The 72,089-nt window shown below is 44.5% G+C and overlaps 3 protein-coding genes and 1 pseudogene across 6 annotated transcripts in view; all 4 read right to left on the reverse strand.

Moving 5' to 3' along the window:
* Window positions 1–1,112: 1,112 nt before the first annotated feature.
* Window positions 1,113–28,411, reverse strand: mgll (monoglyceride lipase). Its single transcript, NM_001140001.1, is given in 8 exon segments — window positions 1,113–2,244; window positions 3,159–3,374; window positions 7,287–7,376; window positions 7,629–7,739; window positions 12,694–12,830; window positions 16,525–16,631; window positions 26,383–26,527; window positions 28,333–28,411. Coding segments are annotated over 7 exon segments (909 nt in total). The 5' UTR covers window positions 26,508–26,527; window positions 28,333–28,411; the 3' UTR covers window positions 1,113–2,121.
* A 14,791-nt stretch (window positions 28,412–43,202) lies between these two features.
* LOC106572306 (solute carrier family 26 member 6-like) lies at window positions 43,203–48,139 on the reverse strand (annotated as a pseudogene).
* Window positions 48,140–50,796: 2,657 nt separating this feature from the next.
* On the reverse strand, window positions 50,797–60,313 carry slc26a6.1 (solute carrier family 26 member 6, tandem duplicate 1). 4 transcript variants are annotated; one of them, XM_014146322.2, is made up of 18 exons: window positions 59,898–60,313; window positions 59,470–59,609; window positions 59,250–59,360; window positions 58,901–59,049; window positions 58,641–58,805; window positions 58,408–58,560; window positions 58,150–58,232; window positions 57,838–57,985; window positions 57,601–57,714; window positions 56,670–56,747; window positions 56,395–56,490; window positions 56,153–56,259; window positions 55,753–55,822; window positions 55,559–55,648; window positions 54,716–54,859; window positions 54,545–54,599; window positions 52,234–52,352; window positions 50,797–52,088 (listed from the first exon to the last, which is right to left on the reverse strand). In XM_014146322.2, exons 1-18 carry the CDS (start codon window positions 60,029–60,031, stop codon window positions 52,059–52,061), a joined length of 1,986 nt encoding a protein of 661 aa, XP_014001797.1. In that variant the 5' UTR covers window positions 60,032–60,313; the 3' UTR covers window positions 50,797–52,058. The 4 variants fall into 4 exon arrangements, with proteins under 4 accessions (XP_014001797.1, XP_045551937.1, XP_045551938.1 ...); XM_045695981.1 differs by having other exon boundaries at window positions 59,495–59,609; window positions 59,898–60,310; XM_045695982.1 differs by lacking the exon at window positions 59,898–60,313 and having other exon boundaries at window positions 59,254–59,360; window positions 59,495–59,609.
* Window positions 60,314–67,045: 6,732 nt separating this feature from the next.
* LOC106572268 (WD repeat-containing protein 6) overlaps window positions 67,046–72,089 on the reverse strand; it is a 10,152-nt gene continuing 5,108 nt past the window's right edge. The window contains exons 3-6 of the mRNA XM_014146320.2: window positions 68,591–71,264; window positions 68,366–68,443; window positions 67,977–68,093; window positions 67,046–67,829 (exon numbers count right to left, since the gene is read on the reverse strand). Of these exons, the coding sequence (XP_014001795.2) occupies window positions 67,127–67,829; window positions 67,977–68,093; window positions 68,366–68,443; window positions 68,591–71,264 (3,572 nt within the window). The 3' untranslated portion in view covers window positions 67,046–67,126. The remainder of the gene's footprint in view (window positions 67,830–67,976; window positions 68,094–68,365; window positions 68,444–68,590; window positions 71,265–72,089) is intronic.

Consider the following 72,089-nt stretch of genomic DNA (forward strand, 5'->3'; position numbering starts at 1 on the left):
ACTGACTGACTGTGTGGAGGTTCATTGATTTAATGTTACGTTAGCCTACATGCTACATAAGCAAAGTTATATATAGCTGTCGGCTATATTAGCCACAACTTACCGTTCTTTGTGCAGCTTCAAATGTCGAACAAAGTTGGAAGTTGTTGCTCCTCCGTCTGTAATTTTCTTCCCGCATGTTTTGCAAGTTGCAATCCGTTTTTTGTTGACTACAGCGTAGTCTATATATCCGAAATAATAATTTTGGGTATAATCTTTCCAAAGGCTCCGACTGAATTCACCCACCGACATTCCTCTGCACTGCCACACGTAACCTTTTCTCAGCTGCCACAATTTGATTGACTGCTGTCCGATTCAAACTGTAATCTGAACTTCTTAAAGAGAGTTGATGCGCTGCACACTTTTTTAATAGCATCATTTTTAACATTTGGGCTTGGGGAGGGTATCATGTCAGTTCGAGTCAAAAGGCTCAAGGCCAAGTTAAGTCACGAGTCATTGGTGTTAAAGTCAAAGTCGAGTTGCAAGTCATATTTGTGACTCGAGTCTGACTCACTTTCACGTTCTGCTTGAAGCTATCTTACGGTTTGTAAACAAAGCTGTATGATATGCACATGTGATGACGGTTTTAAGGCGTATTTACATATTTAAATTAGTTAAGATTGGTGTATAAAATGTCTGGCTTTACGTGATGTTGCATAAAGCCGGAAGTACCGCCTGCCTCCTGAATCCAAGCGTTTGACATGGGGGGAGGGGACCAGTAACTCTATGATCAACTTTGTCAATGTACCAGATAGTCATTTATCATACTTGGGTCAACCTACTATGAACTGGTTTCATCTGAATATTTGATGAAAAACATGATTTTCACTATTCGGGACCTTTAAATAAAAGTATAAAATAAAACAAAAGTATGAAATGAAGCACTTCCGACAACAGTGTTGTGTTGGCTCCTTAGAGTTGACCAGCTAGCCTCTTCAGTAAGTTAACTTCACAGTTAACGTCACCAGAGTTAGCTTAGCCAGCTACTGTACCATACCTGATAAGCCCCGTCTTATTTCTGTCAGCTCCTCGTTGGTTGATGTTGGCGTGGGAAGAAGGAAACCACGACCTTCTCTCTTTCTGCTGTTTATTGACAGTTTGTTAACCACACAAAGACGGACTAGCTCCAGCACAATATCTATGTGTTCCATGCCGGGGCCATCTGTCAAGTCAATCTGACGCTCAAACCAGCGTGCAAACAATATAAGAAGAGAGCTTTCATCCGATTGGCCAGTAAGCCATCAATCATAAATGTAACAAGATAGGTGGGCTTTCCACTCATAACAATACATTATAATCTGTATTAGTCCAATGCAGACTATGGGGAACACCCATAAATGTTGATGTTGCGGGTGGTACACTAAGGCCCTGTCATCTTCATAAATGCAGAGACAACATGCAGCGAAGTGATGCCTTTGTCTGTACACAGCATCTACTGTATAATGGGTCACAGCATGCCTCGTTTTACAGTGGCGCTCCAATGGATTCAACCTTTTTTTCTGAGATGCTGCCATGGTAACGGGCAGCTTCTCTGTCTTGGGCTGCAGCCACCTAAACCCTGCAGTTCTGACAAATAACCATTGGGGGCAGCAGTCTGGGGCATTCAAACGAGTCCAAGATGTTTGACTCTATGAACAGAAGATCTGAGATATGGAGGGGAGAACAAAGGCCAGTTGTCTCCACGGCAACACACAAAAGGGAGCACCGCAGCATGGGGGGAATTCAACACGTTTCTGTCGGCCTGGTGATCACCGTGGTTACAAATGACAAAAATGCCTCTGTGAATTGCGCTTGGCCCAGCTCTCAGCATGGCTCTCTTTGAACTCAGTACAGAGAGACATGGCTGATATATGTACTATGACCTGCCGCCTGGCATCTGGGGCACAGCTGTTGTCCCTAATATAGAGCCTAGGAAATCAGAACTTCCGTACAATGGCCCTAGGGGTCCAAAGATTACTGACAAGTTGGCATTAGTATTGCAAATGGTCAGTACAAATGTAGAAAGGTTTGAGGTTCATACAGTGGTAATACAGCATGGAGGGCGGGGTTGGTTGGGATGGGGGGGTGCAGAAGAAGAGGAGACTAAGACCCCTGAGAAGGAGACGCAGGGAGACGCTCGGAGATCCAGCCGGTGACTTCCTTGAGCACTGACGCCGCAGTCTCTGGGAGTTCATGGTGCAGGGCATGGTATGCTCCGTCATACACCTGAAAGAGAGAGAGAACACACGATTAGCTCTATCTGTTACCGCTCTGTGTTCCCTATTTCTCACCCTCTCTGTTCCCCCTCTCTCTTTAGTGTGACAAGTGATGATGATGTATGGACTTCGAACAGCCAGTTAAACAAATAGAGAAAGACAAGAAAAATAGAGAAGTTCAAGAGCAGATAAGATGGTGTCCATTCTAAATATACTGGCTTGTCTATATCAGTTTGTATGACTCAGTGTCTGAGCTATTCAGGTCTGTCGACATGTCTGTTTTGGCCTGTGCAGTGCTAGTCAGAGACATACACTACCGTTCAAAAGTTTGGGGTCACTCAGAAATGTCCTTGTTTTTGAAAGAAAATATTTTTTGTCCATTAAAATAACATCAAATTGATCAGAAATACAGTGTAGACATTGTTAATGTTGTAAATGACTATTGTAGCTAGAAACGGCAGATTTTTTTAATGGAATATCTACATAGGCGTACAGAGGCCCATTATCAGCAACCATCACTCCTGTGTTCCAATGGCACGTTGTGTTAGCTAATCCAAGTTGATCATTTTAAAAGGCTAATTGATCATCGAACCCACAAATGCTGATGCTCCAGATACTCAACTAGTCTAAAGGAGGCCAGTTTTATTGCTTCTTTAAATCAGGACAACAGTTTTCAGCTGTGCTAACATAATTGCAAAAGGGTTTTCTGCTGATCAATTAGCCTTTTAAAATGATAAACTTGGATTAGCTAACGCAACGTGCCATTGGAACACAGGAGTGATGGTTGCTGATAGTGGGCCTCTTTCAAAAACAAGGACATTTCTAAGAGAAACCAAACTTTTGAACGGTAGTATATATTTAACCACACTATATATTTATCGAAATATATTTGATCGAAATATATGGCTCTGGTGCTAGTCCCACCTTGATCTTCTTGTCCGCGCTCGGGGCCTTGTCAAACATCATCTGGGACCCTCCGATGTCACACAGCTTGTCGACGTCGCCATGGAGAAGCAGGAAGGGCCAGGTGATGGCGGGGATTTCTCTCTCGATCCGCTCCGACGCGCCTATCAGCTGCATGGCAAATGACACCCGCATTCCACCATGATGGTTCAACTCATCAGTGTCATATGCTTCAACCTGCAGGGTAAAGGAAGAGACTGTTGAGTGACCACTGAGCATTTCCCTTAGATGTTCACTGAAAGCCAAGTGCCATATGGGTTACTTTCTCAATATTGACCCATGATGTGCATACTACTGTATAAGATATGGCCTGAATACAATCATTGTACAGTATCTAACACTCACGGTGGTGTGTCGCTGCTAAATTGTTGGCGCCACACCAAAATAAAAACTTTAGACCTTTTTCAAAGTACATTTTCGGGATAGAAAAAGGCTTTCAGTGCAAACTTAAATGACTAAAACTAGACGGAAAGTACAGTGCCTATCATTGTGTTTACTTGATAGCTACCTACAGAAATAGCTAGCTAGAACAAAGTATTTAATAAGATTAAAATTCATTAAGATTTAAAAGCAATACAAATAAGTTGTCCAGTAGGCATCTTTTAACGTCCAGTAGGCAGTATTCACGCCCCTTTGCTTTTTCACATTTTGTTGTGTTACAGCCTGAATTTAAAATAGATTACATTGAGATTGTGTCACTGGCCTACACACAATACCCCATAATGTGAAAGTGGAATTATTATTTTTCAAATATTTTTTACAAATGATAAGCTGAAATGTCTTAAGTCAATACGTATTCAACCCCTTTGTTATCGCAAGCCTAAATAAGTTCAGGAGTAAAAATGTGCATAAGTCACATAAGTTGAATGGATATCACTCAGTGTGCAATAATAGTGTATAACATGATTTTTGAATGACTACCTCATCCCTGTACCCCACACAACCTAATTATCTGTAAAGGTCCCTCAGTCGAGCAGTGAATTTCAAACACAGATTCCACCACAAAGACCAGCGAGGTTTTCCAATGCCTCGCAAAGAAGGACACCTATTGGTAGATGGGTAAAAATACAGAAAGCAGATATTGAATATCCCTTTGAGCATGGTGAAGTCACTAATTAAACTTTGGATGGTGTATCAATACAACCAGTCACTACAAAGATGCAGGAGACCTTCCTTACTCAGTTTCTGGAGAGGAAGGAAACAGCTCAGTGATTTCACCATGAGGTCAATGGTGACTTTAAAAAAGTTGCAGAGTTTAATGGCTGTGACAGTAGAAAACTGAGGATGGAACAACAACATTGTAGTTACTCCACAATACTAACCTAATTGACAAGAGTGAAAAAAAGAAGCCTGTACAGAATACAAATATTCCAAAATATGCATCCAGTTTGCAATAAAGTAAAGTAAAACTGCAAAATCCAACACAACACATCACTGAGTACCACTCTTCATATTTTTAAGCATGGTGGTGGCTGCATCATCTTAAGGGTGTGCTTGTCATCGCCAAGGATTAGGGAGATTTTTTGGATTACAAATAAACTGAATAGATCTAAGCACAGGCAAAATTCTAGAGGAAAAACCTGGTTCAGTCTGGGAGACAAATTCACCTTACAGTAGAACAACAACCTAAAACGCAAGGCCAAATATACACTGGAGTTGCTTACCAAGAAGACATTGAATGTTCCTGAGTGGCCGAGTTACAGTTTTGACTTAATAAATCAGCTTGAAAATCTATGGCAAGACTTAAAAATGGCTGTCTTGCTCTGTCAACATCCAATTTGACAGAGCATTAAAACCTATTGGGGCTAGGGGGCAGTATTTGCACGGCCGGATAAAAAACGTACCCGATTTAATCTGGTTACTACTCCTGCCCAGTAACTAGAATGTGCATATAATTAGTAGATTTGGATAGAAAACACTCTAAAGTTTCTAAAACTGTTTGAATGGTGTCTGTGAGTATAACAGAACTCATATGGCAGGCAAAAACCTGACAAGATTCCATGCAGGAAGTGGAAATCTGATTTGTGGAATCACCTTCAACACTTTGCCTATGAAACACACCCTGAGTTAGGATTCATTTAGCACTTCCTAAGGCTTCCACTAGATGTCAACAGTCTTTACAAAGTGGTTTGAGTCTTCTCTGGTAAAAACTGACCGAACGAGAGGCCTGGAAAGTTGGTCATAGAGGGAGGGCCATTACTACTATGACGCGGGCGCCCTTACTAAACGTTCCGAAACGTTTAGTAAGACAATGCAATCGTCCGCCTTGAATATTATTGAAGCTCTGATTGAAAAAGGCCCTAAAGATTTATGTTATACAACATTTTACATGTTTGAACGAACGTAAATATATATTTTTTGCACATTCGTGACGACAAGTCCCGCACGCCTCGTACATTTTGAGTAGCCTTCGGAACGCGCTAACAAGAAGGAACTATTGGGACATAAATTATTAACTTTTTCGAACAAAACTACATTTGTTGTGGACCTGGGATTCCTGGAAGTGCCTTCTGATGAAGATAATCAAAGGTAAGTGAATATTTACAATAGTATATTTGATTTTAGATGACTCCAAGATGGCGCTAACCTGTATCGCCTAGCCTATTTTTCTGAGCATAGCACCTCGTTTATTGCAAAGTGTGATTTCCCAGTAAAGTTATTTTTAAATCTGGCAATGCGGTTGCATTCACGAGATGTTAATCTATAATTCTTTGAATGACAATATTATATTTGACCAATGTTTTCGAATAGTAATTTTGTAAATTGTAGCGCTGATTCACATTTGAGGGAAAACATTTGAGGGAAAATATTTTCTGAACGTCACACGCCGATGTAAAATGCTGTTTTTATATATAAATATGAACTTTATCGAACAAAGAATGCATGTATTGTGTAACATGATGTCCTAGGAATGTCATCTGATGAAGATTGTCAAAGGTTAGTGCTGCATTTAGCTGTGTTTTGGGTATTTGTGATGCATGCTAGTTGCTTTGAAAATGGCAGTGTGATTATTTTTGGCAGGGTACTCTCCTAACATAATCTAATGTTTTGCTTTTGCTGTAAAGCCTTTTTGAAATCTGACAACGTGGTTCGATTCAGGAGAGGTGTATCTATAAAAGGTGTAAAATAGTCATATGTTTGAGAAATTGAAGTTATAGCATTTATGAGGTATTTGTATTTCGCGCGATGCGATTCCACTGGCTGTTGACTAGGGTGGGACGCAAACGTCCCAGGTTCCCAGACAGGTTAAGAATTTTTTAAAGAATAATGTGCAAATATTGTACAATCCAGGTGTGCAAGACTTACCCAGAAAGACTCACAGCTGTAATCACTACCCAAGGTGATAATAACATGTATTGAATCAGGGGTGTAAATACTTATGTAAATGAGATATTTCTGTATTTTATTTTACTAACATTTGCTAAAATCCATTTGGAATTCAGGCTTTAACACAACAAAATTTAGAATAAGTCAAGGGGTACGAAAAGTTTCTGAAAGCACTGAATGTAGAAAATACAATTGATCTATATATTTTTGAATAATATAACCTTTGACAACTAGAAATCCCCAAAATGAAAGCTAGACTGTCAGGGAGAATCAAAAAGTCACAAAATGTAGGAGTATTTTTGGCATGGCTGGATTACTGACGGCGCACGCAGGGTACGTACCTAGGGGCACCGACTGGGGTCCCCATTGGTTTTGTATTAATGTTTGAGCATAAGAACACAAAAATAGCCATGGCAAAATGCGTGGAAGTGCAGTTTTCACACTGCAACATTTTATCTCAGCTCCATGGAAACAGTTCCAGAATTGCAGGAAAATAGCTGAAAAAAACAGCAAATGTTTCTCTCTGTCGCCAATTCCGGACCGGTTCAAAACAGACAGCTGGACGATCTGGATCTCAGTCAAGCCTCTATTGTGGAGCAGCCTTTAAAACGCTGTGTGTGTGTGTGTGTACGCACTGAGGATGCACACACACACACACACACACACACACACACACACACACACACACACACACACACACACACACACACACACACACACACACACACACACACACACACACATTCCATAGACCAGATTTACCTGTGTTTGGTCCCGTGAAATCCATTTAGACTTAATGAAGCCCAGAGAGAGACTGGGCACAATGTGATTTGCGACTTTAGCCAAGAAAACCTGTAGAACAAAGAGGAGCAACCACAGAGATTACAAAGGCATGTAGGGGGCTAATACAGCTCAGGTCAGTGGTTAGAAAAGGGATTAATAACATGGTATAGAGTTGTTAACATTGGTGACAGGCTAAATGTGAGGGGACTGGGTGCAGGTAAAACCCCAGAAATATAATTCCTAGAACGGGCATCCCCGTTAAAGAATAGGTGGGTAATGGGTAGACAGGAAGTAAAGCCTATTTCTATGGGCAAAACTCACCTTGAAGGGCGTGGCAGACTCTGGGTTCACCCTGACCATAGGAGCGATCAGAGCCACGCCGGCAAAGTCGTTCGGTCGTGCACATGCCGTCAGAATTGAGATGGCTCCACCCTGAAGAGAAAAGGGAAGAGAAACGATGACGTTTTTGTGATTTAAAGGAAAACTCCACCCAGAAACTATAATTTGGTATTTGTTTCATTAATCCATTGCTGATATCCCAAAATGTTTTGCATGTCAGCAATGACGTTTTCAAGATCTATAACTTTCAAAATACAGAAATACAATTCAAAAGGCACTCACACATCTAAGCTATCTTTGTCTCTACCAGCGTCGACCCTTACACTATCTTTGTTGCAGGTGCATGGTAACAATTGAATAACATGAAAAAAACAGAAACATTTACATTTAAGTCATTTAGCAGACGCTCTTATCCAGAGCCAGTGCACGGCTCATACCGGCTATACACTGTGTATACCAAACACTAGGAACACCTTCCTAATATTGAGTTGCACCCCCCCTTAAATGTCCTTCTTTAACCCATCTCCTACCCTTCATCTACACCGATTGACGTGGATTTAACAAGTGACATCAATAAGGATCTATCTTTCACCTGGATTCACCTGGTCAGTCTGTGTCACGGAAAGAGTTTTGTATACTCACTGTATTTCTGTATTTTGAAAGTAATATATCTTGAAAACTTGAGTGCTGACGCAAAACATGTTGGGACTATATCAACCAAACAATGGACTAACGAAACAAATATCAAAAGATCGTTTTTGGATGGAGTTCTCCTTTAAATCAAATACGCGAGGGTAAACTAATTAGGAGTTACGCAACGGCTTCCTAGAATCAATCAATTTGGCACGGATAATTGTGGAGGGCTTTTGGGAGGCAAATTTGTTTGAACAGTGTTTGTCTGCCCTCTCTTTGTCAGATGTTTGAATATTCATGAGAGTGGGTGCCTCTATCGAGTGAGCCTCTAAAGAGATGGGCTGTTGAGAAAAACATTTCCCACCAGCGAATGAAATGAAAGACAAATGCACAGAACATCGCAAACACGGCTAAATCTATATAGCGATAACCATACAATTTAATTGAATAAATGTGTCTCTATGTATATCTATACTAACTAATCGAGAGACCACAAACAAGTTGTTGATTGAGTAATGCTTATTCTGTTTTGTCAAATCCCATCCAGGGTTAGTTTCAGCCTGATTCAACTGACTGGTCAAACAGTGAGTGAACTGCAGTGAATTTAGTGAATCTTCCCTGCTAGTTCTGAGCTGGTATTGGAGGGTTTGATAGTGATATCGGCACCAAACGGTCCATGTTGGGTCACGGCCTTCCCATACCAAGAAAGGCTTTCTGGGGTAACGGCTCCTGACTGAAGGAGCTAAGAATGAATGGAGAGAGAAAGAGAGAGAGAGAGAGAGAGGCCTTTGGAGGGTTGAGCAGGAAGGGTGAGCGAGGGGAACAGAGGTGCTCTTTAAGGAATTGATTATACCAAGAGAGGCCTCCACCAGAAACACACACACAAGCTCATCCCCTCTTGCACTGAGGGAAAGAATACTTGCATTGTGTTGCGTCCCCTCACACTATGAAGACTCTGATTGTGGTTATGTAAGGCGCTAACATACTGACATTACATAAAGGCCTAGCACTGAAGAAGTGGGACATGGAAGAGGGCCAGACGTACAGAGCCAGGGGAGGAGAGGGGGAAGGAGGAAGGAATGGGTCAGGAAATACAGAAAGAGAGAAGGAGGGATGGAGTTTGGAGGAACTGGACTTTGTTGTTGAGTGCAGTGAGGGCAGTGAAGTCAGTGAGGGTCACCAGTCAATTCTGTCATGCCCTGATCTGTTTCACCTGTCCTTGTGATTGTCTCCACCCTCTCCGGGTATCGCTTATTTTCCCCAGTGTATTTATCCCTGTGTTTCCTGTCTCTCTGTGCCAGTTTGTCTTGTATGTTAGTCAAGTCAACCAGCGTGTTTTTCCCGTACTCCTTTTGCTATTCTCTTTTTGATAGTCTTCCTGGTTTTGACCCCTGCCTGACTCTGGACTACTTTCCTGCCTGCCTGATCATCCTGCCTGCCCTGACCTTGTTTCTGCCTGCCCTTCAGTACCTTTTGAACTATGAACTGGTTTTGACCCTTTTGCCTGTCCACGATCATTCTCTTGCCTTACCCTATTGGATTATTAAATATCGTAAGACTCCAACCATCTGCCTCCTGTGTCTGCATTTGGGTCTCGCCTGGTGTCATGATAAATTCATCAGCGGCCAGTGCAAGTATTGCAGTAAATGATTATTTGGGACCACATGTATCTGGACTAGCCTGTTTCTGGATTAAGATTCTCCTAATCTGAAACATGCCATTTGTGTTGACTGAGACCACAGGCGTCGGGGCTTTAATGTCGATAATAGTGGTGGTGGAATTTGCCTCTGACACAGGAAATGCCCAATTTGACACTGCTCATACATTACAGTCTAATGGGTTCTAAGCATGGCTTTTTCATATACAGTTGAAGTCGGAAGTTTACATACACTTTAGCCAAATACATCTAAACTCAGTGTTTCACAATTCCTGACATTTAATCCTAGTAAAAATTCCCTGTCTTAGGTCAGTTAGGATCACCACTTTATTTTAAGAATGTGAAATGTCAGAATAATAGTAGAGAGAATGATTCATTTCAGCTTTTATTTATTTCATCACATTCCCAGTGGGTCAGAAGTTTACATACACTCAATTAGTATTTGGTAGCATTGCCTTTAAATTGTTTAACTTGGGTCAAACATTTTGAGTAGCCTTCCACAAGCTTCTCACAATAAGTTGGGTGAATTTTGGCCCATTCCTCCTGACAGAGCTGGTGTAACTGAATCAGGTTTCTAGGCCTCCTTGCTCGCACACGCTTTTTCAGTTCTGCCCACAAATATTCTATAGGATTGAGGTCAGGGCTTTGTGATGGCCACTCCAATACCTTGACTTTGTTGTCCTTAAGCCATTTTGCCACAACTTTGGAAGTATGCTTGGTGTCATTGTCCATTTGGAAGACCCATCTGCGACCAAGCTTTAACTTCCTGACTGATGTCTTGAGATGTTGCTTCAATATATCCACATACAACATGATGCTGCCACACCTGTGCTTCACGGTTTGGATGATGTTCTTCGGCTTGCAAGCCTCCCCCCTTTTCCTCCAAACATAACGATGGTTTATGGCCAAACAGTTCTAATTTTGTTTCATCAGACCAGAGGACATTTCTTCAAAAAGTACGATCTTTGTCCCCGTCTGCAGTTGCAAACCGTAGTCTGGCTTTTTTTATGGCCGTTTTGGAGCAGTGGCTTCTTCCTTGCTGAGCGGCCTTTCAGGTTATGTCGATATAGGACTCATTTTACTGTGGATATAGATACTTTTGTACCGGTTTCCTCCAGCATCTTCACAAGGTCCTTTGCTGTTGTTCTGGGATTGATTTGCTCCCAAGGATGGAAATTGGAAATTGCTTTCTGAGTTTTTGGCTGATTTCTTTTGATTTTCCCATGATGTCAAGCAAAGAGGCACTGAGTTTGAAGGTAGGCCTTGAAATACATCCAAAGGTACACCTCCAATTGACTCAAATTATGTCAATTAGCCTATCAGAAGCTTCTAAAGCCATGACATAATTTTCTGGCATTTTCCAAGCTGTTTAAAGGCACAGTCAACTTAGTGTATGTAAACTTCTGACCCACTGGAATTGTGATACAGTGAATTATAAGTGAAATAATCTGTCTGTAAACAACTGTTGGAAAAATGACTTGTGTCATGCACAAAGTAGATGTCCTAACCAACTTGCCAAAACTATAGTTTGCTAACAAGAAATTTGTGGAGTGGTTGAAAAAGCAGTTTTAATGACTCCAACCTAAGTGTATGTAAACTTCTGACTTCAACTGTACATTCATGGCTGGTTTGCTGCACACAGATTACGCCTTGTCCTGGACTAAAAACGACTTTAAATGGAGCTTCCTCATTGAGAACTTTTAGTCTTAGACTATGCTTAATCTGTGTCGGGGAAACTGGCCCACATGCCTGTAAAATGCCAGGCCGTACCACACTCCACAGGTTTTTCCATTACAATAACTTCCCATTAAAACGTCCTGTTTAAACATTTACTCTAGTAAAATTGTCTACATTCCGCTCCTAGTAAAGCAAAGTCATCTTATTTGAACTGCATGTCAAACCTGAGGGAAGGCTGTCTAATTGTGCACAGCTGGTGGTGCATGAGAGAATCTTAAGGACGTTATCACAACGAGGATCTCAACGTATAGGCTATAGGTGGTTTCCATTATTCAGCCGCTTTTACAGCAGAGATCAGTCATAGAACAGCAGAACAAGCAAACAGTGGCAGAGCAGCAGGGAAGGTAAATGAGGCCTGTAATGCTAAATACGTTAAATCCCTTTTAAGGTCTGACTTGGCCCTGTTGGTATTTACATAGCTAGACTTTCAAAGGACACCGTTTTCGATGAGCATAGACGCACGAGCTGTGATGTCAGAGCATCTGTGGTCATCTGAGTCACACCGAGTGTAGGTGTGTTGAACGAAGTCCTTGTATAATGTTTGTGTAATGGATATAGCCTCAAACTAACCCTGGCCCTATGACTTCTGAGAACTCTTTCTCCTGTGTTGAGAGGTAAACGCCATAGCCGCTGGCAATGATACAGCCTCAGTGTTTGGACAAGGAATAAACTAGAGAAGGTACAGTACCATAGTGACATTTTACATTTGAGTAATTTAGCAGACGCTCTTATCCAGAGCGACTTACAGTTGGTACATTCATCTTAATACAGTGAGGTAGGACAACCACATATCACAAGCATAGTAAGTACAATTTCCCTCAATACAGTAGCTATCAGCAAAGTCAGAGCTAGTAAGAATAAAAAAAGTCTGAGCCAGTAAGGGGGCAAAAAAAATCACGTCCGAGTGTTAGTTCATGAAAGTGACCCCAGTGTTTTGACAAGGAAGATACTAGAGAGGGTACCGTACCACAGAGTGACCCCAGTGTTTGGTCAGCGAGCAGACTACAGAATGTGCCGTACCATAGAGTGTCCGATGATGAAGATAGGCAGGCCGGGGTGTCGGCCCTTCATCAGATCAATGTGCTGGAGGGAGTCTCTGACAAACACCTGGAAGTCCTTAATATTCATCCGGTCTCCTTCACTCTGGCCATGGCCAACTGATGGAGGGAAAAAGAGGGAGAGATAGATATAGAGGGAGAGAATGAAAGATTTAGAGGAAGATATATAGAGAGAGGGAGAGAGAGAATGAGAGAGAGAGGGAGATTTAGAGGGAGAGAGAGAGCAAGAGAGAGATAGATTTAGAGGGATATATATATATATATATATATACTTAGAGGGAGAGAGAGAGAGATTTAGAGGGAGAGAGAGCAAGAGAGAGATAGATTTAGAGGGAGAGAGATGAGGACAAGGCACCATTGTAATTGACAGAGACAATAGAGGAAACATTTCCCACTCTACCCTTCATTACTCTCTGTACAGACGAGCCAGATGAGACAGAGAGGGAGAGCCATTCTCCATCTCCGTACGTGCCAATCCATCCTATGTTATCATGCCAGCTGTCCCTCCCTCCTCCCATTACCTTCCAACACCTTGCTCTGAACATGCTGCTGAAGCTATGTAAAAGGTGCGTTGCCATGGCACCACGACACCAGCTACAGTTTCAACATTCAGAACATGTGCCGTACACCCTCTCTCACTTTCCATCCTTCCACCCCCCCTCTCTCTCTCTCTCACTTGTTTCTCTCCCCATAAGAGCTTCCACTGATAATGGAGCAATGGAAGCCCATTGGTGTCTGTCAGTCACGGGATGCTGTTCATTTTTCTTCTGCAGTGAAGTATGTGTGTGTGTGTGTGTGTGTGTGTGTGTGTGTGTGTGTGTGTGTGTGCGCGTATGCGTGCTCGTATGTGTCAAAAATCCAAAAATGATTTAAATATTTCTGTAATTACTTTGAAACGCAATGAAAAACATTGAGTTAAAAAAAAATGTCGTAGACAAAATAATGAAAAATCCCTTTAACACAACATTTATTAACATCATTCTCGTTTGTCACGTCCTGACCAGTAAAGGGGTTATTTGTTATTATAGTTTGGTCAGGACGTGGCAGGGGGTGTTTGTTTTTGTGGTTCGGGGTTTGTAGGCATATGTGTTTTGTAGAGGGGTGTTTGTTTAGATTAGTCCGGGGTTTTTGGTTAGGTTCTATGTTGTGTAATTCTATGTCTGATCTAGGGTGTTTAGTTCTATGTTTAGTTTATTGTGATTAGGCCTTCAATTGGAGGCAGCTGTTTATCGTTACCTCTGATTGAAGGTCCTATATATAGGGGTGTGTTTGTTATGGGAATTGTGGGAGGTTGTTTGTGCATAGCTGTGTGTAGCCTGCATTACTGTTTGTCGTCCGTTTGATAAGTGTTCTAAATAAAGTTATAATGAGCACTCAACCCGCTGCGCCTTGGTCCACTTCCTACGACGAACGTTACAGAACCTCCCACCACAAACGGACCAAGCAGCGGGGGAAGTAGCTACAAAGGAATTATGTGGACTATATGGAAACTTGGACATGGGAGGAGATCCTGGACGGGGCTGGACCATGGCACCAGGCTGGGGAATATCGTCGCCCACCGGAGGAGATAGAGGCAGCCAAGGCGGAGCGGCGCCGGTATGAGGCTCTATACACACGGGTGGCATTTAAGCCTGAGAGGCAGCCCCAATAAAATAATTTGGGGAGGCACACGGGTAGTTTGGCTGGGCCAGGGTTAAGCTCCAAGCCAACTCCCCGTGCTTATCGTAGGCAACCTGTTATTGGTCAGGCTCCGTGCTATGGGGTGATGCACATGGACAGATCGGCGGAGCCGAGGATGGAACCAGAGCCAGTCGGGGCGAAATGGGAGGTGAGCGAAGCAGAGACAGTAAAGGAGTTGATGGGAAAATTGGAGGAGAAAGATATGAGAGAGCTGCTGTGTTGGTGTTTTAGGCACGACATTCGCCCTACGGAGCGTGTCCTTAAATTGATGTCACCTGAGTCAGCTCTCCATACTTGTCCTGAGGTGCGTGCTAGCCGGCTGGTGAAGACAGTACCAGCCCCACGCACCAGGCTTCCAGTGCGTCAGCCCAGTCCAGCTCGTCCTGTCCCTGCTCCTCGTACTAGCCCTATGGTGCGTGTCCTTAGTCTGGCACGTCCTAAGCCAGCCCCACGCATCAGGCCTTCCGGCAACAGTGCCTCGTCCGGAGCTTCCGGCAACAGTGCCTCGTCCAGAGCTTCCGGTGACAGTTCCCCGTAGAGAGGCGGTCCACAGTCCGGAACCGAGAGAGACGGCCCACAGTCCGGAACCGAGGGAGACGGCCCACAGTCCGGAACCGAGGGAGACGGCCCACAGTCCGGAACCGAGGGAGACGGCCCACAGTCCGGAACCCGAGGGAGACGGCCCACAGTCCGGAACCGAGAGAGTCGCCCTGCAGTCCGGAGCTCCCAGAATCGCCCAACAGTCCGAGGTCTACCGTGACGCGCTTCAGGCCGAGGTATTCAGCAAGGGTGGACTGGTTAGGTGGGGGACTAAGGCCAGAGCCTGAGCCACCTCCACAGTAGGAGGTTTGGGGAGGGGTGGTGTAGCACGGGAACCATCGGAGACGGCAGCCACCCTCCCTTCCCTCCCTTTAGTTTGAGGGGTTTATTTTTGTAGATCTTTTTTTTGTGAGGTGCATCCGGGGTCTGCACCTTTGGGGGGGGGGTACTGTCACGTCCTGACCAGTAAAGGGGTTATTTGTTATTATAGTTTGGTCAGGAAGTGGCAGGGGGTGTTTGTTTTTGTGGTTCGGGGTTTGTTGGCATATGTGTTTTGTAGAGGGGTGTTTGTTTAGATTAGTCCGGGGTTTTTGGTTAGGTTCTATGTTGTGTAATTCTATGTCTGATCTAGGGTGTTTAGTTCTATGTTTAGTTTATTGGGATTAGGCCTTCAATTGGAGGCAGCTGTTTATCGTTACCTCTGATTGAAGGTCCTATATATAGGGTGTGTTTGTTATGGGAATTGTGGGAGGTTGTTTGTGCATAGCTGTGTGTAGCCTGCATTACTGTTTGTCGTCCGTTCGTTTTCTTGTTTTTGTTTGATAAGTGTTCTAAATAAAGTTATAATGAGCACTCAACCCGCTGCGCCTTGGTCCACTTCCTATGACGAACATTACATCGTTACTGTATAATAACCTTGGAAAAAAATCCATGTTAATAGGTCACGTTTTACTTTGACACAATATGAATCATTAATGAAGATGACATTCCCAGAGGTCTCTGTGGAGTGCTGTACACTGACATTCTATGACCTGTCACTCATTAGATCACAGGGAACAGGGAGTTCCAACTCTCATTTGGCGTTGACTCTAGAGCTGTTGCTCAACACAACTGGGACCTGCTCTACTTCACTATGAGACTGGGTGACACTCAGTCACCATTCCTATTCTATACTAAAACGTACAAACTGTTCTAGCGATAACAGACATATTACGCCGTGGCATCACATATGTCTATGGTAAGATTTCCACTGGTATTTTACTAGCAGTAAATGATGTGGCTGCAATGGGTAGGACTTCTCCAGTATTTTTGGTGGCAATTTGGTGACTGTAAAATGAAGTGCTACCTCTGTGACTCTACTAAGAAGCGCTGCATGACAGTGATGTAGTCAGGTCACTAAAGCCTCGAGTCTAAGTCGATGCCCAAGTCCCTTGGTAGTGCCAAAAGTTGCTTTCCAACCATTTTTTAAAGTAACATTTCATTAAAGTTGCACATTTGTAATGCTGAAAGGATAATACACCTATCTAACACTTGATCGCGTACTACAACACCGCTGCAGCGTGTTTTGGCTCACCGTGGTCGTGCGCAAAGACAAGCATGGACTGCTCCTTCAGGGTCCGGCCGATCTCATCATACGGCCCACAATGCTCTCCTGCCCCATGTGCCACGAACACCAGAGCCCTGCAGGACACAAGGAAGAAGAGTGAAGTCAGTCACATTTCATGCACACCTCTTGTACTATATTAAAACACTCAGAGGGGGTGTTGCAATTAGTTGACGAGGGCACTCAGATTATTTTTGATTGTCCCTAATTGAGTTGGCGATCCCTCTATCGGAAGGACGTGGTTGGGACTTGAGTCCACTCATCCAGTGACTAGATAGTGATCATATCAACAACTCTGTGAGAACATCCTCTTGATCGCCCATCGAAGGGTTTCGTCGTTAATAAAACATTCCACATCTTGTCTTTCAGTGTAAGCAGTTATCTGAACCGCACCACACCCTTGTTTGCCCAAGGAACAGCAGAGTTAACTGGAACCAGACAGGGGTTGGAATCTCCAATAAACAGACACATAGCCATGGGAAAGAGCGGCGAACCAACCCAGCTTGCCGGTAAGGCTTTGGTTCCTGTTTATAACCAGTCTACAAAACGGAGTGAATCTCTCAGTCAGATGCAATTAGCTTGAACGTGTTCAGAGAAGGAGAGTGAATGGAAGAGATTGAGAGAGATGGAACAGAGGGAGAGAGCGAGAGAGTAGCTGTTCATCAAGCTTCATTAGTGGTTTCTCTGTTCCAGTTTCTCTCTCTCTCTCTCTCTCTCTCTCTCTTTCATTCTCTCGTTCTTATTTCAGAGCCTCCGGCTAGCTAGAGATTGCCCTGCACTTGTTGGCTGAGGAGCCGCTCATAGTGCGCCTTTGTGTGAACATAATGTTCCCAACACACATGGGACAGTAGGGCTTCTATAGAGCTTATCTCAGTGGATTGTGGTGAGTATATTCAGTGTCTTGGGAATGGGAGTGGGGAGTTGAAATGTTCTTTCCCCCTTTCACTTTCTCCCTCTCTCTTTCTCTCCCGCTCCCTCTCTTTCTATCTCACCCTCTTCCTCCAAGGAATTTGAAACCCACTTGTCTCACAGAATGTGGCTTCGACCCAAATGCTGCCTCCAGCCCGAAGTAACATAACGTTTTCGACACAGCATTAAACAAGCCAAGATGATAATCGTCTTCATGAGACGCAGACTGAACTCTGTACGGCGTATCAACCTGTACGTGTGTGGTCGAGGGAGGGAGGGAGCGATAGAGGTAGAGGTTGTGAATGGGCCAGGGCCTGAACACTGGCGTCTTAATCAGATTAAGAGCCGCTCAACACTTCAGGGTCAAAACCCTAATTTAACTGACTACGGCAGGGCTGGGGACTGAGGACAGCGCAGGTGAATACTGCTAAAACCAGAAGTGCCAAATAAGCATGCCTTGATACAGATGTAATTTCCACTTTGATCACGGAAAATGTAGAGTAATAGACAGTGAGAAAGCCAGAGAGAAGGGAAGTGAGGAAAAAAAAGCAGTAAGACAAACATTCAAGCCTGCCTTGTTTGGTAGGGAATTCTTGTAATCCTGACTCCAAACATCAATAGTGTAATGACCCTCTTAACTATGTGTGTGTGTGTGTGTGTGTGTGTGTGTGTGTGTGTGTGTGTGTGTGTGTGTGTGTGTGTGTGTGTGTGTGTGTGTGTGTGTGTGTGTGTGTGTGTGTAATTAATAATACATCATTTGGTGGGTGTTTATACTTGTCATATTTCACACATGCACTGTGTGTAAGGGATAATCAACGAGGGGCTATGCGTTCTCAGGTAAATAGTGCACGACATGGAAGGAGTGGAACTGACCTTCGACAGAGTTATTGTATTCCAGAGAACGCATAGAGCTCTGGGTTGGTTATCCCTTTTATACCATGGCTATAAATTGACATACTGTATTTGCCGCTAGAATGTATTTATTTGCCAGTAGAAATGTGCCAACATCCACTGAAGTAGCTATCAAGTTTACTAGCTAGTTAGATAGCCACAGTAGTTGCCTTGGTAGCCAAACAAACAGACTTGCTAGCGTAGCTAACCAAACCATCATCCTAGCTTGCTATTATGAAAATCGAATTCAATGCCAATAATGTTTTCAATTCGACTTTTGCTTTCAAAAGCAGCTCAAATATAGAACACGTAAGAATGAACTTCATATTCATGGATTATACCGTGCAATTACACCGTGCGTTATTTAAGCAATACGGCCAGAGGGGGTGTGGTATATGGCCAATATACCACGGCTAAGGGCTGTTCTTAAGTACGACGCAACACAGAGTATTCAAGACTCGAACCACCCAGTTTATACGTGTGTATTAATACGCATGTGTGAATTGGAAATGTGTTTTTTGCATATCCCAACTCTCCCTGAGACATGCTAGGAGAGTGAGGTCACGGCCAGGGTCTGCCATTATCAATGATGACCCTGGAGCAATTAGGTTGAAGTGCCTTGCTCAAGGACAGATGTTTCACCTTGTCTGCTCTGGATTTTGAACAAGCAACCTTTAGGTTAATGGCCCAATGCTCTAACCACTAGTCTGTGTTTGCGTGCGCATGCATGTGTGTGGAGCCAGGGCCGTAGCCAGGGTCTGAGTTTTAGTGAGGTCTAGACAGGGGGGATTGGAAATTCTTCAAATTTCCAAGACATTTTTAGAAAGTTGAAGCTCATTCACTGCATTTCTATACAATTAAAAAATATATACAATTCTATTTGGAGAACAGCATAAACAAGCAAAAATGTCCCCAGCCATTATCACAATGGTTGCTGTAGCTTCATTCACCGGAGTCGATCTACAAACACATAGCCTATTAGCTATACCAGCTGTTCCCAAACTAGGGGTTGCGACCCCATGTGGGGTTGCCTGATATGAAAATGGGGTTGTGTGGGATTTTCCCAAATCCTGGAGAAAATAATATATATACAAAAACACATATATTATAATATTGTCTTTGTGTCTCAAAATCATTGTAATGTGGTTAACCTTCAAAATCTAAATGAAAATTATTCAAATCTAAAAGATAAAATTAAATCAAAACAAGCTCCGACTGGGAATAATCGTTTTGAACGGTCATCCAACACAGAATTCCTACTCGGGCCTCTTTCTAGAGCCCTGACTTTCCAACCTGAAGATCACCGATGTCATAATTTGGCCTTGTATTTTTCACAGTTTTCTTGAAAGCACCATAAAACTCCTTCGCCATATCTGTGTGAAGCTGGATTCAGTGCTCTCGTCTGCATTAAAACCAAATATCGATCCAGGTTGGATGTGACAGCAGAGATGAGGTGCGCACTGTCGACCACCCTCCCTGATTTAGAGAAGCTTCAACGCGACATGCATCAAGCACACCCATCTCATTAGTGGTGGTGAGATAAGATACATTATGTAAGACTAATTTGCAACTGACTGTCATAGCCCCACATTAAAAGTATATGATAGCGAGTTGAGAAGAAATACCTACTTAACGACATAATTATTTTCCCATGGTTGGGGTCGCGAGAATTTTCAGATATCAAAATGGGCCAAAAAAGTTTACGAACCCCTGAGTTATACAATTAGCCACTACACCTTAACTCACATTAACTCAGCGCCGGGATTAAAAACCAATAATTGCATACGTACTGTACGAAGGGATCTGATAGCAGAAAAAGTATTTTATTAACAAAAAGGTAAACAAATAAGTTTGCTTTACAGAACAACTGTTTTTGCAGTTGTAAAGCTCATTTCCTGCAATTCTACACATTTTGCCATGGCTTAATATGATATCTGAGTGAGAGAGAGACAAACAAAATAAATAGGGCCCCCTGGAGGTCTGGTGGTCAGTAGCCCAAAGGCCGGCAGATGGCGATATTAAGTTGTTTCATCTTGCCAAGAGTGTGCAATGCTGTCATCAAGGCAATGGGTGGCAATTTGAAGAATCTAAAAAATAAAATATATTTTGATCTGTTTAATACTTTTTTGGTTACTACATGATTCCATATGTGTTATTTCATAGTTCTGATGTCTTCACTATTATTCTGCAATGTAGAAAATAGTAAAAATAAAGAAAAATCCTTGAATGAGTAGGTGTTCTAAAACTTTTGACCTGTAGTGTATATATTTTAATTTAAAAAAATTACAGAGGTCCGGACCTCGGTGTCCTCATACAGTGAATTCAGAAACTATTCACACCCCTTCCACATTTTATGTTAAAGCCTGATTTTAATATTAATTAATTTGAGATTTTTTGTTACAGGCCTACACACAATAGCCCAACATGTCAAAGTGGAATCATGTTTTTCGAAATGTTTACAAATGAATTAAAAAGGAAAAGCTGAAATGTCTTGAGTGAATAAGTATTCAAGCCCTTTGTTATGGCTAGCCTACATAAATTCAGGAGTAAAAGTGTGTTTTACAAGTCACCTAACAAGTTGCATGGACTCTGTGTACAATAATAGTGTTTAATGTGATTTTTTGATGACTAACCCATCTCTGTACCCCACACATACAATTATCTGTAAGGTCCCTCAGCCGAGCAGTGAATTTCAAACACAGATTCAACCACAAAGACCAGGGAGGTTTTCCAATGCTTCGCAAAGAAGGGCACCTATTGGTAGATGTGTAAAAATATATAAAGCAGACATTGAATATCCATTTGAGCATGATGAAGTTATTAATTACACTTTGGATGGTGTATCAATACACCCAGTCACTACAAAGATACAGGTGTCCTTCATAACTCAGTTGCCAGCGAAGAAGGAAACCGCTCAGGGATTTCATCATGAGGCCAATGGTGACTTTAAAACAGTTCCAGAGTTTAATGGCTGTGATAGGAGAAAAGTGAGGATGGATCAACAACATAGGAGTTACTCCACAATACAAACTTTTCACTGACAGTGAAAAGAAGGAAGCCTGTACGAATAAAACATTTCCACAACATGCATCGTGTTTGCAACATGGCACTAAAGTAATAATGCAAAGAATGTAGCAAAGCAATTCACTTTTTGTCCTGAATACAAAGTGCTATGTTTGGGGCAAATTACTGAGTACCACTCACCATATTTAGAAGCACAGTGGTGGCTGCATCATGTTATGGGTATGCTTGTAATCGTTAAGGACTAGGGAGTTTTTCAGGATGAAAAAATGTAATAAAGCTAAACACAGGCAAAATCCTAAAGGAAAACCTGGTTCAGTCTGCTTTCCACCCGACACTGGGAGATGAATTCACCTTTCAGCAGGACAATAACCTAAAACACAAGGCCAAATCAACACTGAAGTTGCTTACCAAGAAGAAAGTGAATGTTATTGAGTGGCCAAGTTACAGTTTTGACTTACATATAGTTGAAAATCTATGGCAAGACATGAAAATGTTTGTCTAGCAATAATCAACAACAAATTTGACAGAGCTTTAAAAATGTTGAAAAGAATAATGGTCAAATGTTGCACAATCCAGGTGTGGAAAGATCTTAGATATGTACCCAGAAAGACTCAAAGCTTTAAACTCTGTGAAAGATTTTACTACAAAGTATTGACTTAGGGGTGTGAATACTTATGTAAATTAGATGTTTCGGTATTTCGTTTTCAATAAATGTACAAAAAAATATACAAACATCTTTTCACTTTGTTATTATACGCCATTGTGTATAGATGGGTGAGAAAAAACATATTTAATACATTTTTAAATCAGGCTATTCCAACAAAATGTGGAATATGTCAAAGGGTATGAATACTTTCTGAGGGCACTGTATATAGCTACGGCCCTGTGTATACAAAGAAAGACAGGTCTCACTGGTTCACAGCCCCCAGATTATTTATTGAAAGATCTGTCAATCATTGTAAAGGTGCCATCCCCTCTCCCGGCACCTTTCACCTACTTCTTTCCACCAGCAGTCCCTCACTCTCTAGTCTCTAAATGCACAGTAAGTGATGTCATCAATGGACATGTATGGCAGAAGTTGCATGAATTTGATGTTGTAAACAGGCATTTATTTTATTCCAATCTTTAAAATCTGAGACTGAATCTCACAGAATCTCTTATCATAAAGGGGAGAATTCATAGGATAGCTTGTAGATATCTATACCAAATGTGAATTTTTATAGATGATGCCACCACATGAACAGAATGCCCTAAAATATGTTTCTATCTGCTTTTCCCACCACCATATGAGATGCCCAAACTAGCCTTCAGTCTAAACTATAGCTCATGCTAAACAAACTACTATTAAAATGCACTACTATAAACTGACCCACACTACTGTTAATAGAAGTAATTAAATTAGCGGTACTCTAGGGACAGATGGTGGTAATAATAATAAAATATGGGACTTATATAGCACCTAGACCGCGGTGAGGATGGGGAGTACCGGTACAGAGTCAATGTGTGGGGGCACAGGTTAGTCGAGGTAATTGAGGTAATATGTAAATGTAGGCAGAGTTAAAGTGACTATGCATAGATAATAAACAGAGAGTAGCAGCAGCGTAAATGGGGGGGGGGGACAATGCAAATCGTCTGGGCAGCCATTTGATTAGCTGTTCAGGAGTCTTATGGCTTGAGGCTAGAAGCTGTTAAGAAGCCTCTTGGACCTAGACTTTGAGGTCCTTGCCATGCGGCAGTAGAGAGAACAGTCGATGACTGGGTGGCTGGAGTCTTTGACCATTTTTAGGGCCTTCCTCTGACACCGCCTGGTATAGAGGTCCTGGATGGCAGAAAGCTTGGTCCCAGTGATGGTGCAGCTGTATAACTTCTTGAGGATCTGAGGACCCATGCCAAATCTTTTCAATCCTGAGGGGAATAGGTTTTGTCGTGCCCTCTTCACGACTGTCTTGGTGTGTTTGGACCAGGATAGTTTGTTGGTGATGTGGACACCAAGGAACTTGAAGCTCTCAACCTGCTCCACTGCAGCCCCGTCGAGGAGAATAGGGGCGTGCTCGGTCCTCCTTTTCCTGTAGTCCACAATCATCTCCTTTGTATTGATCACATTGAGGGAGAGGTTGTTATCCTGGCACCACACGGCTAGGTCTCTGATTTCTCCCCTATTGGCTGTCTCATTGTTGTCGGTGATCAGGTCTGCCATTGTTGTGTTGTCGGCAAACTTAATCATGGTGTTGGAGTCGCGGCTGGCCATGTAGTCATGAGTGAACCTTGGAGTACAGGTTGGGACTGAGCATGCACCCCTGAGGGGCCCCCGTGTTGAGGATCAGCATGGCAGATGTGTTGTTACCTACCCTTACCACCTGGGGGTGGCCCGTCAGGAAGTCCAGGATCCAGTTGCAGAGGGAGGTGTTTAGTCCCAGGGTCCTTAGCTTAGTAATGAGCTTTGAGGGCACTACGGTGTTGAACGCTGAGCTGTAGTCAATGAATAGCATTTTGTCCAGGTGGGAAAGGGCAGTGTGGAGTGCAATAGAGATTGCATCATCTGTGGATCTGTTGGGCGTTATGCAAATTAAGGTGTGTTTAGGGTTTCTGGGATAATGGTGTTGATGTGAGCCATGACCAGCCTTTCAAAGCACTTAATGGCTACAGACGTGAGTGCTACGGGTCGGTAGTCATTTAGGTAGGTTACCTTAGTGTTCTTGGGCACAGGGACTATGGTGGTCTGCTTGAAACATGTTGGCATTACAGACTCAGTCAGGGACAGGTTGAAAATGTCAGTGAAGACACCTGCCAGTTGGTCAGCGCATCCTTGGAGTACACGTCTTGGTAATCCTTCATGCCCTGCGGCCTCGTGAATGTTGACCTGTTTAAAGGTCTTACTCACAACGGCTACGGAGAGCGTGATCACACAGTCATCCGGAACAGCTGATGCTCTCATGCATGCATCAGTGCTGCTTGCCTCGAAGCGAGCATTGAAATAATTTAGCTGGTCTGGTAAGCTTGTGTCACTGAGCAGCTCGCAGCTGTGCTTCCTTTTTTTAGTCTGTAATAGTTTGCAAGTCCTGCCACATCCAACAAGTGTTGGAGCCGGTGTAGTACGATTAAATCTTAGTCCTGTATTGACGCTATGCCTGTTTGATGGTTCGTCGGAGGGCATAGCAGGGTTTTTTATAAGCGTTCGGGTTAGAGTCCTGCTCCTTAAAAGCGGCAGCTCTACCCTTTAGCTCAGTGCGAATGTTGCCTGTAATCCATGGCTTCTGGTTGGGGTATGTACGTACAGTCACTGTGGGGACAACGTCATCGATGCACTTATTGATGAAGCCAGTGACTGATGTGGTGTACTCCTCAATGCCATCGGAAGAATCCCGGAACACATTACAGTATGTGCTATCAAAACAGTCCTGTAGTTTAGCAACTCCGTCAGCTGACCACTTCTTTATTGACCTAGTTACTGGTGCTTTCTGCTTTAGCTTTTGCTTGTAAGCAGGAATCAGGAGGATAGAATTATGATCAGATTTGACAAATGGAGGGCGAGGGAGAGCTTTGTATGCATCTCTGTATGTGGAGTAAAGGTGGTCTAGATTTTATTTTCTCCTCTGGTTGCACATTTAACATGCTGGTAGAAATGAGGTAAAACAGATTTAAGTTTCCCTGCATTAAATTCCCCGGCCACTAGGAGCGCTGCCTCTGGATGAGCGTTTTCCTGTTTGCTTATTGCCTTATACATCTCATTGAGTGCGGTCTTAGTGCCAACATTGGTTTGTGGTGGTAGATAGACAGCTACGAAAAATATAGATAAAAACTCTCTTGGTAAATAGTGTGGTCTACAGCTTATCATGAGATACTCTACCTCAGGCGAACGAAACCTTGAGACTTCCTTAATATTAGATTTCGTGCACCAGCTGTTGTTTACAAGTATACACATACCACCACCCCTTGTCTTACCGGAGGCGGCGTAAACCCCGCCAGCTGTATGTTATTCCTGTCGCCGTTCAGCCACGACTCGGTGAAACATTATATATTACAGTTTTCAATGTCCCGTTGGTAGGATATTCATGATCATAGCTTGTCTATTCTGTTATCCAATGATTGTACATTGGCTAGTAGGACTGATGATGGAGGCAGATTATCCACTCGCCGTCGAATCCTTACAAGGTACCCCAACCTACATTCCAGATATCTCTGTCTCTTTCTCATGGGAATCACGGTGATTTGGGCCTTGTCGAGTGTCTGAAGTAAATCCTTCATGTCCGACTAGTTAAAGAAAAAGTCTTCGTCCAGTATGAGGTGAGTAATCGCTGTCCTGATATCTAGAAGCTCTTTTCGGTCATAAGAGACGGTGGCAGAAACCTTATGTACAAAATAAGTTACAAATAACGTGAAAAAACACACACAATAGCATAATTGGTTAGGAGATCGTAAAATGGCAGCCATCTCGTCCGGCGCCATTCTTATCAAAAGAATGGCTCAGTGACATGTTGTAGGCTAGCCTATATGACAGGAGCTGTGTGTGTGATGCGAGACAGATTCTCAATCCGCCCACAAACAAGGAACATGCTCACATAACTAGTGGTGGTTTATGGAAAACTAAAGCGGCAGGTAGCCTCGTAGTTAAGAGCCTTGGGTCAGTAACTGAAAGGTTGCTGGTTCGAATCCCCGAGGTGAAAAATCTGTTTTTGTGCCTTTGTTCACTCTGCGAAATTACTCAAATGTAAAATGATTCCAGAGCGAGGGTGAGTCTGTTACACTGCAGGCTCCATGGTTTGGTGTGATACTACAGTCCAGATGTTGTGTGGGCCTCTCTGTTTCCAGGGCCAACTCTCTGATGTAGTGGAGTCTGTTCCATTTTAGATGGGTTTTATGGGATGAGGGAGCAGGGGGCAAGCACAGGAGCATATAACTCACTGAATGGAGAACATTAGGTTCTATTTTAGTTGAATCTATCACAGTCTCTAGCATACCATACATGTCCGGTTTTACACCTCACATGACATTTCATCCACTGACCTTGGTGGGGCATCCGGCTCCCAGTAGCGGCAGAACAAGTGCTGTCCGTCGGCATTGACGAAGTGCTTCAGGTCGGCGTAGGAGACACCTTGCGGAGTCCGACGCGGATCTTCTGGTTCGGGCATGTAGACGCCTAGGACCCACGCTGCAACATAAACAGGGAGAACGGATAGTAGGTCGATGCTGTACAGATATGACAGACCAGCGAAAAGTGACCAAGACATGCAAGTGACCAAGACATTCATTGTTTGCTATTTTTCATTAATTCTCCGGCTGGAGCTCAGCAGAAAGCGACTCAGCGGCTCCGAAGGAATTTTTCCAATTCGATACAGCGACATTCGTCATGGAACCATAAACCTATGTTCAACTCTCCTCTCCCCAGGTGACTGTGGTCACATTCCCCCTCCACTACCACCCCCACCCCCTCCATGCGCCTCAGCTGAGTTTTATGGCAATGGCTAGTGCAAATGGGTTGCCATATAGGCTCTGTTACAGTAACAGGCTATAGTGCAGTCAAGGTGAGTGACTTTTTATTTAACCTTTATTTTAACAGGGAAACACATTGAGACCTAGGTGTTTTTGTACTATATGTTAGATGAAATAATAAAGAATAATAAAGACAGACACATTTGTCAAGTTCAGTCTTCCCTGTGGCTCAGTTGGTAGAGCATGGTGTTTGCAACGCCAGCATGGTGTGTGCAACACCAGGGTTGTGGGTTCTATTCCCATGGGGGGCCAGTACCAAAAAAATTTAAACAAATAAATGCATGAAATGTATGCAATCACTACTGTAAGTTGCTCTGGATAAGAGCGTCTGCTAAATGACTAAAATGTAATTGTTCAAGCATTGTACAACCCCTACATACTGGGTCCAGGGAACAGCCCAGTTAGTTGATTATCTATCAAACTAGACTCTGTAACACTAGGTCTCCCTTACAAAGGTGTATATACTACAAAAATATAATCCTACACATTAAAATACAAAAATACAGTCATGGGAATCACAAATAAAACATCAGAAATCAACCAGAAAAACAGTTACATTTCTACACAAATAAGTTCCCAATCAATACTTTAAATTGCTGAACGGCACCAGAACATCAAGATGAAAATCTATTTTGAATTTTGTTCCAGCAATACGGTGCATTAAAACTAAAAGCAGATTTACCTAGCTCGGTGGAGACCCTAGCAACCTCAAGAGTTAACCAATCCTGTGAACGGTTAATCAACTCAGGTGTCTATACTTGAACAGCATAGTTAGATTTGACAGAAGTTTATGAAGAATGTAGGCTAGAATGAATGTCATGGAAAAGGGTCTGTCAGTAAAAATAGACCGCGCTATTTCCTGAGGTCTAGTTTCAGCTATTGCCTAATAATAACCTACGTCAAGTTTATGTAGGCTTGCGATACCAAATGTACTTTTTATCCAATGTGCGCCTTGGAATAGCCTATGAGTCAATTATCTATTGATGGCAGTGCCACTGATATAAATATTGGTAGATAGGGCCTAGATAGATTAAAGTCTCAAGGGACATGATGTGACACTGTAGACTCACACTACCAGCTTTGGCGCTGTCATAAGTGGCGTAAAATAGCCTACAAAAAACTCTACCTCCTTCCCCCATTTTAGCTGTGACAAATATTTAACCAGAAATTACAGTAACCCTTTCATGTTCTTTTTGACAGGCTGAATGTGATATTTACATTGGGCCATATGGGTCCCCCGTCCAGCTCTGAATATTGTTTCAACAACCATGCTGCTCCTTTTAACAATGTAACAAAACGTGACATTTTTGTGATGTAATTGGCATACCCGTCACATTTGTCACATTGTTATAAGGAGCAACAATTGTATCTGTTGAAACAGTATTCAGAGGCTGAGAATGGAAGCAATGCATGCAGAACTTGTTTTTTTTAATGATGGTGAATGTCCAAAAAAAGTTGACCAACCTTATGTCCTGAAAGGTCTGTAAAGTTGCGCTTTCTCACAGACGGCTCTGCCTTCTCCGCGCTCTCTGCTGATGTTGCGTGGCCGCTCGTAGGCTGAAGAATGTAGAGAGGCGTGCGCGAGAAAACATCAATACACACTGACTGAAACCCTTTTCCCAGTGACGGAGGCACCTTCTAGTACTAGACCTCCTCTCTACCCACTCTGTCCTTCTGCTGAGCCCCAAATGGGGTCTCCTTGCCCCCCCTCTCTCTCGCTCTCTCATTTCAATTTCTCTCTCTCGCTCTCTATATATATTACATCTGTCATTCCGCATGTGTTCTGCATGTCCAGAGCAGAGCTGGTATTAGCTAGAGGTTATGGGAAAACAGATAATTGGTGAATAAAATAGATTATGTTTTGCCAGAGGCCGAGAATAAACAGAATTAACATTTGTTGTTAAATGTTCATGTTCAAATACTGGATTTGTTTTGATTGTTACTGTTGTGCAGCTCTGGAACATTAGATAGTCAGCCTTTTTTCTACGAAAATGGAATGTTCTCTCTCTTTCTCATACACACACACACACACACACACAGTGTGAGAGCGAGAGGGGGAGAGAGAGACTCCCACACAGAGAGAGGGAGAAAGAGAAAGAGCAAGTCCTGTTAAGCACCATACCAATTGATCGCTTGAACACCTCAATGTGGTTGTACAGGTTTTTCTAAGCAGACCCGAAACTTCCACCAAGGCATGTCTTTCCAAGATATGCTGAGAAACTTGCGAGACCTGCATTTTGCTTTGACGCTGTTATTGTCTTGGTCACCATTATTAGTGAAAGGTACGTTACATAGTAAGAAAACATTAGGGTACATAAAGGAGAAAAGTAAAGTATTTATGATGCCCCGGAATGGTGTACATGGGTTTGGATATGGATATTGTAGGCTAATGCATGGGTAAGGATGTAAGGATGTAAGGATGCATGGGTAAGGATGTTCCTTTAAGAGATATAGGTAGCATGCATATGGTGTTGACACTCCGAATGCTGCCTTCGGTGGTAGAGGAAGAGAAAACAACTTCCCTATACATCATGCTTCTGCATCCTGATCACAAGCTTTTAGCTACAGTACCAGTCCAAAAGTTTGGACACACCTACTCGTTCAAGGGTTTTTCTTTCTTTTTACTTTGTTCAACATTGTAGAATAATAGTGAAGACATCAAAACTATGAAATAACACATAGTGAATCATGTAGTAAACAAAAAAGTGTTAAACAAATCCAAATATATTTCATATTTGAGATTCTTCAAAGTAGCCACCCTTTGCCTTGATGACAGCTTTGCACACTTTTGGCATTCTCTCAACCAGCTTCATGAGGTAGTCACCTGGAATGTATTTCAATGAACAGGTGTGCCTTGTTACATTTACATTACATTTAAGTCATTTAGCAGACGCTCTTATCCAGAGCGACTTACAAATTGGTGCATTCACCTTATGATATCCAGTGGAACAACCATTTTACAATAGTGCAACTAAATCTTTTAAGGGGGGGGGGGGGGGTTAAAAGGATTACTTTATCCTATCCTAGGTATTCCTTAAAGAGGTGGGGTTTCAGGTGTCTCCGGGAGGTGGTGATTGACTCCGCTGTCCTGGCGTCGTGAGGGAGCTTGTTCCACCATTGGGGTGCCAGAGCAGCGAACAGTTTTGACTGGGCTGAGCGGGAACTGTGCTTCCTCAGAGGTAGGGGGGCGAGCAGGCCAGAGGTGGATGAACGCAGTGCCCTTGTTTGGGTGTAGGGCCTGATCAGAGCCTGAAGGTACGGAGGTGCCGTTCCCCTCACAGCTCCGTAGGCAAGCACCATGGTCTTGTAGCGGATGCGAGCTTCAACTGGAAGCCAGTGGAGAGAGCGGAGGAGCGGGGTGACGTGAGAGAACTTGGGAAGGTTGAACACCAGATGGGCTGCGGCGTTCTGGATGAGTTGTAGGGGTTTAATGGCACAGGCAGGGAGCCCAGCCAACAGCGAGTTGCAGTAATCCAGACGGGAGATGACAAGTGCCTGGATTAGGACCTGCGCCGCTTCCTGTGTGAGGCAGGGTCGTACTCTGCGAATGTTGTAGAGCATGAACCTACAGGATCGGATCACCGCCTTGATGTTAGTGGAGAACAACAGGGTGTTGTCCAGGGTCACGCCAAGGTTCTTAGCACTCTGGGAGGAGGACACAATGCAGTTGTCAACCGTGATGGCGAGATCATGGAACGGGCAGTCCTTCCCCGGGAGGAAGAGCAGCTCCGTCTTGCCGAGGTTCAGCTTGAGGTGGTGATCCGTCATCCACACTGATATGTCTGCCAGACATGCAGAGATGCGATTCGCCACCTGGTTATCAGAAGGGGGAAAGGAGAAGATTAATTGTGTGTCGTCTGCATAGCAATGATAGGAGAGACCATGTGAGGATATGACAGAGCCAAGTGACTTGGTGTATAGCGAGAATAGGAGAGGGCCTAGAACAGAGCCCCGGGGGACACCAGTGGTGAGAGCACGTGGTGCAGAGACAGATTCTCACCACGCCACCTGGTAGGAGCGACCTGTCAGGTAGGACGCAATCCAAGCGTGGGCCGCGCCGGAGATGCCCAACTCGGAGAGGGTGGAGGGGAGGATCTGATGGTTCACAGTATCAAAGGCAGCAGATAGGTCTAGAAGGATGAGAGCAGAGGAGAGAGAGTTAGCTTTAGCAGTGCGGAGAGCCTCCGTGACACAGAGAAGAGCAGTCTCAGTTGAATGACCAGTCTTGAAACCTGACTCATTTGTTAGATGTTAATTTGTGTAATTTCTTTCCTTCTTAATGCGTTTGAGCCAATCAGTTGTGTTGTGTCAAGGTAGGGGTTGTATACAGAAGATAGCCCTATTTGGTAAAAGACCAAGACCATATTATGGCAAAAACAGCCCAAATAAGCAAAGAGAAATGACAGTCCATCATTACTTTAAGACATGGTCAGTCAATAAGGAACATTTCAAGAAGTTGAAGAAGTTTCTTCAAGTGCAGTCACAAAAACCATCAAGCGCTATGACGAAACTGGCTCTCATGAGGACCGCCACAGGAAAGGAAGACCCAGAGTTAACTCTGCTGCACAGGATAAGTTTACTAGAGTTAACTGCACTTCAGATTGCAGCCCAAATAAATGTTTCACAGAGTTCAAATAACAGACACATCTCAACATCAACTGTTCAGAGGAGACTGCGTGAATCAGGCCTTCATGGAAGAATTGCTGCAAAGAAACAACTACTTAAGGACACCAATAAGAAGACGAGACTTGCTTGGGCCAAGAAACACGAGCAATGGACATTAGACATGAGATTTTTGGTTCCAACTGCTGTGTCTTTGTGAGACGCAGAGTAGGTGAATGGATGATCTCCCCATATGTGGTTCCCACCATGAAGCATGGAGGAGGTGTGATGGTGCTTTGCTAGTAACAATGTTGGTGATTTATTTAGAATTCAAGGCACACTTAACCAGCATGGCTACCACAGCATTCTGCAGCGATATGCCATCCCATCTGGTTCGCGCTTAGTGGGACTATCATTTGTTTTTCAACAGGACAATGACCCAAAACACACCTCCAGGCTGTGCCAGGGCTATTTGACCAAGAAGGAGAGTGATGGAGTGCTGCATCAGATGACCTGGCCTCCACAATCACCCAACCTCAACCCAATTGAGATGGTTTGGGATGAGTTGGACAACAGAGTGAAGGAAAAGCAGCCAACAAGTGCTCAGGATACGTGGGAACTCCTTCAATACTGTTGGAAAAGCATTCCAGTAGGTTGAGAGAATACCAAGAGTGTGCAAAGCTGTCATCAAGGCAAAGGGTGGCTACTTTGAAGAATTTAAAATATAAAATATATTTTGATTTGTTTAACCCTTTTTTGGTTACTACATGATTCCATATGTGTTATTTCATAGCTTGTATGTCTTCACTGTTATTCTACAATGTAGAAAATAGTAAAAATAAAGAAAAGCCTTTGAATGAGTAGGTGTGTTCAAACTTTGACTGGTACTGTACTACAGTAAATTAAAACTATATGACACAGCACATGCAGATAATATTGAACATTCAGTCATTATTTTGATTGACACCATTATGGGCCTTTTTTTATTTGACTACATTTCAAATTCTGTTGACCTTAACAAGGGCCCCAGGACCAGTGGAACAAATTAGTCCCATCTTTTTGAGAAACAAAAATATTACTTGTTAAACAAAATCTCTTAAAATACATTTTAAATATTTATTAACAATTTAAACAATAAATATACAATCCTTTATTTAGCACAGAATATGTAAATATCTTTCAATATAAAAGTTTACCCAAAGATGTATCTATTTGGTTGTTGGAAGGTCGTCGAAGTATATTATTTTGTTTCAATGTACATCGATCTAGGTGTCTCAAGGTTTGTGTGTCTCTTTGTGATACATTGTTTAATATGAGTACACAAGTATGAATGTCAAGCATTCTGAACTTGCTAATAAGTACGTCTCACAGACGGCTGGTGGCCCCTTAATTGGGTAGGACGGGCTCATAGCAATGTCTGGAATTGATTGAATGGAATGGTATCGATACATAAAACAACATTTTCCTTGTTTTTATACCATACCCTCCCCTTAATCAAGGCTGGTTTAGCAGCATTGCAAGGGTACTTTTTTTTTATCCTGGCCATTAGCCAAATAGTCTATGAATAAAGTGGTTTTAAATGGTCCACTGAAAGTGCTATGAATTATTTTTTAGATTGTTTGCCCTCATGCTTTTTCATTATTCACTATTCACATACCTGCATATGCTACTTCCTTTCACTTTTTGAGTATTGCTGTAGTTTTAAAAAACAGATTGCTTGTTTTCCTTTTAATATCAAGCCCTCCATAGGCTACCCTTACCATAGGCCTAGACTACTAAGGCTGCTTCAACAGCAATGCATATACTGTGTCCGTAAAATGTATATAGGTTCAGAACTTTTGTGAAATAAAACAGTTAAAAATATATGGCAAACAGAAATCAAACTGGATGGACATCAGAAATAGATGAGAGGTGGAGGGTAGAGGAAGGACAGGACTAAAAACAAACAAAATATATCTATTGTCAAATAGATTTCTGTCCGTAAAATGTGTACAGTATGGATAAGCTGGAAGTAGACATGATGCAGACAATTACATTGATGGAAGCTACAATCTATCTGCAATATTAAAGATGATCTACCACCTACTGTTGCTATTACTCTTTACTGTAGCCTATACTATTTAATAAACTGTAGTATCAATCCACAATGGACTAGGATGCCACAATGGACCAGGACAGGAATATTCCATGCCTCCAGCTGAATTGTAGTTGATGACAATGCAAAGCCCGTTAATAACCTACAGAACTTCATACAAATGCATGCAGTATTAGGCTATGGAATGTGTTGATTGGCCAGTGAATGGCCAAGCCCTCATCACACATACAACTTGTTTGTTAATCAAAACCCAGCCCTTTCAAGCCACCGCCAGCTATTGCACTCACAATTCCGGCTGTGAAAATAGCTAAATTATTTCAGACATACCCCTGAACATATATCGCTACCTTACCATTGTGTTAGATTCGATAAAATAGGGCCACTGGACTGTTTCAGATAAGGGTTTTCAGCATTTATCCGTATAACCTGACCGATCGCTCGTAAAATGTTCCCTGACTGTGTTTCCTGAACAACTACCATAAACATGTAAGGTCTCCCTGTGGAGCTGTAAAAGAGCCATGCATGCAACTAAACACTAAAACAGAGCTGCCAGCAACCAAAACCTAAACCTCACAAAACAAAATGTTTGTAGAGAACCATTTGTCTATACACTGAGTGTACAAAACATTCCTAATATTGAGTTCGTCAGGGAATGGACTCTACAAGGAGTCGAAAGCGTTCCACAGGGATGCTGGCCAATGTTGACTCCAATGCTTCCCACAGCTATTTCAAGCTGGCCAGATGTTCTTTGGGTGGTGGACCATTCTTGATACAGATGGAAACTATTGAGCGTGAAAAGCTCAGCAGAGTTGCAGTTCTTACATTTTACATTTACATTTAAGTCATTTAGCAGACGCTCTTATCCAGAGCGACTTACAAATTGACACACTCAAACCGGTGCGCCTGGCAACTACTACCATACCCTGTTCAAAGACACGTATATTTTGTCTTGCCCTTTCATTCTCTGAAGGAGAAAAAAAAAGTCTTGGTAGCCATTTGACTAGATGTTCAGGAGTCTTATGGCTTGGGGGTAGAAGCTGTTAAGAAGCCTCTTGGACCTAGACTTGGGGCTCCGGTACCGCTTGCCGTGCGGTAGCAGAGAGAACAGTCTATGACTGGGGTGGCTGGAGTCTTTGACAATTTTTAGGGCCTTCCTCTGACACTACCTGGTATAGAGGTCCTGGATGGCAGGAAGCTTGGCCCCAGTGATGTACTGGATCATTCGCACTGACCTCTGTCACTACCCACGACCCGCCTTGCGGTCGGAGGACGAGCAGTTGCCGTACCAGGCAGTGATGCAACCAGTCAGGATGCTTTCGATGGTGCAGCTGTAGAACCTCTTGAGGATCTGAGGACCCATGCCAAATCTTTTCTCCTGAGGGGAAATAGGCTTTGTCGTGCTCTCTTCACGACTGTCTTGGTGTGCTTGGACCATGCTAGTTTGTTGGTGATGTGGACACCAAGGAACTTGAAGCTCTCAACCTGCTCCACTGCAGCCCCGTCGATGAGAATGGGGGCATCAGTGTGTGTGCACGTGTCGTGCTCGTGTGTGTTTGAGTGTTTCACCTCGTCATCACTGTCCATCTGGGCCCTGTCTGTCTGACAGTAAAGCACAGAGTTGTGGATTGAGGAGAAGAGACACACTTTAGTGACTTTCTCACTGACGAATCCTCATCTTTCCAGGTTCTCAATAACACCAGCTAAAGAGAGAGAGAGAGAGAGAGAGAGAGAGAGAGAGAGAGAGAGAGAGGGAGGGAGGGAGCAGGACAGATGTAGGGGGATAGAGGAAGGAAGAGGAGAAGAGTGAGAGAAGGGATTCAACATTCATAATTATGGTTAATCAACATTCCTACATAAACATTGGCCGCTTTAGTGATTTTGCCTGTATAATCAGTCATGATAAGCAATTTCCCTAATTACATAAGATAATCAAAGTAAATAGCTGGTAAAACGTTATGGGAAACACACACAAACAATGCTATTTTCCACATCCACGGAATGTATTGCTGTTACGGTGCTGCATGTTCAGTATGAAGGTTTTGATAAAAGTAAATTGAACATGTAACCCTCACTCTGACATCCACTACCTCCACACCGATATCACCGTAGTCCCTTTGGATCTGAAACAGCACCAGAGAGAGGTCAAATGTTTGGGTCAGAGCGAGGGAGACTGCTCCATCAAAAATAAAAAAAATGGAATTGTGTGTCTCGTTTTGAGAACATTGCATTTTTGCAGTCATAGCAGTAAAGCATTATTGAATTTAATTGAGAGAATGTGTTAGAGAAAAGAGAGAGAAAGAGAGAGGTAGCCTTACTCAACCTGTTCTGCCTGCTTACTGCTATGACAACAGGCAGACAGCACCTCACATCGCATCACAAGCATTTCGCTACACCCGCAATAACATCTGCTAAACATGTGACAAATAACATTAGATTTGATATGATTTGATCCTTCTCCACATCCTTCTCTGAACTGTCTGGCTCCCCCTCCTGGACAGGACAACACATGGATCATTCATAAGACACCCACATTACTTGCATATTAATCCAATACTATCCTAACCTTAGACCCTATTAGTGGATTACACTGGAGCTATACAAACAGACTGGTATTCCCCCTATCTTTTCAGTGTCACTCCTCACCAGTTCCTGTGTGTTCATCTTTTCCCTTTTTTTGGCTTTCCTGGCCTCTTTCTTTTCCTTCCTCAATCTCTTGGCCTCCGCTTTCTTCTTTCGGGATATGAGTTTAATGACGTCAATCCCACGCTTCAGACACAATAGCAAGGGAGTGAGACATTCTACCATATTTTTTTCCATTCCTGCCGTGGAACATGACAGCATAATGGGGGGTGTAGAGAGGAGAGAGGAATGGATGGCGTCTTAACAATGCCTCTCAACCTCTCGATACGCACACAGCAAAATGTAAGAAAAATGGGTCAGGCGTTTCGCCTGTTTGTCAAAGTATGCTTGTGTAGTGCATATTAATTCCTTGTGTAGTCCATAGTAATTCCTTGTGTAGTGCATAGTAATTCCTTGTGTAGTGCATAGTAATTGCGGTGTTGTTCTGATTTCTTGGCTCGTATTGAGTAGTGTCATCGTTGTGTCACCTTTGACCTGTGACCTCACCTTGTCTGAGGGTTGCAGAGGAGCGGAAGATAACTACCCCGGGGACCTCCTTCACCTGAGAGAGAATGGTACCTTATAGCAATGCTCTTGGGCGCGTTCGGAAATTCGCTCTGGCTATCTCCTCCGATTTCAGAGTACTCCTCCTCCGATTTCAGAGCACTCTCATCTGAGTGTGCCAGAGCACAGAATAACTGATTCATTTACGAATCCTCAACACCCGTTGAATATGGCCGGTGTCGGTAAACGTCGACAAAAAAACGTATTTAAATTGTTGCCAGCAGCACAGTCACCAACGCTCTGGATAACATGAAAACAGCCTAACCAGCTCTGCTAAGGCAAGTAAAATGGTCAGAGTAAGGTGTTCTCTCATTTGTGTCTGGAAGTAGCTGGCAAGCTAGCCAACGTTAGCCAGTTAGCTTGGGTGCTTTCTTATTTATTTTATTTTATTTAACCTTTAACCTGCTTGACTGCATTGTGTGGTCAGAATGCTGGGATCAACCCTACTCCTTGGCCAGAACGTCCTGTGCGCTCTTAACGCTCCGAGAGCGAAACGCTCTGAATTTACGAATGGACAATCTGACAACGGTCTGAATTTACGAGCGCACTCTGATCGCACTCAGGCACTCCAAAGTGAATTTACAAACGCACCCCTTGTTATAATAGACTTGATAAAGCGGACTGATCTCATAGACTGTTCGTAACATAGTAAACTTAAATCTGGGATACTCAAATTAGTATGATATGTTACGTTTGGTATGGTTTCATAAGATAGAAGGTTACTTAAGGCAAAAACGAAAGGAGGGTGGTTCGTCGGGGTGGATGGGTGGCCATATAATGCAAACGTCTAGCAACCCCAAGGTGTTTGAATCTCATTGAGGACAACTTTAGCATTTTAGCTAATTAATAAATAACTTTGCAACGACTTAGCATGTTAGCTAACCCTTCCCAGTGTAACCGATGTGAAATGGCTAGTTAGTTAGCGGTGGTGCGCGCTAATAGCGTTTCAATCAGTGACGTCACTCGCTCTAAGACCTGAAGTGGTTGTTCCCCTTGCGTCGCAAGGGCCGCGGCTTTTGTGGCGCGATGGGTAACGATGCTTCGTGGGTGTCAGTTGTTGATGTGTGCAAGGGTCCCTGGTTCGAGCCCAGGTTGGGGCGAAGAGAGGGACGGAACCTACACTGTTACACCAGCTAGCACAGTGGATCTGGGCCGATTCCGGCTGAGAGTCGGGGCACTCAGCTGAGAGTCAGACTCGGCCGACGTCATGTGGCCCGAGTCTGGGCCGCCTTCGGCAGTATTACTTATGGCTAGGATGCGGGGATTGAGCTCGGGCTGATTCCGGTGTGAGTTATCTGGCCCAAATGTATTACTTGGGGCTCGGGCCGATTGGAGCTACTCTCTGGCAGATGATTACACTGGCTGCTTTATATAATTAACATTTCATTATTTATTTTTCCATATTGTTTCTGTGATCAAGAAATACAATTAACATTTAAATGAAATTCTTTAAGAGTCCTGTGTAGTATTTTGATACTTTGTGCATGGCAGTTGATAAGCATTAACAACTTTGTGGATGGAGCCTCCTGAGTGGCGCAGTGGTCTAAGACACTACAGATGCTGGTTCGAGACCCGTGCCGGCCGCGACCGGGAGACCCATGAGGCAACGCACAATTGGCCCAGCATCTTCCGAGTTAGGGGAGGGTTTGGCCGGCTGGGATGTCCTTGTCCCATCGAGCTGTAGCGACTCCTGAGGCGGGCCAGGCGCATGCACGCTGACACGGTCACCAGGTGTATGGTGTTTCCGCCAACACAAAATGTTTTTTGTGGATGGGTATCATTTGTATGTATAACATGTATAACAGTAATATTTAAAATGACTAAAATCGAGTAATTTTGTATACATTTATTTAAATTTGCATCGGGATGCTTCTGGGGGGATTCTGGGAAGATGCCGGCAAAGTCGACTGAATTCCGGTAGACGGAAATGGCCCAATATACTTGGGCTGATTCTGGGCAGTCATTCATTTTGATTCGGGGACTAGTCCGATACCAGGCCGATTCAATCAGTCCCCCCTGGAAGAGAGTCGCTTCTAGGCCGATTCCTCATTGCTAGCTGGGTTCCCCTAACCCTAAACTTATCCCTTTTAGCTAACCCTAACACAAACCCTTTAACCTAACTCCTAACCCCAACCTTAACCCCTAACCCCTATCCTAGATAATGTTAGCCAGCTATCTAACGTTAGCATTAGCCACCTTGCCACCTAGCTAACGTTAGCCACAACAAATAGGAATTCGTAACATATTATACGTTTTGCAATTCGTAACATATCATAAGGGCTCCCGAGTGCCGCAGCGGTCGAAAGCACTACATTTCAGTGCTATAGGTGTCACTACAGACCCTGGTTTGATTCCAGACTGTATCACAACCGGCTGTGATTGGGAGTCCCGTAGGGTGGCGCACAATTGGCCCAGTGTCGTCCGGGTTAGGGTTTGGCCGGGGTAGGCCACCATTGTAAATAAGGATTTGTTCTTAACTGATTTACCAAGTTAAATAAAGGTTAAATAACAAAGAAATATGGGATAATGGACATCCACAAATTAATACATACAAAACGTAACATATCATACTAAATGGAGTGTCTCAGATTTACATAAAGAATAATACGAAATGCCCTGAGACCATGTTGGCTAAAGATATGATAATACACATCACTACACAGAGTTGCCCCTACATGCTGATTGTGGGTACATTTTGCATTTTCCCCACTAATGGTAGGATTGGGGGAGGGGAAGCTGATCCTAGATATGTACCTAGGGGATACTTCACCCACGGAGTTAAAGTACACTTAACAACTGATATACTGCCGAAAATGTAAGTGAAACACCTTCACAGACATAGCCCTGGTACAAATTAAGGATTTCCCATTGATTGAGTGGCAGTATGATTAGAGAGTAACTGAATATGTACTGTATATTTACGTATTTATCTTGTTTTCATGGACGCATACCGGATTATAGTCCTCCACTGGTCTGTAGATGTCAGTCTCAGGGACCTGACCTAGAAGAGGTGTACTTTGGCCTGAAACTGACAAATAGACAGGCATAGGGATTTAACATGTAATTTAGCACAGTAAGTGGAGCAGATGAGACGTTGAGTCCCTTTAAATCTGTTAAAATGACTATAAAGAGTGAATGATTTAATGATGTGTGGGAAGGGATGAATTAAAATGAGTAGTGTTGGAGGTCCGTGGTTAGGTGGAGTCTGTCAGGGATAGAGTGGAGTTAATGTGGGCTGTGGTTTGTAGTGGTTGGGAATACGTGTGTGCGTCTGCACGCGTGCCTGTCTGTATCTGCGTGTGGACGTGCGTGTGTGTGAGTGATTGTGTGCTCACAGCTGGGTCCTGAAGACGACCGTGAGCATCGAGAAGACAATGGAGGCTGCCAGGCATAGGTCAGGTTTGAAGAGCACGGTCAGGATCAGTGGCCATCCACACCAGCTAGGGAGAGAGGGAAGGGGACAGACAGAGGAAAACTAACACTAACACTAAAACTAACACATCTTCCTCCCTCACCACACGCTCTCACTTTAACCCTGAGACTTCTGGTTCTACTATGCACTCTTAGAAAAAAGGGTTACAGGTAGAAGCCTTTTTGGAAAGGGTTCTCCATGGAACCCCAAAAAGTTCTAACTTGAACCAAGAAGGGTTCTTCAAAGGGTTGTCATATAGGGACCTCCGAAGAACCCGTTTAGGTTCTAGAAAGCACCTTTTTTTTCTAAGAGTGTGGGATCCTATCATCTCTGTGAGGAAAAAACTATATATGAACTTGAAATCAAATCTAAGACCCCTCTCTTCTTTCTCCACTCTCCTCCTTCATCTCGCCCCTATCCCTCTCTACCATTCCTCCCCCTGCCTATTTCTCTCTCTTGCTCTCTTTATTTCTCTTGTCCTCTCTCTCGCCATATCCATGAACTGCTTCATCATGCCATGCAGGTTCACATAGATGATGGCTGCCAACACTTCCTGGTGGACAGAAAGATAGCTAGCAATCACAATCACACACAGAACCACCTCAGTGATGAACAGGCAATAGAATGGTACCTTTGGCAGCTCTTCAAAGACAGCCCCAATCCACAGCATAATGACTAGAATCACCATGGCTGAAAGAGCACTAGCCACCTGGTAGAAGAGAGAGAGAGATTAGAAAAGAAAGAAAGAGATTTGATTTGACTTATTAGGATTCCCATTGGACGACGCCAAATGCGACAGCTAGTCTTACTGGGGTCCGACACATAACGAAAAAGACATTACAGACAAAATACTTTACAATTTACATACATTTAAAAACATGAATATGTAGTGTGTGTGCATCTATCAATTACACATAACAAGTAGGTTACATGGGGGAGAGGTGTTGCTTTATTATTTTTTTAATGCAGAAGGGTTTCAGTGACTTCATTAGATGTGGTTGCTGATGCGTACATGGTTGGTTCATCAGCACACATGGACACACATGCTTTTTTTAATGCCAGTGGCAGGTCGTTAGTAAAAATAAAAAAGAGTAGAGGGCCTAGAAAGCTTCCCTGCGGTACACCACACTTCTATTAAAGAAAACCCTCTGTTCTATTACATAGATTGCTCTTGATCCACGATATGGCTGAAAAGCCATAACACATACACTACCGTGTAAAGTTTGGGGTCACTTAGAAATGTTAAAATAGCATCAAATTGATCAGAAATACAGTGTAGACATTGTCAATGTTGTAAATGACTATTATAGCGGCAGATTTTTTTATGGAATATCTACATAGGCGTTCAGAGGCCCATTATCAGCAACCATCCCTCCTGTGTTCCAATGGCACGTTGTGATAGCTAATCCAAGTTTATCCTTTTAAAAGGCTAATTGATCATTAGAAAACCCTTTTGCAATTATGTTAGCAGAGCTGAAAACTGTTGTTAGATTAAAGAAGCAATAAAACTGGCCTTCTTTAGACTAGTTGAGTATCTGTAGCGTCAGTATTTGTGGTTTCGATTACAGGTTGAAAATGGCCAGAAACAAAGACCTTTCGTCTCAAACTCGTCAGTCTATTCTTGTTCTGAGAAATGAAGGCTATTCCATGCGAGAAATTGCCAAGAAACTGAAGATCTCGTACAACGCTGTGTACTACTCCCTTCACAGAACAGCGCAAACTGGCTCTAACCAGAATAGAAAGAGGAGTGGGAGGCCCCGGTGCACAACTGAGCAAGAGGACAAGTACATTAGAGTGTCTAGTTTGAGAAACAGATGCCTCACAAGTCCTCAACTGGCAGCTTCATTAAGTAGTACCCGCAAAACACCAGTCTCAACGTCAACAGTAAAGAGGTGACTCCGGGATGCTGACCTTCTATGCACCTCCCCCATAAGCATTTCTGTCTCTTCTATATATGTTATATCCTTACATTTACATTTACATTTAAGTCATTTAGCAGACGCTCTTATCCAGAGCGACTTACAAATTGGTGCATTCACCTTATGATATCCAGTAGAACAACCACTTTACAATAGTGCATCTAAATCTTTTAAGGGGGGGGGGTTAGAAGGATTACTTTATCCTATCCTAGGTATTCCTTAAAGAGGTGGGGTTTCAGGTGTCTCCGGAAGGTGGTGATTGACTCCGCTGTCCTGGCGTCGTGAGGGAGCTTGTTCCACCATTGGGGTGCCAGAGCAGCGAACAGTTTTGACTGGGCTGAGCGGGAACTGTGCTTCCTCAGAGGTAGGGGGGCCAGCAGGCCAGAGGTGGATGAACGCAGTGCCCTTGTTTGGGTGTAGGGCCAGATCAGAGCCTGAAGGTATGGAGGTGCCGTTCCCTTCACAGCTCCGTAGGCAATCACCATGGTCCTGTAGCGGATGCGAGCTTCAACTGCTGCTGTATCATCAAATGAATGATCTAAGTGAGTCTCAGAAATGGCTAATATATGAACATTATCTAATGTTAGCAAGTTATTGATTTCATGAACCTTATTTCTAAGGCTACATAAATTAATATGGGCTATTTTCAGCCTTTTCCTGGGTAGCTTATTAGAGATAGACATAATATGGAAAAGAGCAAGCAGAGCAAGATAAAAAAAAAAATGCATTCAGGAGTCCATTAATCAGTTGGTGTAAGTGTGTGTGCTGTCCATAGGCTTGGCTCTCTCATCCATTCCAGGTGTTTGGGAGAGGGTGTGGTCTATGTGGTTGTGTATCTATGTGATTGTGTATCTATGTGGTTGTGATTGTGTATCTATGTGGTTGTGTATCTAGGTGGTTGTATAATACTAGTATAATAGTATAATACTCTTCTCCTCACCAAGAGGGGATCTCTCCCACCACTTCCACTTCACACTCCCCCTCAAGGTAGACCTGCCAGGAGAACACCGTGACGTTGATCATCTGATGACAGACAGACAGACAGACAGACAGACAGACAGACAGACAGACAGACAGACAGACAGACAGACAGACAGACAGACAGACAGACAGACGTCAATGACTGAACCCACATTAGAAATGGACAAAATAATGTTTGGGCTGTATTGCTTTGTTTCACGGAGAAAGGTTTAGTCCTACTCCACTTCGTCATCCATTGTTTGTGCACACACCAATTTTCTCTCCCTGCCATTCATTTGGTCTAATTTTCAGGGTGGGAACTACAGTAATCTATTGTCCTCTGTTGGGTGTAGGAGGAGTGGGATTGTGACTCACCGCCAGCAGCTCTACAGGGATGGGTACTGACAGTTTTTTTCCCCAGCTAAGTGTTGAGCTCCTTGACGATGATGAGGCCAACAATTGACACCAGGCTCACCACCAGGGTACCTATGTTGGTTTCTGGCATTAGATAGCGCACCTCTATCACCAGGGTACCTAGAGAGATTTCCAATCACACCGGTCATTGACAGTGTTTCTCACCTGGTTGCTGTATGTCTGTAGCCATATTTTAGGGCAAAGATTTGTCCGAGAGAGAGGGCATCATTTATAACCTGACCAAACAGAGAGGCTGTAGGCAGGAGAGGGGGCTGTAGACTGGGGAAGAGAAACAAGCGTAGATATTGTTGTGTGATCATGATGTTGTGTACTGTAGTTTGGTGGTTGTGTAGCTAGGTATATTGTCCAATTGTGTGAGTGGCTGTGTAGTTAGACTATGTGAACGAGTATCTGGGATGTGGGCTGTTATGGCTGTGATACTTTGTGGTTATGCATGTATGTGGTAGTGTATCTATGTGCTTGTGTACAGTATCTATGTGGTTGTCTATCTATGTGGTTGTGTATCTATGTGGTTGTGCACAGTATCTATGTGGTTGTGTATCTATGTGGTTGTGTATATTTGTGGTTGCGTATCTTTGTGGTTGCAAATCTATGTGGTTGCATATCTATGTGGTTGTGTATATTTGTGGTTGCGTATCTTTGTGGTTGCAAATCTATGTGATTGTGAATCTATGTTGTTGTGGTTGTGTATCTATGTGGTTGTGTATCTATGTGGTTGTGTATCTATGTGGTTGTGGTTGTGTATCTATGTGGTTGTGGTTGTGGATCTATGTGGTTGTGGATCTATGTGGTTGTGTATCTATGTGGTTGTGTATCTATGTGGTTGTGGATCTATGTGGTGGTTGTTGTTGTGTATCTACAGTGGGGGAAAAAAGTATTTGATCCCCTGCTGATTTTGTACGTTTGCCCAATGATAAAGAAAGGATCAGTCTATAATTTTAATGGTAGGTTTATTTGAACAGTGAGAAACAGAATAACAAAGTAAAAAATCCAGAAAAACGCATGTCTAAAATGTTATAAATTGATTTGCATTTTAATGAGGGAAATAAGTATTTGACCCCCTCTCAATCAGAAAGATTTCTGGCTCCCAGGTGTCTTTTATACAGGTAACGAGCTGGGATTAGGAGCACACTGTTAAAGGGAGTGCTCCTAACCACAGCTTGTTAACTGGAAAAAAGACATCTGTCCACAGAAGCAATCAATCAATCAGATTCCAAACTCTCCACCATGGCCAAGACCAAAGAGCTCTCCAAGGATGTCAGGGACAAGATTGTAGACCTACACAAGGCTGGAATGGGCTACAAGACCATCGCCAAGCAGCTTGGTGAGAAGGTGACAACATTTGGTGCGATTATTCGCAAATGGAAGAAACACAAAAGAACTGTCAATATCCCTCGGCCTGGGGCTCCATGCAAGATCTCACCTCGTGGGGTTGCAATGATCATGAGAACGGTGAGGAATCAGCCCAGAACTACACGGGAGGATCTTGGCAATGATCTCAAGGCAGCTGGGACCATAGTCACCAAGAAAACAATTGGTAACACACTACGCCGTGAAGGACTGAAATCCTGCAGCGCCCGCAAGGTTCCCCTGCTCAAGAATACATATACATGCCCGTCTGAAGTTTGCCAATGAACATCTGAATGATTCAGAGGACAACTGGTGAAAGTGTTGTGGTCAGATGAGACCAAAATGGAGCTCTTTGGCATCAACTCAACTCGCCGTGTTTGGAGGAGGAGGAATGCTGCCTATGACCCCAACAACACCATCTCCACCGTCAAACATGGAGGTGGAAACATTATGCTTTGGGGGTGTTTTTCTGCTAAGGGGACTGGACAACTTCACTGCATCAAAGGGACGATGGACGGGGCCATGTACCGTCAAATCTTGGGTGAGAACATCCTTCCCTCAGCCAGGGCATTGAAAATGGGTCGTGGATGGATATTCCAGCATGACAATGACCCAAAACACACGGCCAAGGCAACAAAGGAGTGGCTCAAGAAGAAGCACATTAATAAGGTCCTGGAGTGGCCTAGCCAGTCTCCAGACCTTAATCCCATAGAAAATCTGTGGAGGGAGCTGAAGGTTTGAGTTGCCAAACGTCAGATTCGAAACCTTAATGACTTGGAGAAGATCTGCAAAGAGGAGTGCGACAAAATCCCTCCTGAGATGTGTGCAAACCTGGTGGCTAACTACAAGAAACGTCTGACCTCTGATTGCCAACAAGGGTTTTGCCACCAAGTACTAAGTCATGTTTTGCAGAGGGGTCAAATACTTATTTCCCTCATTAAAATGCAAATCATTTTCTAACATTTTTGACATGCGTTTTTCTGGATTTTTTTGTTGTTATTCTGTCTCTCACTGTTCAAATAAACCTACCATTAAACTTATAGACTGATCATTTCTTTGTAAGTGGGCAAACAAAATCATCAGGGGATCAAATACTTTTTCCCCCCACTGTATGTGGTTGTGTATCTTTGTGGTTGTGTATCTATGTGGTTGTGGATCTATGTGGTTGTGGATCTCTATGTGTTTACAGTATAATACTCTTCTCCTCACCAAGAGGGGATCTCTCCCACCACTTCCACTTCACACTCCCCCTCAAGGTAGACCTGCCAGGAGAACACCGTGACGTTGATCATCTGACGACAGACAGACAGACAGACAGACAGACAGACAGACAGACAGACAGACAGACAGACAGACAGACAGACAGACGTCAATGACTGAACCCACATTAGAAATGGACAAAATAATGTTTGGGCTGTATTTCTTTGTTTTACGGAGAAAGGTTTAGTCCTACTCCACTTCGTCATCCATTGTTTGTGCACACACCAATTTTCTCTCCCTGCCATTCATTTGGTCTAATTTTCAGGGTGGGAACTACAGTAATCTATTGTCCTCTGTTGGGTGTAGGAGGAGTGGGATTGTGACTCACCGCCAGCAGCTCTACAGGGATGGGTACTGACAGTTTTTTTCCCCAGCTAGGTGTTGAGCTCCTTGACGATGATGAGGCCAACAATTGACACCAGGCTCACCACCAGGGTACCTATGTTGGTTTCTGGCACTAGATAGCGCACCTCTATCACTGTCTAGAGAGAGAGAGAGAGATGGTGATGGGGGTGTATTTCCTTCACCCATAGAGGGCACAACATCAGTGTGTCAAAACCTTGGGACTATAAGGTTCTATCTGCGTAAAAAAAAGCATAGTTCTGAGATATTTTCAGCATTACATTTTTCACATTCTTTCATAATGCACAGGGGTGCAATTACAGGTAGAACCTTATGGCTCTGAAATGTCAATCTGGGTTCAGCCATAAGGTCCTACCTGCCACAGAAAGTTACAATGATTTCAATTTCAATAGGAAAGTACAGACATTTAATGATTAAAATAAAGAGAATACACTTCCTTCTTTCGAATCACATCATCAAATGTATTAATTCAAGTTCCTCACACGTTTGTCAAAGCGATAATTCCCTAAAATGACAAATACAGTATATCCTATGGATAACTAGCTTAGCTCTGGATGAGAAACTGATATATTTTTCTGGTCTCTAACACACAAAGTCAGTAAACTACTTGCTAGTTGTCAATACAATGTGGTAAATTTGTAATTTTGGTGAAAATCCCCTTCCATGGAGATTTTCGTATTGATATAGAACAAGACAAAAACAGCTCAAAACATGCTCTAAGGCACCTGTATTTATTTGTTTTAACCATAAAGAGCTTACATTATGGCCATTCCTATGATATGAATAATCAAGGGCTTGGGTCTATAAGGTTCTACATACAAAATGTATAGCTTTGAGATACTGAGTATTTTTCAAGTCTCAGAACAGTTAAGTGATGTCTTCCTCTTTTATGACTCAATAAGTATATCACCTTACAATTGTTTTTGATTGACAACCCAGCACTGTGTGATTGGATTGCAGATAGAACTTTATAGCACCAAGTTAAATGGTGCAGGCAAAACGTTCAGATTTTTGATTTTCTTCATCGTAAAAGGTACTTTTTCAAGCATCTGGCATATGACACGACCACCTAAAGATCAACTAACTTTGGACCAAAATGTTAGATAGAACCCAAAGTCACAATGTGTGTCTTCCTATGTGTGTCTGCTGTAAAAAGATCAGGGAGAATGGCCCACTGTAGCGTTTCGGACTGATAACAAATGTGTACTTGAGCTGAGAGACGATGAAGTGGACGGCTTCTCCGATGGTGTACCCTCTGACCACGGGCTAAGACAGGTAGGTCACCACATAGTCGAACTGAACCAGCCCCAGGAGCATCAACACACACAAGCTGAACCAGCTCCACACACACAAACACACGGGAGAAGCTGTCATACAGTCACTGCTAATATAACAGAGGTACTGTAGTTCATAGATGAGTAATGATGAGTAACCTGCCAGAGTTAATGCCAAGGCTTTAGCTCAGCAGGCAAACACAGTCTTGTGGCATTCAGTTGATGCTCGGTTACAATTACCTGGAAGAGGCCGAACACGAAAGTCACGGCAGCTGCCACTTTCACCCGCTCCGCGTCTCGAGCAAAAACATCTGCCATGCTCTCATTGGTGGTATTGTCCCACATCATGAAGTTAGAATCTGGAGCCAAGCGATCTGTCACGCCAGCTATCATCACTCATCACTGCATATGTACCTAAGAGAGAGAGGCTACATGTAGGGTTTTATAATTTATGAAGTAGTTAGTTTGATATTAATGGTCTACAAAAAAGGTTATCTAGAACCTAAAAGCGCTATGATGAAACTGGCACTCATGAGGACCGCCACAGGAATGGAAGACCCAGAGTTTCCTCTGCTGCAGAGGATAAATTCATTAGAGTTACCAGCCTCAGATTGCAGCCCAAATAAATGCTTCACAGAGTTCAAGTAACAGACACATCTCAACATCAACTGTTCAGAGGAGACTGCGTGAATCAGGTCTTCATGGTCTAATTGCTGGAAAGGTACAACTACTAAAGGACACCAATAACAAGAAGAGACTTGCTTGGGCCAAGAAACATGAGCAATGGACTTTAGACCAGTGGAAAACTGTCCTTTGGTCTGATGAGTCCAAATTTGAGATTTTTGGTTCCAACCGCCGTGTCTTTGTGAGACGCAGAGTAGCTGAACGGATGATCTCTGCATGTGTGGTTCCCACCGTGAAGAATGGAGGAGGAGGTGTGATGGCGCTTGGCTGATGACACTGTCAGTGATGTATTTAGAATTCAAGGCACACTTAACCAGCATGGATGCCACAACATTCTGCAGCGATACACCATCCCATCTGGTTTGCGCTTAGTGGGACTATCATTTGTTTTTCAACAGGACAATGACCCAACACACCTCCAGGCTGTGTCAGGTCTATTTGACCAAGAAGAAGAGTGATGGAGTGCTGCATCAGATGACCTGGCCTCCACAATCACCCAACCTCAACCCAATTGAGATGGTTTGGGATGAGTTGGACCGCAGTGAATGAAAGGTGCTCAGCATATGTGGGAACTCTTTCAAGACTGTTGGAAAAGCATACCAGGTGAAGCTGGTTGAGAGAATGCCAAGAGTGTGCAAAGCTGTCATCAATGCAAAGGGTGGCTACTTTGAAGAATCTAAAATCTAAAATATATTTTGATTTGTTTAACACTTTTTTGGTTACTCCATGATTCCATGTGTTATTTCATAGTTTTGATGTCTTCACTATTATTCCACAATGTAGAAAATAGTAAAAATAAAGAATAATCCTTGAATGAGTAGGTGTGTCCAAACTTTTGACTGGTACTGTAGGTAATTTATTGTTGTATTCAAGGTTAACGTTACCTTACCTCATTGACTCTCTGAGTTTATCAGAGACAGGGAACTTGTCCACTTTTTTTTCCTTTATCCAGCTCCTCTCTGTGTGTGCGATAGTCCACATGCCTTCTCTCCTCCATAGTTGGGCCTGTGTGACCCGCTAGAGTCCCCGTCTGTGTAGAGGTCACCTCTGATACTCCTTCAACCTTGTCTGATATCAACTCTCTCCCTAGGCTCTGATGTGTTGTGATCGTATGACTTAAATGTCTTATGTCTCTTCAGCTTGATCCTCGATGATCCTCCATGATCAGCAGTAATATCCCACTTGACGTAGCTTCAACTTGTGGAAAGATGTTCCTCTCCTTCAAGGTCAGTCTACTGCAGGTCTGTACATCAGTTTTCAGGATGTCCAAGTATAGTAATCCAAATACTTGATGAATCTGTGTCCAAAGTGTCTGAGTCTTTGTATGAGTTAGAGAGGGGTCATTCTTCCGTTATTAATCCGGTTGAGATTTTCTGTTCCTAGAAAGTCCTCTTGTTTCCCCTTTAACTTCCTCTGTCACTGAGTATTCCCTTTTGTCCAAGTATCTTCTGACAGCAGAACTTGAACGAAGACAAAACACAGATAGACTCTGGCAGGTGGGGAGGAGGAGAGCAAAGTCTCAATCAATCACTTTATCCCAGTCGAGATGGACAGACAGGTGTGCTGTTGATGCTACAAGTCAGTGAGACAGTCGGTCTTTGGAAAGAGGTGTCTGAGGAGTCTTATCTGGGCCTGGTTAGCGAGAGGACATAATTCAGTTAAGTCAGGGATATGGCCTGGTTGGCCTGGTTGTGTGGACAAACAGATATGGCTGCAATAATGATACTAGGGGATCATGAGGGAAAAATAATGAACCTGTTGTGTTGGAGTTTGTTGGTCATTCTAATGTTTTGAACCGAACTTCCATAGAAACAGGTTTTTTTGATAGGGGTAAAAAAAAATACCCCTGGATGACCATTGAACTTTGACCTCCAGTTCACCCCTCTTGCAGAGCCCGTTATATAAACCATGTCTTCATTCATGGTCTCTGCTAGACTTATTATATACAGTATAGGCAGCTATTCTGTCCCTCCATTTGCAGTTAAGTTAAACTATGGGCTGTACTATTGTACTCTTTTCCCTCTAGATATTTAACATTTATTCATATTTAATAGTAATTTAATTTCATCTGAAGCTTGATGATATATGTTGAAATGGTATTACTTTCCTCGGTATTCAAGGGTTCACATCGAGTTTAATAGAAGTGTTGTCCACACAACTTCTCTTGGGAAAAAAAATGATAGGTAATCAAACAGGGGTGTTGCACCTGTCAATCATTAAAATGAAATCCATCACCATGGAAACTGCAAGAGCTTCGTGTTTTAGTGGAGCTGCAGACAGAGTAAGCTTACAAAGATTTGACATGGTAAAACACAATGATGATACAGTGTGGTTATAATGAAAAAGAATAAACCATTCTGTGTGCAACAAAGAATTGAACACAAGATGTCATATTGCTCCAATAAAGCTTTTATAGAGACAACTTCTGTTTCCATTTCTTCTAAAACACACAGCAGAATGAAAGACCTGACAGTATGCTCTCGTAGTTCACAACATAACCGTAGTAGGCTATCAGCATGTGGATTGAAGTCATAACCTGTACAACCTTTCGCTGACCGAGGTTGAGAAAAGCATCCAAATGTACCCTCCGGAATGACATTTCATTTGTGCCCTCCTGAATGACATTTCATTTGTACTCTCCTGAACTACATTGTCACAAGAGGGCGAGTCAGTCAGTCATTATATATTTCTGTGTAGCACAAACCCCCCCACCCCCCCAGGCAATGCCAGTAGTACAGTTGGCCTGCAATGGAAATTGAAACGATGACTCAAACAACGAATGGCAGTCAGTTCTGTCTGAGTGTTCTCTCTGCTGCCACACGGAAAGCGATACCGGAGCTAAGTCTAGGTCCAGGAGGCTTCTAAACAGCTTCTACCCCCAAGCCATAAGACTCCTGAACATCTAGTCAAATGGCTACCCAGACTATTTGCATTGCCCCCCCCCCCCACACATTTACATTCATGTGTGGGGGGGGGGCAAGTCATTTAGCAGACGCTCTTATCCAGAGCGACTTACAAATTACACCACTGCCACTCTCTGTTGTCATCTATGCATAGTCACTTTAATTAACTCTACCTACATGTACATACTACCTCAACTAACCGGTGCCCCCGAACACTGACTCTGTACCGGCACCCCCCTGTATATATTGTTATTTTAAACTGCACTGTTGGTTAGGGGCTCGTAAGTAAGCATTTCACTATAAGGTCTACAGCTGTTGTATTCGGTGCATGTGACTAGTACACTTTGATTTGATTTGATTGACATCAGCCGAGCTCACCCATTTCCTATAAGTGTCTGATCTCATTGGAGGAGGTGCAGGAGAGACGCCCAACCATTAAACCCACACAGACACCTCTAATCATGGTGCAGGGGGGTTGGACCTGGACATGTTTTAGAGATTGGAAGACAGGCACACCGACAGAGGCAGACGGACGGACTCCGGCTGGCTCCAATCCCTCTGCTGTCTTTTCATAGCTCAAAAGAAGACGTTGAACCACAGCGTTAGCGATGGAGCTCAAAGGAAAGCATTTTCATAGTCCTATCGCCGACGCCAGCTTGAGCTGGGAGTTCAGTCTACTGCATATTCTGACTGAGGCAGGAATTCCACAGTGGCATTTTCCCATCGCCTTCATGAGCTGCAGGCTGCACATCAACACTCACTCAGCTCTATGTTGTGGTCCTACAGGAGCAGAAGAACACCATCAATGCAGAGGTAGAAAACAATCACAAAGCAGACAGACTAATTCTAACAGACACATTGGTAGACATAGGACACGAGTAGCAATGCCATTAGCAACGCATGTAGAAAAAGTGAACATATTCACAGCCAGGGGAGGCGATATCTGGCAGTGTTGGACAGCGTGGTGCACTGACGGGAAGAGGCAGGACCTGGGCAGAGTGTTTGGGACGAAGCCCTGGGCCTGCAGCTTGATCACCAGCCTGTCTACAGGACACAGGTAACACACAAGCACATTACCCTACAATCTGAAACTGACATACACATTACCTTACAATCTGAAACGGACAAGCACATTACCCTACAATCTGAAACTGACAAGCACATTACCCTACAATCTGAAACTGACAAGCACATTACCCTACAATCTGAAACTGACATACACATTACCCACAATCTGAAGCTGACAAGCACATTACCCTACAATCTGAAACTGACATACACATTACACCTACAATCTGAAACTGACATACACATTACCCTACAATCTGAAACTGACAAGCACATTACCGTACAATCTTAAACGGACATGCACAGTACCCTACAATCTGAAACTGACATACACATTACCCTACAATCTGAAACTGATTTATAAAGCAACTGCAGCTGCCATCACGTCTTACACCAAAAACAGTACAATCAATGTCCTGAGAGGTATAAGATCAATATCCAGTGCTGAATTTCACAATACGAAATATACAGTTGAAGTCGAAAGTTTACATACACTTAGGTTGGAGTCATTAACACTTGTTTTTCAACCACTCCACAAATTTCTTGTTAACAAACTTTAGTTTTGGCAAGTCGGTTAGGACATCTACTTTGTGCATGACACAAGTAATTTTTCCAACAGTTGTTTACAGACATAATATTTCACTTATAATTCACTGTATCACAATTCCAGTGGGTCAGAAGTTTACATACACTAAGTTGACTGCGTCTTTAAACAGCTTGGAAAATTCCAGAAAATTATGTCATGGCTTTAGAAGCTTCTGATAATTTGAGTCAATTGGAGGTCTACCTGTGGATGTATTTCAAGGCCTACTTTAAAACTCAGTGACCCCTTTGCTTGACATCATGGGAAAATCAAAAGAAATCAGCCAAGACCTCAGAAAACAAATCGGAGACCTCCACAAGTCTGGTTCATCCTTGGGAGCAATTTCCATATGCCTGAAGGTACCACGTTCATCTGTACAAACAATAGTATAAATACCATGGGGCCACGCAGCCATCATACTGCTCAGGAAGGAGACGCGTTTTGTCTCTTAGAGATGAACGTATTTTGGTGCGAAAAGTGCAAATCAATCCCAGAACAACAGCAAAGGACCTTGTGAAGATGCTGGAGGAAACAGGTACAAAAGTATCTATATCCACAGTAAAACGAGTCCTATATCGACATAACCTGAAAGGCCGCTCAGTAAGGAAGAAGCCACTGCTCCAAAACCACCATAAAAAAACAGACTACGGTTTGCAACTGCACATGGGGACAAAGATTGTACTTTTTGGAGAAATGTCCTCTGGTCTGATGAAACAAAAATAGAACTGTTTGGCCATAAACCATTGTTATGTTTGGAGGAAAAAGGGGGATGCTTGCAAGCCGAAGAACACCATCCCAACTGTGAAGCATGGGGGTGGCAGCATCATGTTGTGGGGGTGCTTTGCTGCAGGAGGGACTGGTGCACTTCACAAAATAGATGGCATCATGAGGAAAGAAAATTATGTGAATATATTGAAGTAACATCTCAAGACATCAGTCAGGAAGTTAAAGCTTGGTCGCAAATGGGTCTTCCAAATGGACAATGACCCCAAACATACTTCCAAAGTTGTGGAAAAATGTCTTAAGGACAAAATGTCTTAATGTCTTAAGGACATCACAAAGCTCTGACCTCAATCCGATAGAAAATGTGTGGGCAGAACTGAAAAAGCGTGTGCGAGCAAGGAGGCCTACAAACTTGACTCAGTTACACCAGCTCTGTCAGGAGGAATGGGCCAAAATTCACCCAACTTATTGTGGGAAGCTTGTGGAAGGCTACCCGAAATGTTTGACCCAAGTTAAACAATTTAAAGGCAATGCTACCAAATACTAATTGAGTGTATGTAAACTTCTGACCCACTGGGAATGGGATGAAAGAAATAAAAGCTGAAATAAATCATTCTCTCTACTAGTATTCTGACATTTCACATTCTTAAAATAAAGTGTAAAGACAGGGAATTTTACTTGGATTAAAAGTCAGGAATTGTGAAAAACCGAGTTTAAATGTAGTTGGCTAAGGTGTATGTAAACTTCCGACTTGAACTGTATATGTTACAGTACATCAATCACTGTTTTGAGGGTAGACCAGGGAGTTTTATAAGTAGGTGAGGTTGTTATGGCAGTAGCAGGAAGTTTGAGGGGAATTTACCTGGGCAAGCAGCCAGAAACACACTGACCCCCTGCTCCTTCAATTCCTCCACAACCTGCCACAATGGAAAAACACAGTGTGTTACACAGCACAGTATGGAATATCTCTTGTTCCCTTTCCCTATCTCATACTCGCTGTTATTTGTTTCAGGTAATGACTGTTTGGGCTCACCTTACATAGTGCTTTGATTGACATAGAGTCCATGAAGATGACTGAGCTAAACTCTAGCACCAGACAGTGCCTTGCGCCTGACATTTGAGGTAAGGGCTGGTTCTCAATGAGGGCTGCATTCTCCAGTTGGACACGCTGCACAGACTGTTTTCACAAAAACACACACCCACACACACTTGCTAATGTTCATAGACTTTCGTATTGCATGAATTACAGCTGTCAACCTACAGTAAGTACGTGAAGAAATGCACAACTATGCAGAAACAAACAGTTGAATGTGGTGGTTCTGGATTGAGTTGTAGTTTATGTTATATTGTCTGGGTTGAGTTGCAGTTTGTGCTATTGTAGCTTATGCTATATTGTCTGGGTTGAGTTGTAGTTTATGCTATATTGTCTGGGTTGAGTTGTAGTTTATGCTATATTGTCTGGGTTGCGTCGTAGTTTATGCTATATTGTCTGGGTTGAGTCGTAGTTTATGCTATATTGTCTGGGTTGAGTCGTAGTTTATGCTATATTGTCTGGGTTGAGTCGTAGTTTATGGTATATTGTCTGGGTTGAGTCGTAGTTTATGCTATATTGTCTGGGTTGAGTCATAGTTTATGCTATATTGTCTGGGTTGCATTGTAGTTTATGCTATATTGTCTGGGTTGAGTTGTAGTTTATGTTATATTGTCTGGGTTGAGTCGTAGTTTATGCTATATTGTCTGGGTTGAGTCGTAGTTTATGCTATATTGTCTGGGTTGAGTCGTAGTTTATGCTATATTGTCTGGGTTGCATTGTAGTTTATGCTATAGTGTCTGGGTTGAGTTGTAGTTTATGTCTCATAGCATGTAGCCTACCTACCTTTCTGAGAGAGCTGAAGAACAGCTCAGCATTTGCAAAGTACAGAGGGTTGGAGCAGGAGAATACAGTCACTCCAGGAATCGGCCTGGCCTGTGAAACACAGAGCAGGCCGGGGTGTTGTTCAACGGCAGCACAGCAGGGACTGGTTAGTTGGTTCAGGTGAAAGGTTTCTCAATGGCTATCATAAAGGTTACCTCAGCATAGAGACGTAGGTCCCTGTAGCAGTCCGTCCCAGGAATATGACCCAGCACTGCACTGTGGGAGCTGAGACAGACAGACAGACAGACAGACAGACAGACAGACAGACAGACAGACAGACAGACAGACAGACAGACAGACAGACAGACAGACAGACAGACAGACAGACAGACAGACAGACAGACAGACAGACAGACAGACAGACAGACAGACAGACAGACAGACAGACAGACAGACAGACAGACAGACAGACAGACAGACAGACAGACAGACAGACAGACAGACAGAGTGAATACAAAAAGACAAAATGAGAAAGAACAGACATGAATGATTACCATAGGTGTTATGCAAATCCCATAACATGCACGCCACCTAAGGAGTGACCGACACACTCACAGTTGAGTCCTGTAGACGACAGTGATCAGAGAGAGGGCCAGAGCAGCAGCCAGGCCAAGATCCAGGTTGAAAATCAGGGTGAAGATCAGGGTGAACACCCACACCAGCTGTAGGGAGAGAGGGGAGAGGGACACAGGAAAGTCCCTGGATTAGAGGCCTATCTGGGGTGATCAGTGATGGATCATCAGAATGACTGAAGGCATACGGAATGGATGATGGATGTTATATGGAGGTTGACGTACCAGGTCCAAACGGTCAGACGCCCAGAGCACTGGGACTTCCCGAAACTGACCCAGAATCCCTTGCAGATTTACCACAATGACCACCGCTAACACTGCCTGTAAAACACACACACATAGAGACAACAACAAGTATAAACACTTACAAACACAAAGGCAGAGAATGAAACAGAAGCATATGAACACCAAAACAAACAAATGAACGCAAACACAGACAAAACATCTGATTTCAGTGTTAGAGAAGGGATTGTAGAAGGTGTTATAAATGACTTGAGTACTATTGGCAGCTGCTCAAAGAGATGTCCAATCTTCAGCATGATGGTGAGCATCATCAGAGCAGAGAGAAGCCCAGCCGCCTGTGGACAGGAGGAGCGAGGGGGAGAGATTAGAAAAGAGAGAGCAAAAGAGAGGGAGATACATATAAGTGAGGGAAGATGTGAGATTAAGACTTGCCAACTATGGACTACATATTCCCCACGGGAGACCTGCCATTTCCTGGTTGCAAAAATGTGAATACTTCGCCCAATTTCAGTTCATGTGACAAAACAAGCAAGTATATAGTGTAGAGAATCATTTTAACATCTAAACTGCTGGGAAATATCTTTTCCATAACCAAAACACTTTGTATTTTTCAGCTGTTTGAAGCTGGTGTATAAAATCGAAAGTAAAAGACACAAAAACATAGAAACGGGAAGCATAGAAATAGTGCACATTGAACAAATTGAACTTGAACTTGAACATTGAACTTCCTTTCAATGAGAATCACCATCTGGCAGTCTGACTGGGTTTGGTGGATGCCAGGAGAACGCTACCTGCTCCAATGTATAGTGCCAACTGTAAAGTTTGGTGGAGGAGGAATAATGGTCTGGGGCTGTTTTTCATGGTTCTGGCTACGCCCCTTAGTTCCAGTGAAGGGAAATCTTAACGCTACAGCATACAATAACATTCTAGATGATTTTGGGCTTCCAACTTTGTGTCAACAGTTTGGTGAAGGGCTTTTCCTGTTTCATCATGACAATGCCCCCGTGCACAAAGCGAGGTCCATACAGAAATGGTTTGTCGAGATCAGTGTGGAAAAACTTGACTGGCTTGCACAGAGCCCTGACCTCAACCCCATCTAACACCTAATCACCCAACACCTCTTGTGACGGAATGGAAGCACAGCAATGTTCCAAATTCCAGCTTTAAAAAGAAAAAAGAAAACTCTACCTGAGTTTTCACCCCAATACTTTCTTGGACCGTACTGCGTGACAAAGAACAGCTGACGGCAAAACAGTGAAACATCCCTCCAATTGTGTTGCAGAGTCCTATCGCCAACAGGTCCTACAGCAGGAAGAGACCAATTATAGCAGTGAAATAGCGGGAGAGAGAAACTGGTCGTCCTAACAGTGGAGTGAATATAGTGAGTCCATTAGGAGACAATGTGAGAGCTCATTTCTCTGTTACCTGGTTGCTGTCTATGGCGTAATCATGTTTGTGTGCAAACATTCTGCCCATGGAGGAGGTAAAGCCAAAGCCCACCACAGCCAGGGACAGAGCCGGACCAAACAGCTCTTTGGCCTGGGCTAGAGAGGGGAGGGCTGGGGGGGACAGGCTGGAGCCACGGAAAGAGAGAGGGGACATACTGGTAGTTTCATCATATTTCTGTATTCATCCCATGTAGCCTGTGAACATAACATGGTAATAACTCAAGTTTTATGTCACAAGTAAATTCATTTGACATGGCACAAACAGATGAAGAGAGACAGTAGGACTAACCCAGTGGGTATGTGTCCTACTACCTGGACACTATGTTGTCCTGACAGCTCCAACTGCACTGACAGGAAGGTGGCCAGCGTTATCTGAGGATAAAATGAAGAGGACAGAGGAGATGAAGTCATCACACTGGAACAGTCTTCAACAGAGAGACCTTTATGCAATTCTGACTCATGTCTGACTGTGTGTGCGTGCGTGCGTGCGTGCGTGTGTGTGTGCGTGTGTGTGTGCGTGTGTGTGTGTGTGTGTGTGTGTGTCTACCAGCACTAGCTCCCATGGAATAGGCATGGGTAGCTTGGTCTTGAAGAGTCTATTCAGCATCTTGCCTCCCACCAGGATCACCATGGAGACGGCGGAGACAACCAGCGTCCCAGGCGTTGCGTTAGTCACTCTAGACAGCACATCAACCAGCGTCTGACACACACCAGGGCACAGGGATGAAGACAGAGACGCGCACACACACACACACACACACACACACAAACAAAGCTCACCCAGCCTACAGCCAGGAAACCACTGTGTCTGTTGGTTGGGATGCCAAAGAGTAGAGGCAGCTGGTAGACGGTGATATGGAGGGCTGCCGCCGTGGTATAGCCGCTCACCAGGGGCTGAGACAGCCAGCGACACACATCCCCTCCTCTCATCAAGAACAACACTATCTGTAGAGAGGGACAAGTAACATATCTAGCCTGTCATCCTAAGACGTGTGTGTGTGTGTGTGTGTGTGTGTGTGTGTGTGTGTGTGTGTGCTCACCTGTATAAGGCCACAAAGGAAGGTAAGTTGTACTGCCACACACACTCGAGCCATCTGTCCGTCGCCCTCCCGCTCCTCGACACCGTTGCTAAGCAACTCCACGTTACCCGTCACAGTGCCAATCATGATGGAAAGAATGGCGAAAGTACCTGTGTGCCCGTCATGCATGGAAACGCACTGATGTCATATTCAAAGCCTTGAACTCTTTCCTCGCTCAGGCTAACTGAACCCTACCCACATGTCACTCATTCAGCACTAACTGAAAGGAGAAGGAAGCCAATGAGGGAAGTTGAATATGCCCACCACTTCAGGTGATGACAGTGACGCAGAGGTCCGTGTTAACACTCACCCACCGAGAGGTGTCTGGACGTCCCAAAGATGAAGTAGATGACCACCGGATAGAAAGAGGTGTAGAGACCAAACACAGGCGGCACCCCGGCCAGCAACGCATTAGACAGGCCTTTGGGGGAGAGAAACACAGAGAGTGAAGTGTCTGGTCTAAAGCAGACATGAGCGGTAGGTATACCAGGTGCGTATCAATATCTGTAGCTCCAGGTAGTCAGTGGTACCTCCGGGTAGGTGCATGATACCCACACTGATGCCCGAAATCAGGTCTCCGATGGCGTTGTCTCTGAGGGAGTAGCGGGGCAGCCAGGAGAGGACAGGAACAGATGACAACATATAGCTCTTCAGCCTGGGACCAGAACACCTGGGAGAGGAGACACAACCAGAATTGGGGTTCAATCGTAGACATAAAGGTTTCATTTCTCTCTGTTGAATGTGACAGGTATAAATATGTAGGCCAAATTAAAAATGTGTTAATATAAAAGGAAATGTAATATTTAAAAGGAAACACCAATAATGTGATATCATCCCTCATAATAATATATGGTATGTCCCTCACGATGCCCCAGACTACTGGGGGGTGGGGTTAACATTCACGCCACAATGAAAATATAGAGCATGAATGGCGCAACAAGGCTCCACTGTCACTCACCAGCATTCTGCCTTCACCCTCTCCCAAACCGACCGGGACTTCTTTCCCAACCGCTGACCCAGTATATCCAACTGTGCTTCGTCCAGCATGGCTGTGTGATCAGGCAGGACAGGATTAAGAATAATACTGTCCATCTTGAAGTCAAAGGCACAGTGCAGGAACACTCTCCAGCACTGCTATATAAGGACGGTCTGACTGCTGCCAATTTTCCATTTGCCAATTTCTCTCTGTTTTGTGTATGAATAGTTCAGTGAGCCAGTTTAGATATAATTAGAGTGAAGGCGCAAAAGAATAGCATAGCAATTAAATATTAAAATAACCCAACCGTGTGTGTGTGGGAGACTAAATACCAGGTGAAGACAAACCCTGAACACAACTATGTCCAGAGAGAATGAGCAGGCTGATGTCATGTGAGTGTGTTTACCGTACACCACGTGTGCCGGGGAGGGTGGAGTGAAGCCTTGAACTCTGCTCACAGCAGCCGGCAATCCGTTCCCCTCAATGATTCAACGCTGCTGAATAGTTCCTTTATCATGGCTCGCATTCCGACAAAATAGCACCCGAAGTAGTGCACTACACAGGGAATAGGATGCCATTTGGGACGTAGCCAAAAAGAGCCCTGGCTTAAAAGTAGGGCCTTTCCCAGTTGATTAAACACCACACTGTCACATTCACAGGACTTAAAGCTATCTAACAAACTAATGTTTTTGGAATCCTACAACCACGAGTATAATTAAGCAATAAGGCCTGAAGGGGTGTGGTATATGGCCAATATACCACGGCTCGGGCTGTTCATAGGCACGACACAACGCGGAGTGCTAGGACACAGCCCTTAGCCGTGGCATATTGGCCATATATCACAAACCCCTGAGGTGCCTTATTGATATTATAAACTGGTTACCAACATAATTAAAGCAGTAAAAATAAATGGTTTGTCATACCCATGGCATACGGTCTGATATACCACAGCTTTCAGCCAATCAGCATTCAGGGCTCGAACCACCCAGTTTATAGTGGTTGGTGGATTACAAGACATCAGCCTCTACTACAATGAACTAATCCCTCAATGCCAACAACAGTGTGGAGAACTGAGGAAAACATTCCACACACATATGAAATCAGGGAAACACAAAACTACTCTAATACTCTTAATCTTTTAGGAGATATTTGAGAGGAACCAAATGTTGTATTTATAGCTGAACTAATAAATAGAACCGTTAGAGTGGAAATGCCCCTGATTACATTTGGATCATGAATTATTACTTAATAATTCCACAAGATCTTGTCTACAGTGGGGCTTGGATCTATCTGGGGCTGTTCCATAACATACGGTCCAAGAACTTGACGTGCGGATGAATTGAAACACTGAGTCCCACGTGTAAGTGAAGTCAGATGCCTCTCACTGTAATAAACTCAACTCAGCTCTGTGTCGAATAACATTATCAGTGGTAGAAGGGAAAAGTGAACTAGTATACAAAGTCCAGTTGTATTTCACTGTCTGTTGTTCCCGTGTGGAGAACGGAACATGTCTCACGGACTGGATAAAAATTTATCAAATTGACTTCCCTTCGAGCCCAACCAAAATCGAGAAGTCAACAATGTCCTGGTGTGACTTTCAATTGGCATGATAAAGGTGGACATAAGTAGAACGATTTAACTAGCATTTCATGTCTTATCACACAGAGTAGTATAGTAGAGTTGGTACAGTAGGCATATTATAATAATTATATTCATTATAATTATACATACTGTACCAACATGCTCAGGGGACAGTTAAAAAAACAAACGAGATAAAACAAATTTGGGACCGTTATTTTACCAGGTAAGTTGACTGAGAACACGTTCTCATTTACAGCAACAACCTGGGGAATAGTTACAGGGGAGAGGAGGGGGATGAATGAGCCAATTGTAAACTGGAGATGATTAGGTGACCATGATGGTATGAGGGCCAGATTGGGAATTTAGCCAGGACACCGGGTTAACACCCCTACTCTTACAATAAGTGTCATGGGATCTTTAATGACCTCAGAGAGTCAGGACACCCGTTTAACGTCCCATCTGAAAGACAGCACCCGACACAGGGCAATGTCCCCAATCACTGTCCCGGGGCATTGGGATATTTATTTTTTTAGACCAGAGGAAAGAGTGCCTCCTACTGGCCCTCCAACAACACTTCCAGCAGCATCTGGTCTCCCATCCAGGTACTCACCAGAACCAACCCTGCTTAGCTTCAGAAGCAAGCCAGCAGTGGGATGCAGGGTGGTATGCTGCTGGCTCGTATGCTGCTGGCTCGTATGCTGCTGGCTCTGATCCTCTATTAAAATTCTGATTCCCTGACATTTGTTTAAAATATTGCAGCGGTTTCTCTGGAACTAGAGACAACAACATTTCGATGGGAATGAAATGTTGTGAATCTCTGGCCCCGAGCCTGATGCCACCGGGATGTGCCTGCCTGTGGTCTCACAGAGACTACAGGGCTATCAGATTGTCATCCTGGGGACAAGGTCCAAATGAACACCAACGCCTCTGCCTATCTGTCTCAAAGTCCACTGATATCAGATACCCACACGTGACACCATGTCAGTCAGCAAAGGGTGCGCATGTCTGTGGAGTAGCTTATAGGTGTGTGCGTATGAGTGTGCACCGCTTTGCGCAGGTATCTCTACCAGTGAGTGAGGACAGGGTGTGTTTGATGATTTGTAGGTGTGCGTTGATTCTTCTGCTGTACTGATATGCATAAAGGTCTTGGGATAAAGCATCTTAGGTTCTCAAACGAGCCTTAAATTATAACCATTTGCCACATCACATTGTATAATATAAAATGACATAATGACAAAAACAAATTCCTCCAAATAATTCTGACACAAATGGAGACTTTTAAAAATGCTTTACCCAAAGTCTCAGGAGAGAATTCTTCCCAACCTTACATTCTAAACATTGACACATTAGATCAAACATTAACTTTCTTTATATCATATAAAGTGTAAAGATGACTAAATGAAATGCTATAATCTTTATGATTTTGAGAGAGAAATACAGATCTTTAAATGATCATGTCTTGGGAGAGAATGATTACCAACCTGCAATGGGACCATTTCCCACATTATAACTACGGCATCAAACATGAACTTAGATAGACTTTGACTAGCATATCAGGCTACATAAAACTCTACCATCCAATTATCCTGAGTTTTAACTCTGTATATTTTTTGAATCTGTTATTTTTTTTGTCGATATGTTTTAATCTGATAAATTACCTAATTTAACCCGTACTACGCCGTCTCAAAGCCTCACCCCCAGATCCAGACAGCCAATAAGAACTAAAAATTCTTAACACATGTCACACGCAGACAAATGTTTAGTACTCCAATCACTGGGCACACTAACATACAAACGCTGAGAATAAACGTGCTTTAAAAGCAGTATCCCTGGACTGACTTAATCAGAAATGGTTCAGATGATCTGCACATAACCATGGTCCTGTTGTGGTCCTTGGTGTACCATCAAGGTGGTCGGTACTAGACAGTAGTCCCGCATTTTCAGAACTGGACCATTGTCCTGGTGAGTGGTCAAGTATTGTCCTAGTTAATAGCTATGCTGTGGTCAGTACTGAGTTGCTGTTCTGGGTCATGGTGTGTCGCAGTCAGTCAGTACTGGATCTGTCTCAGCAGCAGCATGAGGTCTCGGACGCGTTCAGCGCGGCTGTGGGGGGACTGGTGCAGCGGCAGTTCAAAGAAGGAGAAGGTGAAGCTGCGAGAGAAACTGAGGTTGGTGACGGGTCTGAGTGGGGGCAAGCGGGGGGCACGGGGGAGCCTGTGCTGGGGGAGCACCCTGCGCCTCACCCTCACAGCCCTGCTCCCCTCCGTGGGCGCTGTGACTGGGGGCGAGGGGGCAGGGCTCCGGACACCGACACCCCCCGACAGGTGTCGGGGGAGTTGGGGGGACAGGGGTGTGGGGAGAGGGGCGGGCGGGGGCGGAGGGATGCTGGTGAAGGAAGATTCGGACAGGGACAGTCCGCCCCACGGGGTCATGCTGTCCGGGGGAAGGTTGGCGGAGGTCTGGCCCGGCTGGGTGCGCTTCCTCCGTGCGGCCTGAGAGGGGCGCTGGTGGGTTGTCATAGTAGGCTTGGCTGTGGAGGAGGAGAGATTCTTCCATGTTGAACAGACAAGGCAGGACTGTTTTAAAGCTAAAATCCACAGTTGCTGAAACTGCCGGGTATGTCTGCTTTATTACAACAACAAATTAGTTATTTCAAACAACGAACACTGTTTTTCCCTAGGACATCATTGCATGCGTGATTAAAACTGCAGAATATGTCATGTGACTTTTTTTTTACCACGATGCTGGATGCTCCTCTCTTTCGTTTCATCAACAAAACAAAAACAATAACAAAAGTGCTGGGGGCCGAACAGTGGCACTGTATCCCCCTTCATGGATTTCAGCTTTAAAGCACCTTCGTTTGTCACTGATATACAGTTGACATAGGGCGAGGTTGTCTTTGAATTTGTATAGCATACAGTTTTAGAATTGTATGTAAATGTGCCATCAAAGTATTCAAGTGTATAAAAGTGTTTTACTAAATCAAGCATAGTCTACACACTGACTGTACAAAACATTAGGAACACCTGCTTTTTCCATGAAATAGGCTGACCAGGTGAAATTATCCCTTATGTCACTTGTTCAGTCCACTTTTATTAATATAGATGAAGGGGAGGTTGACAGGTTAAAGAATGATTTTTAAGCCTCGAGACAATTGAGACATGGATTGTGTGTGTGTGCCATTCAGAGTGTGAATGGGCAAGACAAAATATTTAAGTGTCTTTGAATGGCGTATGGTATTAGGTGCCAGGTGCACCGGTTTGTGTCAAGAACTGCAATGTTGCTGGGTTTTTCACGCTCAAGTTTCCCATCTGGCCATAACTTGACATAACTGTGAGAAGGATTGGAGTCAACGTGGGCCAGAATCCATGTGGAACGCTTTCAACGCCTTGTAGAGTCCATGCCCCCGATAAATTGAGGCTGTTCTGAGCGCAAAAGAGGGTGCCACTTAGGAAGGTGTTCATAATGTTTTTTATACTCAGTGTACAAAGGGAATCATTTTTCATGTGGATTTCCTTGCCCTAGTTCTTTCCCTGTGCCTCTCTGTTGATATGATCAAGTGTCTGTGTGTTGACAGAGGACAAAGCCAGAGGAAAACAAACACTTGAGAGCCAACAGAGAAGAGACAGGAGAGGAGACAGGAGAGGAGACAGGAGAGGAGACAGGAGAGGAGACAGGAGAAGAGACAGGAGAGGAGACAGGAGAGGAGACAGGAGAGGAGACAGGAGAGGAGACAGGAGAGGAGACAGGAGAGGAGACAGGAGAGGAGACAGGAGAGGAGACAGGAGAGGAGACAGGAGAAGAGACAGGAGAGGAGACAGGAGAGGAGACAGGAGAGGAGACAGGAGAGGAGACAGGAGAGGAGACAGGAGAGGAGACAGGAGCATGTCTCTTAGACCAGTTAGCATTTGACACTGGTCCAGGACCAGCGGTCAATACAAAGGAGAAGACGGACTGATAATGTTAACACTAATGTTACAGTGTCTATACTACATGCCAGCACTTTTCTTTACTGGAATGGGAGTATGTCTGTTCACTGCATGCTACTCCTAGGGAGCGTCTTCAAATAGATACGGGATTGGAAGTCAAAATAGCAACACAAGGAGGGTTTTCTTGTTTGGGCTAAAGTCCGTCCTCTCTCCTCCGTGACCCCGAAACCCACAAGTGGTCGAGTGTGTCAATTCGTTAGTAGGCAAACGGAAGATGGTCCTCCCCTCCTCGATAGCCTCCTTAAGACGAAGAGGCACAAGTGCATCCTACCGGATTACTTCATGGAAGAGTTTTGAAATCTGCCACACGCCTTTTGAATCAGCTTTTGTTTTCTCAGAGGAGAAAAGCTTGCAAACATAAAAAATGTATATATGCTACTTGTCCCTTTATCTATCAAATGTCTTGCACAACTAGCAAAATTAGTTTTCATCACTTTAAACATTTATTTTGGGATTCCACCCTTTAAACGACATTTGCCTGATGACACGCGATTGGAGGAGTCCAATTTCATACGAGCGCATTTTTGTCCACTTTTCCTCTCCTTGCCGCCTTTCCTCGATTACCTTTGACATTTTTCAAAAAGGAGGCCAGAGAGGACGCAGAAGTTGAGCCAATCTAATTGGGTAAAGGCCTTATTGAAATTATAGTTAGTTCACTGTACCTGCTGGCTTACTTCCAGAGGAGCCAATCATAGGCAACCGATCCTGTGACATCACAGATACTGCGGCCTGTGATGACAGAGCAGAGAGATCAGTTTATATCCATGATAAAAACACAACAACTTGGTCAACAGTGTCACCAGTTTGTAGTACTGTACCTCTCTGGTGGGTGTGGAAGGCTCCTCAATTTGGGGGTCTTTTCTCCTCCCTCGGGGGGTTCGCTGGCTACGCCAAGGCATCCCTCACACCACTGCACACACACTCTTCCTTTCTCTCTTTGATCTTTCGTCAGACAACGCCTTCTGTTCAACTGAGCTCACAGCGAAGTTACTTCCTCCTTCAGCACCGACTCCCTCCACGCATCAATAGATCCCTTCCATGAGTCTTCTCTCACGCTTCACATTTATCTTTCTCCAGGTGATTTCAGCATACTACAGTTGAATTACAGGTCTTTTCTGAAACAACCCCAATCCAGCTATTTTGCAGAGAATTTACATATACATTTGTTTGTATACGTCATCGGTCAGAAGGCGGCATCACCACCCTGCCCCATCTAGCTCTTCAAATACTCTCTCTCTCCCCCCTCCCTCTCCCCCCCCCCCCCCTCTCTCTCTCATCAGTGAAGTTGGCACACTGACAGATGCTGGATGAAAGGCAATCGGAGACGTGACTAAAATATTCATGTTCATCTACTGCAGTCCTGCCCCACTGTAAACCTGTGTACTGACCCCCATTTCACATTACAGCAGTGGAGTACATTACCCCCCCACACACACACACACACACACACACACACACTCAGTCAGTTGAACCCATAGTATTACTCCCACTTCACTAGCCCTGGCTGCCACAGAAGACCACAAGCATCCATACATCTATAAATCATTTGAGATATATATCTTGATTTAAATTAAGTTTATTTCAAAATCCAAATGAACATTATTATTATTAATCTAGTTCACGGGTCCAGTTCACAACAGGTCATGTTGTCTTGTCTTCCAGACAACACTGGTGCAAAGACACTTTCACACACTCCTCCCTCCCTCTCACACAGCTCTTTCTTCCAGTTTTATCCTCCCTGTTCCCTCCATCCTCCACGTCGGTCACCTTCAGCAGCTGTAACCCCTGTCCACAGACAACCACCCAGCCCCTGTCCCCACATCCAGACCCAACCCCAGCCTCAGTCCACACCTCCAGCCCTGCTGCGTCCGCCACATGGGAGACGAGCGCTCCCTGTTGGCTGAGTCCGGTAGTGGCCAGCCTCCACAGACACACCCTCTGGTCAGGGGATGTGGACACTAACAGGCCTGGGCTCAGCATCCTCAGGGCGGTCAGAGGGGCGGCGTGGGCTAAAGCCACTGACCACTGAGACTGGAGCTGTAGACACACTCTGCTGCCCCCTACCGCCTCCCCCTGGTACTGCACCCCGATGAGCGCCACTGACAGCTGTCCGTCATCTCCTCCGCTGGCCAATGTTATCCGGGCTTCGTCTGTATGTCCCGCCCGTAGGCCCTCCTCCCATACGGCCAGGGTGTTGACTCCACTCTGGTGGGCGGGGACTGTTAGACAGGGGCTGGTTGGGGCTAGGGCCGCAGTAGGGGGCTTGTCTTCTGAGTTGGCCACGTTGCTCATATCCCACACTGCTATCCTTCCATCTGTGGCTGCGCTGAAGAGGAACACACGTCTGAGGGAGACAGAGAGGTGAGAGAACGTTAGGCTGATGTTATTAAGAGGAGGTCAAAATTATGATGAGGGAAAATGTGGGCTATCCAGAACATGAATTGCATCTCTTCAGCCCCCCCCAAACCCCCCCCCCCCCCCAGTGCCTCACCGATTGCCCTGTCCATCCTCCAGGCTGTAGGTGGCGATGCTGAGTATACATCGCTCGTGGTGGAAACTCTCCCACAGGAGCTCAAACCTCCCCCTCAACTCACTGACTGAGAAGAGCCTGAGAGCGAGAGAGAGAGCGAGCGAGAGAGAGAGACAGCGAGAAAGAGAGAGCGAGAGACAGAGAGGAACGAGAAAGAGAGGACCGAGAAAGAGAGGACCGAGAAAGAAAGAGAGAGAGAAAAAGAGAGAGGAACGAGAAAGAAAGAGAGAGAGAGAGGGAAAGACAGACATTATTTTAGGAAAGGGGTCAAATAAAAACACTAGGTCATAATCTTTTGTGCACCTCATGACTTTGACTGGTAGAACAATGATAGTGTATTACACGCTTACCTCACAGCTCCATCACTGCAGGCCAACGCCAGGAGGACCGACTCTGTCCCGTCATCCACCACGGCAATGGACATGTACCTGAAAACACAAACAGCAGAGTAAAACATCAGATTGTGCTTGTATCTGTGTGTTGGTGTGTTCTGGTAGAAAGTAAAGGGATATCTTTGTATGATCGAATTGAATGAAAGCGAGCATTTGTATAAAGTACAAAGTTCAAACACTCACCTGGTTTCTGCGTCCATTTTCACAGTCTTGTGTCGGTTCCGCATTCTCTCCCACTGATCGTCCAATCGGTGGCTGGCCACTTGTATCACCTGACAGGAGGGCAAGCCTAACTGTCCATTTCCTCCAATCAGCAGCCGGTAGCACTGCATCTGTGCCCGCCCACCTGCAGATACCAGCAGTACAGAGAGGGACTGTGCTGCTGTCTGTTTATCTGTCCCTCTTTCAGTCTTTCCATCTAAACGTTTGACTGCTGTCAGAGTCCGAACATTCGAGATGTGGTCGGTGATGACCGACAGCACTCTGACCTCGCCCGTCTGCGGTCGGACCGCCAGGACGGTCAAGCTGGTGTCCTCTCCTCCGGTCACCAGCACCTCCCAGCGGCCCTCTCCAGCCTCCCCCACTACCCCCAAGCGACACACACAGCCCACTCCCCTACCGTGCAGCCCCTGTCTCAGGTCCAGGCTCCCTGCCCGGCTGGGTGCTTCCCCAGAGGGTTCAGAGGCCAGGACCACCCCCTGCTTGATGAACACCAGGGCCCCCTGGCCCATAGAGAGGCCGTCCTGGTGGGGGCAGTAGCTCCAGGAACGATGGCCTCCTCCACAGGGCACTGACAGCAGCCTCTCCTGCCTCACGGGGTCCCACACCACAAAGTGGACCGAGTGGAAGCCCACGATCACAAAGCGGGCCTCTTTCCCACTCCCTTCTGGTTCCTGGACCCTCTGCTCCTCTTCTGAGTCCTGGGATTCCAGAAGCAGAACTCTCTCCAGCCACTCCATCCCCCTGCAGGCCCGCTGGACCCTCAGAACCTCCAGTCCCTCTGGTCCAACCCGGAGGACCCTCACACAGCCATCTCTCCCCGCACTGTACAGCAGCCCCCGGTGCTCCGACACCCACGTCACCCCCTGCTTTCCGTGCACCCCGAACAGAGAGCTCACAGGCTGGAGGGTCAGCCCTGCCCTGCTGGCCTCTCTCTCCTCATCCTCCTCTCCGACTACCACGTCCCCCTTTTCATCATGGCTTTCAACCAGCCCATTATGTGCCTCTCTTCCCATCTCTTCATCCTCATGCTCTTCTCCATGTCCCCTCTTCTTCTCTTGATGGTGTTCACTCTCTTCAAACAGCAGCAGTGATCCTCTCCTGTCTCCACATACCCACAGTGCCCCCTGTGGGCGGTTGAGGTAAACTACAGCAGTGAGCCAGCGTTTGGCACAGGGAGGCAGAAGGAGAGGACAGAGTGGTTCCACCCTGAGAGCCAGTCCAGTGTCTCTCATCTCTACCTCCACCTGCCAACGATGGACCAGGCCCTCTGCTCCGGACGCCAGCAGGTACCCCCCTCGCCCCTGCCCCTCTGCCTGGCCCTTCACCCACAGCACACTGTGGACTTTCCCTGGCCCTGCCCTCAGCAACACCCCCGCGCCAGGCTGAGACAGAGGGAAGATCTGCACCCCTCCACTGAGGCTGCCTAAAGCACACAGCCCCTCCCTGGATGCAGCAGCCCCCCAACCCCTCACCCTTAGCACCTCCATCACACAGTAGGACTGGAACTCAGGACCCCCCTCCCATAGGAGACCCCACCGCCCCCCCTCATAGAGGTAGACGTCCCCATGGTCTGTGTTCACCACCACCCTGCCCTGGATCCAGTGCCCGTCCCCCACCACACCCACCACCTTGGGGACGCCTCGGCCCTGGAAGCCCAAGTCCACCAGGCTCTCCGCCTCCCCCTGCCCTCCCTCGCCATCCCCCTTCTCCTCCTCACCCCCCACCCGCCACAGGCGGATCCCTCCATCTGCCCCTCCGGTGGCCACCCACCTCCCCTGGCCGTCCCCTCCCTCACTGACCGCCAGCGCCCTCACCCCCCCGGACCGGTGGCCTTTCAGTGTCCGAGCCACCCTCCCCCCACCTCCCCAGTCCCACAGCAGACAGGCCCCGTCCTCCCCAGCGCTGTACACCCGTCCAGGGGACAGCTTGACGGAAAACACCCTGGCTTGGTGTCCATACAACACCCGCAAACACGTCGGGCTGGGGTCTCCACACCCCCCTCCAGCACCCCCCAGGTCCCCCACCCCCCAGACCCTCACACTGCGGTCGTCCGAGGCGGAGGCCAGCCAGCCAGTCTCCCGGCGGTAACAGAGGCTAAAGATGACGCCACTGTGACCTGGCAGACGCCTCTCCACTGGGGCCTTCCCGTCCGGCTGTGCCCCCCCTGGCCTCCAGAGCACCAGCTGGTTGAACACGGTCCCCCCAACCAGGACAGAGTCCTCCCAGTTCCCACCCAGGAGCAGGGCGGAGTACAGCAAACACCCCTCCTGGCAAGAGCAGAGGGCCAGGATGCGGCCCTCAACAGGATCCAACAACAAAGCAGCGTTGTGGGCCAGAGCCACGCCGAGGAGTGGACCTTTCTCTCCAGAGACCCAGCGGACGTCCAGGGCCCAGTCAGGCAGCTCCATGAGGGGGCCCAGCGGCTCTAGCCTCTGCCCTCCAGCACTCAGCCTCAGCAAGCGCACAGCCTTCCCTCCAAACACTACCACCTCATCGTCTGGGTCACTGGTCCGTCTGTCTCCTGTCTGTGGTTTGGGACGAATCCCATGGATGCGGTAGTTGAGGAGCACGCTCAGTGAGGTGAAGGCTTTGGACTGAGATTGGAGGCGGTACACTGTCAGGATCGGACCCTCACCTGTATGGACGCATGCACATGTCAAATATCTAATCACACTTAATGACAGAGCATAGGAAGGGACAAAGGAAGAGAGGAAGGATGCAATTTATAAGTATTTGGAACATGGCCCAGATCAGATTGATCATGCAAGGGTTTTAATGTCACATGCCCAAATACAGTGAAATGCCTTTCTTGCAAACTCAAAACCCAACAATGCAATAATCAATAACAATGTAATACTAGAAAAAAACATATGAGAAATAAGAATAAATGTGAAGAACACAATAAATAAGTAACATACTACATACAGGGTCAGTTCAATACCATACTATATACAGGGTCAATTCAATACCATACTAAAATACAGGGTCAGTTAATACCATACTATATACAGGGTCAGTTCAATACCATACTAAAATACAGGGTCAGTTAATACCATACTATATACAGGGTCAGTTCAATACCATACTATATACAGGGTCAATTCAATACCATACTATATACAGGGTCAGTTCAATACCATACTATATACAGGGTCAGTTCAATACCATACTATATACAGGGTCAGTTCAATACCATACTATATACAGGGTCAGTTAATACCATACTATATACAGGGTCAGTTCAATACCATACTATATACAGGGTCAGTTCAATACCATACTATATACAGGGTCAATTCAATACCATACTATATACAGGGTCAGTTCAACACCATAATATATACAGGGTCAGTTAATACCATACTATATACAGGGTCAATTCAATACCATACTATATACAGGGTCAATTCAATACCATACTATATACAGGGTCAGTTCAACACCATAATATATACAGGGT

The sequence above is a fragment of the Salmo salar genome, chromosome ssa15 (assembly GCF_905237065.1).
Source record: "Salmo salar chromosome ssa15, Ssal_v3.1, whole genome shotgun sequence".
Taxonomy (NCBI): domain Eukaryota; kingdom Metazoa; phylum Chordata; class Actinopteri; order Salmoniformes; family Salmonidae; genus Salmo; species Salmo salar.

Bases quoted from the DNA above. Each gene is read 5' to 3' on its own strand.
- slc26a6.1 (XM_014146322.2), bottom strand. From the start codon at position 60,031: ATGGACAGTATTATTCTTAATCCTGTCCTGCCTGATCACACAGCCATG. The intron at 55,823-56,152 runs GTGAGTGTGTCG...TGTCTGTCTCAG, and splicing joins GTCGTCTACAGGACTCAACT to CTCCCACAGTGCAGTGCTGG. The intron at 52,089-52,233 runs GTGAATATGTTC...CTGCTCCTGTAG, and splicing joins AGATATCGCCTCCCCTGGCT to GACCACAACATAGAGCTGAG.